Genomic DNA, 70617 nt, shown 5'->3' with positions numbered 1-70617 from the left:
GCGATGATGTCTGTGACCGTCAGTCCCTGTGACCTCCCCATCGAGTGGACCCTTGAAGCCCGAACCCTGAAGGACAAACCGCCTAAGAGTCTGCACTGTGAGTGTGAAACACTGATAGACAATAAAAGCAATTACACACAACACCCTCTCACATGTAATTTATATTCATATCAATTCGGTTTCATTACACCACAATCCAATTCAAACTGGAGACATTTATTTTTGACATAGTGGCCATTAAAAGACTAACCCTGGTCATAAATGTCTACAAGATAGGAGAGACTTAATCAATCAATTGGTCTTGTTCTCTCTTTCCACATCTTTGTTTTCCTCTCTCTCGCTCTCTTATTCACACACACAGTACTGAGCCCAGGATACTGAATAAAACCGGTTTAGTATATCACTGGACAATCTTTCCAAGCATTTTACCTTTTGCTTTCTTTAATTTCAAAGCAAGAAGGACAGTAATATATCTAAATGTCACACGTTTTTCCTGAATGTAAGAGAGATTAGAATGAAGTATTGCCAGTACATGAGAATAAGAGAGTTAAAACATTTGCAATTTCAAATAAGACATATACTGAGAATGTGAAATAGATAGGTTTGTACAGAACGGCATGCAAGTTCTACCCTGTACAGTATAAACTGAAATTCAGATTAAATTAGATCTTTAGCATTCCATTGAAAATGTATCATATTCACGCCCAAGATCAGACTCTGCAGTTTTTATTTGTGATGCTATGGGCTAAGTGAAACCTGAAATAGAGCATATCTGGTGAAAACCTCTTCAAGAGTTGAGTGACAAAATAAAGAAGAGATAAATCTAAGCTACATAACTACATTAATTTAAATGTTATAATAATCTATGGTTGTGCATAAAAATAAAAAAATTGTACATCGATTAAACACAAAAGTTGCCTATTTAGGCCAGCAATGAACATCCTCCATGACCCTCACCAGCCTGCTTAGTTAAAATCAGTGGGTATTCTAGATGGACATACAGCTTTATGAAGTTAACAGCGACACATACACTGAGTGTACAAAACATTAGTCTTTTTCTGAGGGCAAAGGAGGGTGTAACTCAATACTATGAAGCCGTTCCTAATGTTTTGTGCACTCAGTGTAAATCATTCAGTGTGGCTTCCCAACCTATGCCTAAATTATTCAGTTTGATTGTGTAACCCTTTCATTTCATTAATAAAGAGTAACTGCCCCTAAAACCCAGGAATCCCTTTGAAAACAGTATGTGCTGCATTGATGTCAGAAACATTTATTCTAGTGTCGAAATTGACCAAAAAGTGTACATTGGATACATTTGGTCATACAGTCAGTATCGTCTAAAACGGAGTGAAACCTCCGTACTTCACAACGAGTAAATGTTGGGTTTGGATTAGGATGTCAACATATTGTAGCGACCCGCACAGACAGCTGTGTGTTATGTGCTAGGCTAGGAGGTGGTTGTGTTGTACTGACCAGTACCCGGTGTTCGCGGGGTCCGACATGTCAATCAACCTGCTATCTGCCAATCACGGGAATGCCTGGAATGTTCTGACGCCGGGCATCCTGGTGGTTGGCGGAGTGGCGTGGAGGGGGGTTGGGCATTGGAAGTTAAGACCAGGTTCAGCCTTTGTTCTCTCTCTCTTACGTCTGGGCTTCACAAGAGAAGGTCACGATTGGCTTATGGGTTATCTGTCATCTATTTGGCGTGTGCTACGGCCCAAACAGTAGCCTGTGTAAAGTTGGTTCAATAAACCGTCAAATCGCAAACTCAAGCCTCTGTCTGGACAATTGTTCATTTATGATCTAGTCAGGTCATTACATTGGTGTCAGAAGTAAAAACGTTGATACAAGTTAGCCAGATAGCTAGCTGACTTATGTGGCTAGCTACCGTAGGTGAGAACGGGGATTGAAAATGCTTCGAGGGAATCCGAAAGTGAAGGTGGAGGTAGGGGACGATTATGGCCAAGGAGGTGTGTGTGAATGGACGTCGGGGTTCTGTCTGAGGAGATCGCCAGGGCGTCGGAGCGCAGAGGCCACTTGAGGGAGGACGTTAGAGTGATGGCGGCTGAAGCGGGCATGAGTGCTTCGTCGAGTGTATTTCGCGCGGATTCTGGTGGGCGGACCGGTGGCGACGTCGACGCGGCGTGACGAGGAATCTGGGGCTCAGGATGTAAACAAACATGGCGGCGCCCAGTTCCCGGCTGTGTCCGTATCTGTTAAGACCCCGAAGTATTCCGGTAAGGCGGATTGGGAAGCTTTTCATGCTCAGTTTGAACTGTTAGCTCATTTTAGGGGGTGGTCGGATGAAGAAAGGGCACTGCAGTTGGCTTTATGCCTCACGGATGAAGCTCTGGCCTGTTTGATATTGATTAGCCCCGAGGACAGGCATGATTATGGTGCTCTAGTGGGAGCAATGAGGAGGCGCTATGGACAGTGTGTACAGCCCGGGCTACTGCGCTCCGAACTGAGGAATAGACGCAGGCAGCCTGGAGAGCCTCTACGGGTGCTAGCTAATGACATTGAGAGCCTCTCTCGGCGGGCATATGCTCACATGCCCCCCTCCGTGCAGAGCGAGCTAGCACGGGACCAGTTCATACAGGCGCTCTTCCCTACGGAGCTGCGCATACAGACCCAGCTGGCTCATCCGGAGTCATTGCAGACAGCCTTGGAGATGGCTTTGGAGAGGGAGCTGGTGTGGGCTGGGGCTTCAGCTGGGGCTTTGGTGGGGGTGCAGGGAGACACACCCTCTGTGCGAGCTGGGGGGCAGAGCAGCCCGGAGCCGGAAAAGCCTGCTTGGGTGGCCGAAATGACAGAACTCATTCGGGCTGTGTCGCTACAGGCGGCACGAAACACAAGCCCTGGTCCCAGGGTCTGCTGGGGTTGTGGCCAGCCAGGCCATCTGCGCCGAGATTGCCCCATGTCCCCCAGAGCTCAGGAAACGGCTCGGGGTCCGCATAGACCGGGTAGTGCGGACCCCTGGCTTTCTATCCCAACCACCATCATCTTCAGGAGGAGCCCACCGGCACAGACGGGGAAGCAAGGCTCCACTTCCCCCAGAAGCAGACGAGGCAAGCGGATGGAGCCTGTTGTTGTGGTGGGCCGGACCTGTGTTGGGGACTTTTGTCATGTCCCTGTCACTGTGGAGGGGGTGCCCTGCTCCGCCCTGGTGGACACTGGGTCCACAGTAACCCTGGTGAGGCCAGATATTGTGCCAGGTTGGACTCAGTGTGAGCCTACAACTGTGCAGCTCCGCACAGTCACAGGTGAGCTGGCACCCATGAAAGGGAAGGGAATAATGACTCTGACAGTAGGGGGCAGGACTGTGCGTCATCCTGTGTGGGTGGCGGCTGTGCAGGACCCTTGTATCCTGGGGTTGGACTTTCTTAGGAGCACAGGCTGCCAGTTAGACCTAAATAGGGGCACACTGAGCTTCCAGGAGGGACGGAAGTCACCATGGCCCCCTAATGTCACATTCACTCAACCCAACAAACCCTTTACTCCAACAGTTAAAGCAGCAGAGACTCATGGCTGCGCCCCCTCCCCACAGCTGTGTGTGACTTTTCCCCAGTCCCCCTGTCACCTACGGCGGTGTGTTACATTCCCCCAGCTACCTCCATGACACAGCCCTCTGTGAGCCCGGGCCGCACCCCCCAGCCCAGCTACCCCAGATGGGAGAGGAGAGGACACTGTCTGCAGTGAGGGAGATATGGGGAGGAACTGTGTTGGTCTTGACCCAGAGCAGCAGGAACGGTTGTGGCAGTTGCTGTTTGAATTCAGAGACAGCTTTGCGTTGAGTGAGGAAGAGGTGGGTCAGACCCATCTGGTACAGCATGAGATCGACACAGGTGATGCTCGACCCATCAAGATGCGTCCCCGCCGTATCCCGCTGGCACGCCAGGAGGCGGCAGACAAGGCTGTGTTGGAGATGCAGCGGGCAGACTTCATTGAGCCCTCAGACAGCCCCTGGGCGGCGCCAGTCGTCATGGTTCCGAAGAAGGGGGGCAAGCTGAGGTTCTGTGCGGACTACAGGCGGCTGAATGAGGTAACCAGGAAGGACTCATACCCCATACCACGTATCGATGAGTCGCTGGACCTGGTTAGGGGTCCTCCTGGTTCTCCTCACTAGACCTCCGCAGCGGCTACTGGCAGGTGCCCCTCTCCCCAGAGGCCAGAGCCAAAACTGCGTTCTCCACTAACAGAGGACACTGGCAGTTCAAGGTCCTGTGCTTTGGCCTGTGCAACGCTCCAGCTACTTTTGAGCGTTTGATGGACAGGGTGCTGGATGGCATCCCCGACAGCAGTGTCTGGTATACCTCGATGACATCCTGGCCCATGGCAGCTCCTTCCAGTCAGCCCTGGGGCGCGCTACGGCGTGTGCTGGAGAGGGTGGCTGCCGCAGGTCTGAAGCTCCACCCCGAGAAGTGCCACTTCATGAGGAGAGAGGTGTCCTTCTTGGGCCACCGAGTGGGGAAGGAGGGGATCAGCACCATGGAGGACAAGGTAGGGGCTGTCCGAGACTGGCCCACCCCCACCGACCAGCGTCAGCTGAAGAGCTTCCTGGGCCTGGCCTCGTACTACAGGAGGTTTGTACGGGGCTTCTCAAGCGTTGCTGCTCCACTGAACCGCCTGCTGCCGAAGGACAAGGCTTTCACTTGGACAGTGGAGTGTGAGGAGGCGTTCAACACCCTCAAACGTGCACTGATCGAGGCCCCCGTGCTCGCCCCCCCTGACCTCACCTTGCCCTTTATCCTGGACACAGACGCGAGCAATGTGGGCATGGGTGGGGTGCTGGCCCAGGTGGGGCCAGAGGGGGAGAGAGTGGTGGCGTACTTCAGCAAAACATTTGACAAACATGAGCGCCGCTACTGTGTCACCCGGCGGGAGCTCTTGGCTGTTGTGGCTTCCGTCAAACACTTCAAGTACTACCTGGGTGGTCTGCCCTTTACTGTAAGGACTGACCACTCTGCTCTCCAGTGGCTCATGTCTTTCAGAGAGCCAGAGGGGCAGGTGGCACGCTGGTTGGAGGAGCTTCAGCCGTATGACTTCACGGTGGTGCACAGGGCAGGGGCACGCCACTCCAACGCCGACGCCATGTCCCGTCGGCCCTGTACTGCAGACGGCTGCCGCCACTGTGAACGGAGAGAGGGACGGGAGAGAGAGCTGCGGGCAGAGGAGGGTGTCTGTGCCACAGTGTGTCGGGCGAGCGGGCCTGTCTGCTGTGAGCTGCAGACTGTCGACGTGGCTGAATGGCGGCAGCAGCAGGGACGGGACACAGACCTACAGCCAGTGCTACAGTGGGTAGAGGCGCAGGTGAGGCCACCATGGGAAGAGGTGACAGCGCTCTCACTCGCGACCAAAGGGTTGTGGTCAAAGTTTGAGAGACTGCGGCTGGCTGATGGCGTGCTACAGCGGGCATGGAAGGAGTCAGCTACGGGAGAGGAGAGGTGGCAGGTGGTGGTCCCAAAAGCATTGCGGGAGGCTGTGCTCCAGAGTACTCATGGGGGGGTGGGGACTGGACACTTTGGGGTCACAAAAACACTGCGCCGTCTCCGTCAGGGCTTCTACTGGGGGCAGCACAAGAGGGATGTGGAGGACTTTTGTCGCCGCTGTGACAACTGCACAGCGAGAAAGGGCCCCCCAGGCCGCTCTCATGCTCAGCTCCAACAGTTCCCAGTGGGAGTGGATGTAGTTGGGCCGTTCCCCACCATAGACAGTGGAAACCGCTGGGTGCTCACGGCCATGGACTATTTCACAAAATGGCCCGAGGCCTATGCTCTGCCTGACCAGGAGGCAGAGACCATCGTCGACGCCCTGACAGCGGGGATGTTCAGCAGGTTTGGAGCTGCAGAGTCCATCCACAGCGACCAAGGCAGAAACTTTGAGTCCCGTGTGTTCGCCACCATGTGTGAGAGGCTGGGTATGCACAAGACCCGCACTACTCCTCTCCATCCTCAAAGTGATGGCCTTGTGGAGCGCTTCAACAAAACGCTTGGACAGCAGCTGGCCATCGTCTCTTCCAAACACCAGCGTGACTGGGACAAGCACCTGCCTATGGTCCTCATGGCATGCCGCTCCGCTGTCCAAGACTCCACCTCCTGCACGCCTGCCCTCCTCATGCTGGGGAGAGAGATCCGCACCCTGCGGAGATGGCGTTTGGTCGGCCCCTGGATAGCCCTCATGTTCCTCCGGGGCCGGAGTATGCCCGGAGACTCCAGGACCGCCTGGAGACAGCCCACACCTTCGCCAGAGAGCAGCTGGTCAATGCAGGTGTGAGGCAGAAAAGGAACTATGACGTGCACACCCGGGAAGGCACTTTGTGGCTGGGGAGCTGGTCTGGGTCTACAGCCCCCTAAGGAAAAAAAAGGCAGATGCCCCAAGTTGGACAGTCACTGGGTGGGACCCTGCAGTGTCCTGGAGAGGGTAGGGGAGGTTGTGTACGGGTGCAGCTTCCTCCCAGGGGGAGAAAGGTGGCACTGCACCGGGACAGGTTAGCCCCATACAGAGGGGCCTCTTCTCCCCAAACCCCAGGAACCCCCACAATTCCCCTCTCTGGCAATGACATTCTCCAGGCACCCACCCTCAGGTGCCGCAGACAAGGCTCCAGACAGCCCACTCCCCTGTCTCCCCCTGTGTCACCGCGTGGTTCCCCAGAACCACGGACTGTATTACCCGTCCCGCTTCCTTGTCCCCCATATCCCTGCCTTCATCCCCTGGTTCCCAGAGGGGCACTCTGCGACCATCACGGCCACGCAGACAAAGGAGACCTCCGGGTCGCTTCAGAGACTTTGTTTGTTCCCTCGGGGACGAGGGACTTTGTGGTGGGGGGGCTGTGTAGCGACCCGCACAGACAGCTGTGTGTTATGTGCTAGGCTAGGAGGTGGTTGTGTTGTACTGACCAGTACCCGGTGTTCGCGGGGTCCGACATGTCAATCAACCTGCTATCTGCCAATCACGGGAATGCCTGGAATGTTCTGACGCCGGGCATCCTGGTGGTTGGCGGAGTGGCGTGGAGGGGGGTTGGGCATTGGAAGTTAAGACCAGGTTCAGCCTTTGTTCTCTCTCTCTTACGTCTGGGCTTCACAAGAGAAGGTCACGATTGGCTTATGGGTTATCTGTCATCTATTTGGCGTGTGCTACGGCCCAAACAGTAGCCTGTGTAAAGTTGGTTCAATAAACCGTCAATTCGCAAACTCAAGCCTCTGTCTGGACAATTGTTCATTTATGATCTAGTCAGGTCATTACAATATCATGTCCCCTTTCTCCAAACTCCGCGTGCACATCGCTTCCCTTCCTTGAATGTGGCTTCATTATTTCATCGCCCTCAACGCGTTCAAATGATCACGGCGTGAAAAGCCCAATACGGATTGCACAGCCAACAACTATGGTTTGCATGCCCTGCGGATGGACCCTATCACGCGGGATAGGTGGTTGGAGTTTATTGCGGTCTCCAGTTGTGGTGAGTATACCGGTAGCTAGACCATAGACTGCTGGTGATGTATATTTTGATCATCATTATCACTGTGATCGCTAGCATAGCTGACTTTAGCTAACTAGTTAGGTACCAAGCTAACGTTAGCCTACCTCAGTACAACTCGATTTGGCTTGGAAACATGATAACATTTCAAAAGAAGGCAAATAATTAGTAGCAACACTTTTTGTCATGATTCTGATGTCACCAGATAGCCAGCCAACTAAGATTGAGGAAACCACCATATTTTAGCTAGCTAACGTTAGCATTGCTAGCTATCTTTGACGAACTTTTCTAGCAACAGTAGTGACAACATTGGCATCTCTCTAAAGTCAATTTGATGACATCATAATATGGCAAAGTTGTTTCATAATAATTATTTGCGTACTTTAACAATGTCGTCATATTTCCATGCAGCTCTAAATTAGTGTAATTTAGACGAAACTGTCACCTTAGCCTCAGAGACGAGATGCAACCCATGTAGGGCACAAGTAGATACTGAATTCAGCTAGTTATGGTGGTACTAGCTAACTCATGTCTGACAACAACAGTGTAGTGAGTAGCAGCAACAAACTCAAACCAACCCAGGGTCATAGCAAAATATGTCATATAGTTGGTTGCATGATGTAACGGCGTCACTGCCCTGAATCTGATCCAATCTGGAGCCAGTCAGTTTTACTTCTGTAAAACAGAATTACGATCCAAATGAAATTACGTTATTTTTCGAGCTCTGTTTATAATTGAGGGATGATGATGATAATCCTTGACCCTGTTTTTCTGTTAAAGTACACAGTTGGGTGCCAGACTGATCCCCTGGTCATGAATGGACCTACCAAAAGGAGCAAAGGTGGGTATCATAACATGTCCAGCAATGTGATTGCAATGGTTTAGAGACCTTAGTTCACCTGTTATTTTCATAGCTTCTAAGGTAAGACCTCAGAATAAAAGTTGTCATGCGACACAATTACTCTTGTGACACCTGTTGCCAATCTCCCTCAACGATGAAAAAGACACACCATCATGAGGCCTCTGATAGTGGCCCGCGTTACTGCACAGATGACACAGTCGGCTTCATCAACAACGACAGGGAATGTGTGTTATGTGAAAAGTTGTATTAAAAAATACATGGCTGGATAAACTAGTAGGCTAATTCCCCAGCCAAGCAAATACAATTAGTAGATACATTTTGGTTAAGTGCATTAGCAAAAAGCTTTGTCCTTTCTTTAGAACAAAATGCAATTTACTACTTGGCTGTCTATTATATCACCCTGTCACAGGCCCTCCCTGTCAACACAACCTCATAAGATTGCCTGCTACAGTTGTTCGAGAGCTGTCCAGTTTACAGCCAAACATGCAGCATAGAGAAGACCAACAAGGGGGCCCTCATCAGCATCATGCAGACATGCCCTGGTGTAACAGTATAACTTTAGACCGCCCACTCGCCCATACCCGGGTGCGAACCAGGGACCCTCTGCACACAACGAAGCATCGTTACCCATCGCTCCACAAAAGCCGCGGCCCTTGCAGAGCAAGGGGAACCACTACTTCAAGGTCTCAGAGCAAGTGACGTCACCGATTGAAACGCTATTTAGCGCGCACCACCGCTAACTAGCTAGCCGTTTCACATCCGTTACACTGGCTGTGAGCATTCCTATGAATGGAACAGTCAATCACATGTTGGCAAGTATATCGTTAGCAACCTTCACCTATCGGTGGCAACTGCTTTCACAGGGTCATCTTCTGTACAAATACAGAAGGTAACCTATTTCATGATACATTTGATAACCCAATTGTGAAACATAATTTATGTAAACTGATATTATTTGTTGCTTATTTTCTCATTCTTAGATGCATGTAGTGTCCAGGGTATAACCTAGCCTGGTGGATCCAGCCTGATCGCTGTGTTCATCATTCTACTTCACTTCACATTTTAGGATATCTGAAGTGAAATAGAAAGGTGAACGCAGTGATCAGGTTGGTTCCACCAGGCTAGTCATACCCACCATTGATATTGTAATCGTGTGTGACCAACCAGTATCTTTGATAAGGGGCCAGGAGCTGATCTATGCTGCTATGCCCATCAATGGGACTCTGGCAAAGACCTCGCCTCACCTCTTGCCTGCTCACCAACGGTCGTCGATGGCAAGACCAGACTCGCGTAGGTTTAGTCTGACCTGTTCAAACTTCTACATAAAACCTGTTTGTGTAACCCAGATGTTACCTATGTGTTCACAGAAACATGTATGGAGCCAGCACATGTAGACTTGCAATATTATGTGAATAAGTCCAGACTGACAGACAGGCTGGATACTGATGTTTTTGAATGGAGACCTGGCACTCAGCATTAAAATGTAACTAGACACAACTTATTTGTATTGTCTTTTTTGTTTGTTTTTGAATGCTTTCAGTCAATGGGGAGAGAGAAACCTTGTGTATTCTGCACTGTGATCAGGGAACTCCTGTTATATACAGTATAACACACAGAAAGGTATGACCTGGGAATGACAATGAAAGGTGTACATTGTTATGTTAGCTGAACACTGCTTCTATGGCAGTGGTATTAAAACTTCTTCAGCGGGGACACCCACTGCCGCCCCCATCTCACCCTATATCTAATGACAACCTTAAAAATCTGTCAAATTAGATTTTCACAACAACAAATAAAATTGAGAACTGTTGTATACATTTACTCAATTGTATTTTTCAAATGATCTTCCTCGGTAAGGTTTGTATATTGTATATTGTATATCCCATGCAATAATCTGTACTCTCAATGTTTTATTTATTATGTGAAGGGTTGTTTATTCTACATGGGCCTGTTACTACTTTTGAAAATGATCAAAACTCTTAGTTTAGAATATCTACATAAATTCAGCAATTGCATTCTTCCCATGTCACTCTGTAGGATACTGACCTATTCAAAACTTCCTCCGGCATCTGACAATCTGCCTGTAGTTATTGAACTCAACCTGCAGGAGGTTTGTAATTGAGTTTGGGGGAAAGGTTCTGTCAGATGGGTGTCTTGGTGGTGGAAAGGATACACCCACATCAAACGACACCTCCGAGCCAACTCATGCTTGGCTTCAATCATGGCCGTCAATCCCATTTATTTATAAAGCCCTTCTTACATCAGCAGTTATCTCAAAGTGCTTATACAGAAACCCAGCCTAAAAACACAAAGAGCAAGCAATGCAGATGTAGAAGCACAGTGGTTAAGAAAACCTCCCAAGAAAGGCAGGAATTTACAAAGAAACTTCTAAAGGAACCAGGCTCTGAAGGATGGACAGTCCTCTTCTGGCTGTGCCGGGTGGAGATTATAAGAGTACATGGCTATTAATGCCAGATCGTTCTTCAAGATGTTCAAACGTTCATAGATGACCAGCAGGGTCAAATAATAATCCCAGTGGTTATAGAGGGTGCAACAGGTCAGCACCTCGGGAGGAAATGTCAGTTGGCTTTTCATAGCTGAGCATTCAGAGGTCGAGACAGCAGGTGCGGTAGATTTGGGGGGGAGGGGGGGGTCAAAACAGAAGGTCCGGGACAAGGCAGTGCGTCCGGTGAGAGAGATGGGAGCATACCTAAGATCACACAAGACACCAGATAAGACAGGATAATTACACCAGATAGGACAGACTGACCCTTGCCCCCCAGCACATAGACTACTGTAGCATTGATACTGGAGACTGCGAGGGGGGGGTCGGGGGAAACTGTGGCCCCTTCAGACAGGGCCAACCAGGCAGGATGCAACCCCTACCACTTTGCCAAAGCACAGCCCACACCAAAGTGATATCACTAACTTAGTACCCTGAGAAAAGGCGGAATAAAGCCCACAAAGTTCTTCCCCACCGCACGAGCCAAAGGGGACGAAAAACTGGATAGAATGATCACATCAGTGACTCAATGCCACCAGCATTTCTTGAGGCGCAAGCCAAAAAACTAGGCCAACTCAGCAGGTGCAGTTCCCCTTTATGTCAGGAGAAACTATAAATGCTTATGGTGAAAAGGGGTTCATATGAATAAGGTAAACTCTTTTTAGCACTTAATTGATTATAGTTGAGTACTGTATGAATTAAAAGTAATCAAGATGAATATAGAACTGTATTACTATCTTCAATGACTGAGAGCACGTTCTGTCTAGTTAGTGTAAGTCTGTGTGTGACACTGTGCATGTAGGAGGCAGAATATTCATGACCTGTGGCTTAACAGTGTTTTCTGCACAGGGAGTACCAAGAAGAGTATGCCAGAGGTGTGGTGGAGAGGACCTGGAACTGAAGCCAAGATACACACCTACACTGGCAACGCCATGAACACCTACACAGGTCCTTCGTACGCCCCAGCATCTATCTACATCCTCAGGCTGCGGTCCAAGGACCAGGACACCAGGGCTACTGTGTACCTCCATGAGGGCTCTGGGTCCTCCTGGGCCTTCCCACAGCTTCCCTCTGACTCCCGTGTCCACACCCTGGGTGTAGGAATGACCAGTGTCACCCTCAGCTGGGCCCCCAGTGCCCCCCTCAAAAGGCTGCACACCCAACGCAGCTATGACTACTGTGTCCTCGTCAATCGCAAACACAACTACCGCAACCTTTGTGCCGCCCAGGAGGGCATCAGGAAGGAGCGGGAGAAAGACAAGAAAAGGGAGAAGGACAAACAGAGGAAAGTAACTGTGTGGCCGATTCTCAAAGACTGGTGGTGGCAGCAGTGGGATGCTGACACTGAGCTCCAGTCACCCGCTGCGCTCCGTGACGACTATGGTCATCTTCAATGTGTTTGTAAGGGAACAGAGAGCGTGTGCACGGTCTCTGAGCTCGTCCCTGACACGCAATACTACTTTGACGTTTTTTTGATTGACAGGCTAAATGGAACCAGTGCCGCATATACTGGAACATTCGCTCAAACACACGAGGAGGCCCGACCAGCTATCACACCACTTAGGGAAGGGGAGCTCCGGTGGGTGACCTTCCGGGATGGAGGCTCAACCTCTGGGGAGTTCTTTAGCTTCCGCCCCCGGGGCTGGCAACAGAGTGGCCTGCTCACTCTACAGAGCTGCGAAAGCAGTGAGAAGATCAACATCACTGTTTCCAGCAAGGGCAAAGAGCTCAGCTCCCAGGCTGTGGGAGAAAACCTTGCTCAGATCTGGCTCCAGGGCAGCCCTTCCTACCTCATCCACTTGGAGAAAGAGGGAACGGCGGCTCCCAGACACGCTGCTCCAGGAGTGCTGAAGGCCTCTGTTAAGATGCAGGCGTCCTCCACTTACCATCGTCAAGGGATACCTTCGCTCCCCTCCACTCTGCAGATAAAGTCTTTCAACAGGCTCAGGAGCTGTGAATCTGTCACCCTGGCCTGGATGGGCACAGAGGAGAGGAGCCTTTACTGCGTGTACCGCCAGAGGCTGGGTAAGGGGGGTGGTAAGAAGGGAGGCACGGCACCCTGCCTGGGGCCTGAGTCACGGTCGGACACTGAGAGGGTCCTGTGTAAATACTTCCAGGAGCTCAACCCTCGAAGGGCTGTCACGACAGCCGTGATCGGAGGCCTGGAGCCTGGGGTGGCCTACATATTTGATGTCTATCTAATGAGACGCTGGGGGATCCCCATAAAGTACAGCAGCAAGACAGTAAGAACCAGGAAGGAGTGCTGAGCTGCTGCCCACTCCTAGTCTCAGTCTGCAGCAGCATTGGACTTAACAAAGAGGTGATTTACAAAGACTTACCATGAAAAAGTAATTCTACTACAAGGGAGACTGTTAAGAAATGTGGTACACCCTGTGAAGAGTGGTCACATTTGAACACTGGTACTCATGGATTGGGTAGGAGTAGCAGAGGGGCGACTGCACACCAGCAAAATTCATTCCATTTCAGTAACCTGTGCTTTTTGTCTTTTTGTTTATAGTTGTTGATGATGTGCCAGTTGTCTAGGTACTAATTGTGTGACTGAGTACAAAGGAGGATATACGTTTTTGATTAATACACATTTTTAGTGAAGACTGCCCAAAAATATGCAACAGAAGCAGATAGAGATTTGATTATACTTTGCAATGGGGAGAGAGAACTTCTGGCAAGAACCTACAGTATATATTTAGTGCTGCATTGTTTTGTTTCAATATTCTACAGGCTTAAAACACAGATAGGGTAATCTATTGATGCTTAGCGCAAAGTTAATGTGTATCTTGTGTTCTGCTTTCGCATGAAGTAGATAAAATTTCTTAGCGACTAGCTTCATTGTCGTTGATGTATTATTGTGCTATACTTCAAATACACCAATAAACACACATTAGGTATCTGTATCCTGGAATCAACATTCATCACTATCCTCTTTTGGTTGACTTGTGTCTTTGCTTAGTTAGTTGAGAAAACAAATTGAGAGATCAACACACCCCTACCCTATACTAACTTGCATTTATTTATCTCTAGGCTGCTTAGATGATTACTACAAAACTAAAGAGTAAGACTAAAGATAATACATCTCAAATCTAAAGAACATGATTTAAAATACTTTCTATGACAATATTATTGATATAGAGGCAATAATGATTGAGAGATCACTGCACTTCCTGATTTGATGCTGATTCGGTGTGCGAGTTCATTAGAACGTGCGTCGAAGATGTCGTTCCCATAGCAACGATAAAAACATTCCCAAACCAGAAACCGTGGATTGATGGCAGCATTCGCGTGAAACTGAAAGCGCGAACCACTGCTTTTAATCAGGGCAAGGTGTCTGGTAATATGTCCGAATATAAACAATGCAGCTATTCCCTCCGCAAGGCTATTAAACAAGCTAAGCGTCAGTACAGAGACAAAGTGGAATCTCAATTCAATGGCTCAGACACAAGAGGCATGTGGCAGGGTCTACAGTCAATCACGGACTACAAGAAGAAAACCAGCCCAGTCACGGACCAGGATGTCTTGCTCCCAGGCAGACTAAATAACTTTTTTGCCCGCTTTGAGGACAATACATTGCCACTGACACGGCCTGCAACGAAAACATGCGGTCTCTCCTTCACTGCAGCCGAGGTGAGTAAGACATTTAAACGTGTTAACCCTCGCAAGGCTGCAGGCCCAGACGGCATCCCCAGCCGCCCCCTCAGAGCATGCGCAGACCAGCTGGCCGGTGTGTTTACGGACATATTCAATCAATCCCTATACCAGTCTGCTGTTCCCACATGCTTCAAGAGGGCCACCATTGTTCCTGTTCCCAAGAAAGCTAAGGTAACTGAGCTAAACGACTACCGCCCGTAGCACTCACTTCCGTCATCATGAAGTGCTTTGAGAGACTAGTCAAGGACCATATCACCTCCACCCTACCTGACACCCTAGACCCACTCCAATTTGCTTACCGCCCAAATAGGTCCACAGACGATGCAATCTCAACCACACTGCACACTGCCCTAACCCACCTGGACAAGAGGAATACCTATGTGAGAATGCTGTTCATCGACTACAGCTCGGCATTCAACACCATAGTACCCTCCAAGCTCGTCATCAAGCTCGAGACCCTGGGTCTCGACCCCGCCCCTGTGCAACTGGGTTCTGGACTTCCTGACGGGCCGCCCCCAGGTGGTGAGGGTAGGCAACAACATCTCCTCCCGCTGATCCTCAACACGGGGGCCCCACAAGGGTGCGTTCTGAGCCCTCTCCTGTACTCCCTGTTCACCCACGACTGCGTGGCCATGCACGCCTCCAACTCAATCATCAAGTTTGCGGACGACACAACAGTGGTAGGCTTGATTACCAACAACGACGAGACGGCCTACAGGGAGGAGGTGAGGGCCCTCGGAGTGTGGTGTCAGGAAAATAACCTCACACTCAACGTCAACAAAACTAAGGAGATGATTGTGGACTTCAGGAAACAGCAGAGGGAACACCCCCTATCCACATCGATGGATCAGTAGTGGAGAGGGTAGCAAGTTTTAAGTTCCTCGGCATACACATCACAGACAAACTGAATTGGTCCACTCACACTGACAGCGTCGTGAAGAAGGCGCAGCAGCGCCTCTTCAACCTCAGGAGGCTGAAGAAATTCGGCTTGTCACCAAAAGCACTCACAAACTTCTACAGATGCACAATCGAGAGCATCCTGGCGGGCTGTATCACCGCCTGGTACGGCAACTGCTCCGCCCTCAACCGTAAGGCTCTCCAGAGGGTAGTGAGGTCTGCACAACGCATCACCGGGGGCAAACTACCTGCCCTCCAGGACACCTACACCACCCGATGTTACAGGAAGGCCATAAAGATCATCAAGGACATCAACCACCCGAACCACTGCCTGTTCACCCCGCTATCATCCAGAAGGCGAGGTCAGTACAGGTGCATCAAAGCTGGGACCGAGAGACTGAAAAACAGCTTCTATCTCAAGGCCATCAGACTGTTAAACAGCCACCACTAACATTGAGTGGCTGCTGCCAACACACTGTCATTGACCCAACTCCAGCCACTTTAATAATGGGAATTGATGGGAAATGATGTAAATATATCACTAGCCACTTTAAACAATGCTACCTTATATAATGTTACTTACCCTACATTATTCATCTCATATGCATATGTATATACTGTACTCTAGATCATCGACTGCATTCTTATGTCACTAGCCACTTTAACTATGCCACTTTGTTTACTTTGTCTACATACTCATCTCATATGTATATACTGTACTCGATACCATCTACTGTATGCTGCTCTGTACCATCACTCATTCATATATCCTTATGTACATATTCCTTATCCCCTTACACTGTGTATAAGACAGTAGTTTTGGAATTGTTAGTTAGATTACTTGTTGGTTATCACTGCATTGTCGGAACTAGAAGCACAAGCATTTCGCTACACTCGCATTAACATCTGCTAACCATGTGTATGTGACAAATAAAATTTGATTTGATTTGACCTCATTAAGAAATGCTAGCGGCCATGACTGAATTCAAACTTGAGTTGGTTTTTGGGTGTGGTTTGATGTGGGTGTCTCTTGTGTGTTTGAAGGTGGGAACAGGTAGCCAAATTATATTGGCAATTAGCTTCAGCTGGCTGGTGTGAAATAGTGCCAAAGTTGTTTGGACTTTGGATAGCCTATCTCTGGGGATAGTTAGGGACTGTCAATAAATTACACAATGTAAATTGGACAACATTTTAATGTTGCACAACTCTTAGTTGACTAATTAAATTATTTAAAATAATATGTGAATTTCTGGTTTGATGTTTTTAGGGCATTGAAATTTGACCTTTTTAAAATACTGGCCCACATGTACATTATATTATTTACTTATGGTCCCTAACTAGCCCCATAGGGATATCGAATGGTCCCTACCCCATTGAAGTTGAAATTTAAAATGGTAAGGAATGGTTCAGATTTAGGGTGGGTATGTCCCAAGGATCCCAGATATCACTGACCAATATCAAACAAAATTGACCATGGGCTTTACAATGGCATCGCCTGCAGCTACTCCGAATTGATGATTACTTGGGAGCAGCCAGCTGTGGGCAGGATTAAATGAACCCAAACCAAGGAAAACTGTTAGGATATCCTTCATTCAGTTACATTTTTTTCTTCCTATCAATCTGTTTTGGACAAGACTGACTTTATGACCAACATTGACCTATTTACACTTTGTAGTCAATTTTGACACTAGAATAAATGTTTCTGACTCATATCGATTCCACATAGGCCATTTTCAGAACGATAAGTTTTGTAGGCGAAGTCAGTTTTTTTTTTCATTAAAAAAAGTACTACTTTTTCTCCCAAATTTCGTGGTATCCAATTGGCAGTTACAGTCTCGTCTCATCGCTGCAACCCTGTACGGACTCGGGAAAGCCATGCGTCCTCCGAAACAGAACCCAACCAAGCCGCACTGCTTCTTGATACAATGCCCATTTAACCCGGAAACCAGCCGCACCAATGGCGTTTTGACCACGTGCTTTAAGACCCAAACTGCGTTTCATACGACAGAGCCTGGACTCACTCGAACCCAGAATCTGTAGTGGCACAGCTACTGATGCTGTGCCCGACCACCCCGCCACTAGCTAAGTCACTGTACCTGCTTCAACAGACAGAATGGGTGTTCGTCAACCTGTGCCTAAAATGATTGACACAAATAGTTACCACAGTCACAAAGTCATAAACCCCGCCCATGTAAAAAACATGTCTCTTCTAAAAATGAGATTTGAAACCTAACCTTCACCAAACTGCTAACTGTATGCCTAACACTAACCTTAAATTAAGACATATTAAGCACGTTTTTCATTATCTTTTACGATAGACTTTGCGGCTGTGGTAACTAGTGAAAGCCACACAAACGTAACATGCGCAACAACAAAAAAAGTGCGTTTACGCTACGTACACTCCGTTGACAGGACAGCGCGCCAAATTTTGTAAACAAAGCAAGTGAAGCTTTCAACCAGATATCCACCATTTTGATAAAGAAGGTTTCAAGGTAGGTAGAGGTTTTAAAACGCTATTACAAATAACGTTATGAATAACGTGTGCAGACAATAATTGTTTTGAAATCATTTACAGGGGCTTTCTGCACTGCATTTAAAAAAAAGGGCGACATTGCCACTGTTTTGGTAAACAAGAGGACTGGAGAAATGTAGCGAAGTACGTAAGCGAACCACTCAAAATTGATGGACAAAACTAGTTATGCATGCATACATACAGTAGCTACAAGGACTGAACATCAACGGGAATACAATTGCAGTTTTAATCATGTTTTGACGCAATACAGTGTTAGCCTAAAATGTCATTGTTTACAAACAATGGAGTTAAACAATATTGTATTTTGGGTTCTGATGGGGTATAGCAGTTGAACTAAGCTCATGAGTGATTTATAAGTTATATTCTTCAAGAATCATTGGCTATAACGTTATGTGGTTACATTTCTCCAGCCCTTAGTGATATATATATATATATATACACACACACACACACACCTACTTGAAGCCGGGAAGTTTACATACACCTTAGCCAAATACATTTAAACTCAGTTTTTCACAATTCCTGACATTTAATCCTAGTAAAAATTCCCTTTTCTTAGGTCAGTTAGGATCACCACTTTATTTTAAGAATGTGAAATGTCAGAATAATAGTAGAGAGAATGATTTATTTCAGCTTTAATTTCTTTCATCACATTCCCAGTGGGTCAGAAGTTTAAATACACTCAATTAGTATTTGGTAGCATTGCCTTTAAATTGTTTAACTTGGGTCAAATGTTTTAACCATAAGTTAGGTGAATTTAGGCCAATTCCTCCTGACAGAGCTGGTGTAACTGAGACAGGTTTGTAAGGCCTACTTGCTCACACACACTTTCCCCACACATTTCTATAGGGTTGAGGTCAGGGCTTTGTGATGGCCACTCCAACACCATGACTTTGTTGTCCTTAAGCCATTTTGCCACAACTTTGCAAGTATGCTTGGGGTCATTGTCCATTTGGAAGACCCATTTGTGACCAAGCTTTAACTTCAATTGTCTTGAGATGTTGCTTCAATACATCCACATCCTCCCTCATGATGCCATCTATTTTGTGAAGTGCACCAGTCCCTCCTGCAGCAAAGCACCCCCACAACATGATGCTGCCACCACCGTGCTTTTATTTATTTAACCTTTATTTAACCAGGTGCTTCACGGTTGGGATGATGTTCTTTGGCTTGCAAGCCTCCCCCTTTTTCCTCCAAACATAACGATGATCATTAAGGCCAAACAGTTATATCTTTGTTTCATCAGACCAGAGGACATTTCTCCAAAAAGTACGATCTTTGTCCCCATGTGCAGTTGCAAACCATAGTCAGGCTTTTTTTTATGGCGATTTGGAGCAGTGGCTTCTTCCTTGCTGAGCAGCCTTTCAGGTTATGTCGATATAGGACTTGTTTTACTGTGGATATCGATACTTTTGTACCCGTTTCCTCCAGCATCTTCACAAGGTCCTTTGCTGTTGTTCTGGGATTGATTTGCACTTTTCACACCAAAGTACGTTCATCTCTAGGAGACAGAAGGCGTCTCCTTCCTTAGCGGTATGACGGCTGCGTGGTTCCATGGTGTTTATACTTGCTTGCTATTGTTTGTACAGATGAACGTGGTACTTTCAGGGGTGTGGAAATTGCTCCGAAGGATGAACCAGACTTGTGAAAGTCTACAATTGTTTTTCTGAGGTCTTGGCTGATTTCTTTTGATTTTCCCATGATGTTAAGCAAAGAGGCACTGAGTTTGAAGGTAGGCCTTGAAATACATCCACAGGTACACCTCCAATTGACTAAAATGATGTCAATCAGCCTATCAGAAGCTTCTAAAGCCATGCCATCATTTTCTGGAATTTCCCAAGCTGTTTAAAGGCACAGTCAACTTAGTTTGTATCAACTTCTGACCCACTGGAATTGTGATACAGTGAATTATAAGTGAAACAATCTGTCTGTAAACAATTGTTGGAAAAATTACTTGTGTCATGCACAAAGTAGATGTCCTAACCGACTTGCCAAAACTATAGTTTGTTAACAAGAAATTTGTGGAGTGGTTGAAACGAGTTTTAATGACTCCAAGTGTATGTAAACTTACGACTTCAACTGTATATACAGTACTATTCAAAGTTTGGACACACCTACTCATTCAAGTTTTTCTTTATTTTGTACTATTTTCTACATTGTAGTATAATAGTGAAGCCTTCAACACTTTTTTATTTATTTTGCTATTTTGCACCCCAGTATCTGTACTTGCACATCATCATCTGCACATATATCACTCTAGTGTTAATGCTAAATTGTAATTATTTCTCCTATTGCCTTACCTCTCTAATCTTACTACATTTGCACACACTGTACATATATTTTTGTATTGTGTTATTGACTGTATGTTTGTTTAGCCCATGTGTAACTCTGTGTTGTTGTTTTTGTCACACTGCTTTATCTTGGCCAGGTCGCAGTTGTAAATGAGAACTTGCCTCAACTGGCCTACCTGGTTAAAGAATGGTGAAATATATACAAATATTTTTAAAGATGGAATCATGTAGTAACCAAACAAGTGTTAAACAAAGTAGCCACCATTTGCCTTGATGACAGCTTTGCACAATTTTGGCATTCTCTCAACCAGCTTAACCTGGAATGCTTTTTCAACAGTCTTGAAGGAGTTCCCACATATGTTGAGCACTTGTTGGCTGCTTTTCCTTCACTCTGAGGTCCAACTCTTCCCAAACCATCTCAATTGATTTGAGGTCGGGTAATTGTGGAGGCCAGGCAAGTCTCTTCTTCTTATTGGTGACCTTTAGTAGTGATTTCTCTGCAGATATTTGACCACGAAGGCATGATTCACGTAGTCTCTTCTGAACAGCTGATGTTGAGATGTGTCTGTTACTTGAACTCTGTGAAGCATTTATGTGGGCTGCCATTTCTGAAGCTGGTAACTCTAATGAACTTATCCTCTGCAACATAGGTAACTCTGGGTATTCCTTTCCTGTGGCGGTCCTCATGAGAGCCAGTTTCATCATAGCGCTTGATGGTTTTTGCGACTGCACTTGAATACATTTTTAATGTTCTTGAAATTTTCCTCATTGGCTGTCCTTCATGTCTTAAAGTAATGATGGAATGTCTTTTTTCTTTGCTTATTTGAGCTGTTCACGCCATAATATGGACTTGGTCTTTTACCAAATAGGGCTGTCTTCTCTATACCCGCCTACCTTGTCACAACACAACTGATTTGTCTCAAACACAAAGGAAAGAAATTCCACAAATTAACTTTTAAGAAGGCATACCTGTTAATTGAAATGCATTCTAGGTGACTATCTCATGAAGTTGGTTGAGAGAATGCCAAGAATGTGCAAAACTGTCATGAAGGCAAAGGGTGGCTACTTTGAAGAATCTCAAAGATTAAATATATTGAGATTTGTTGAACACTTTTTTTGGTTACGACATGATTCGATATGTGTTATTTCATAGTTTCAATTGCAGATTTCCCTTTTAACCTAAAGTTGACAGATCGGGATGTTGCTACTCGACCAGTGTCAAGCACTGTTCAACACCTCCAGCCTCTATGGGGTGCTGGGCGTTTCCAAGGAGGCGACAGACGCAGAGATCCGACACAGCTACTACAAGGTGTCGCTCAGGGTTCACCCAGATCGTGCTCCCGAAGACCTGCAGGCAACAGAGAAATTTCAGGTGGGAAAGTGTCATCTAAAACACCTACTCAAATCTGCAGTTAGCCTAGTTCACCTAGCTAACTGTCTAGAGTTGTATTTTACTGTAATTACCTAGCCCCTATCTTTCAGGTGCTTGGGAAGTTATATGCCGTGTTGAGTGACAAGGAGCAGAGGGCAGTGTATGATGAGCAGGGACTTGTGGCTGAGGAATCTGACTCACTACAGCAGGACCAATGCTGGGAGGAGTACTGGAGGTTGCTGTTCCCTAAGGTAGCCTAACTATATAACTATCTAAAGCTGATTAACATCTTCTCCATACACCGTATTTACTTTTTAGGCCCTCCTGAGAGAACTTTTCTTTTTCATACCTTAGCCATAAAATAGTCACTAGACGTGTGTAATTTTGAGTAATGTACCTTAATCATTACAAGACTGTCATCAGCATCACCCAGTACCATCTTCCTCTGTATCTCCCCAGCTTCTTGACTTTCTTTATCCACCTGGAAGCAAATAACAAACACCCAGTATAATGTCACAATTAGAATTTGTTCTAACAACCATCTCTCCTTCATTAGATCACATTGGAGGACATCCAGGAGTTTGAGAGGAAGTACAAAGGCACGGAGGAGGAGAGGCAGGATGTGATGCAGATTTACCTGCAGCACCAGGGGAACATGGACGCCATCATGGCCTCAGCCCTGTGCTGCTCTCAGGAGGACGAGCCCAGGATCACAGCCCTTATACAGACAGCCATCCAGGCAGGGGAGCTCACGGCCTACCCTGCTTTCACCCAGGAGAGCACCAGGAAGAAGAAAACACGCAAACATAAGGTACAGTGTGCTTTATACAAATACTTGTACACACTCACTTCCTCTGTTGGTAATTATTTTTAGTTCATATTTGTGAGAATACTTTGTTCTTCCAGGCTGATGAAGAAAGACAAGAAGCTGAGGAGAGGCAGAGAGAGATGGGACTCAATGATGCTGATGACAGTCTTGTAATGATGTTAAAGGTAAGTTGAATCACACAACCAAGATCTTAACTGGTGACTGTTTTAGGGGTTCAGGTACAGCATTAATGGTGTGTATTTTTGTCTCGTTAACAGCAAAAGCAGAAGTCCAGAGAACAGAATTTTAACTCTTTCCTGTCTGACCTGGAAGCCAAATACTCCAAGGGAGGAAAAGCCAAAGCAGGAGGGAACGGAAAAAAGTGAAGACTTCAAACCCTTGAAGTTAGAGGTTAAGGTCAAATTTTTATCAAAACTTGACACCTGCATGCCCCCTAGTCACACATCTATCACGTATTTCTTTACAAATTATCTTACTGATCTAAGCTCCGCTAGCACCTCTGCTGAAAGTAGAATATGGCTTCTACTGCAGTGAGGTGAATTGTCCCAGTACTTAAACAGCCCCTCTATTCCCTCGAAAGTCTCCTGTGCCTTACACTAAGCCCTCATCACATTAAGGGTTGTTAGGAAAACACCTACCTTTTAGTTGGAGTCTCTCTAAGGCTTGTCTTTTCTCTTCCCATTAAGGTATGCTATGTGAAACCCCAAAGTTTTGTGCTTGTCTTTTTTATATGGGAAAATAAAGGTAATGTGCTTATAAAAGTAGAAAGCAGCCAGTCGAAGCATGTCAGTGTTCAAAAGGCTTTTGTTTCTCCCTGCATAGTTGGACTTGCCATTCGGGTCATCCTACGAAAATTGTCTTTCCTGTCCCCTACCTTAACCACCAGGAAAAACACTTATGTTAGATAATGACATGTTGTTTTAATTTAAGTGTTTTGTTAATAAAACATATGTAAAACAGATATTGCAAAACTATTTGTATATAGTGCGTTTGGAAAGTATTCAGACCCCTTGATTTTTTTCCCCCCCACAGTAGTACTTTACAGCCTTATTCTAAAATGTATTAAAAAACATGTTTTTTCTCAATCGACACATAATACCCCATAATGACAAAGCAAAAACAGTTTTAGACATTTTTGCAAATTTATTTAAAATGAGCTATCATATTCACATAAATATTCAGACGCTTTACTCAGTGCCTTGTTGAAGCACCTTTGGCAGCGATTACAGCCTCGAGTATTCTTGGGTATGACGCTACAAGCTTGGCACACCTGTATTTGGGGAGTTTCTCCCATTCTTCTCTGCAGATCCTCTCAAGCTCTGTCAGGTTGGATAGGGATCGTCGCTGTACAGCTATTTTCAGGTCTCTCCAGAGATGTTCGATTGGGTTCAAGTCCGGGCTCTGGCTGGGCCACTCAATGACATTCATAGCCTTGTCCCGAAGCCACTCCTGCATTGTCTTGGCTGTGTGCTTAGGGTCGTTGTCCTGTTGGAAGGTGAAGCTTTGCCCCAGTCTGAGGTCCTGAGCACTCTGGAGCAGGTTTTCATCAAGGATCGCGCTGTACTTTGCTCTGTTCATCTTTCACTTTATCCTGACTAGTCTCCCAGTCCCTGACACTGGAAAATATCCCCACAGCATGATGCTGCCACCACCATGCTTCACTGTAGGGATGGTGCCACGTTTCTTCCAGACGTGACGCTTGGCATTCTGGCCAAAGAGTTCAATCTTGGTTTCATCAAGATTCATCTATAACGTAACAAAATGTGGAAAAAGGGAAGGGGTCTGAAAACTTTCCAAATGCACTATATATACACAGTTGAAGTCAGACGTACATACATTTAAACTCAGTATTTCACAATTCCTGACATTTAATCCTAGTAAGAATTCCCTGTCTTAGGTCAGTTAGGATCACCACTTTATTTTAAGAATGTGAAATGTCAGAATAATAGTTTAGAGAATAATTTGTTTCAGCTTTTATTTATTTTATCACATTCACAGTGGGTCAGAAGTTTACATACACTCAATTAGTATTTGGTAGCATTGCCTTTAAATTGTTTAACTTGGGTCAAACGTTTCAGGAAGCCTTCCACAAGCTTCCCACAATAAGTTGGCTGAATTTTGGCCCATTCCTCCTGACAGAGCTGGTGTAGCTGAGTCAGGTTTGTAGGCCTCCTTGCTCGCACACACTTTTTCAGTTCTGCCCACAAATTTTCCATAGGATTGAGGTCGGGGCTTTGTGATGGCGACTCCAAAACCTTGACTTTGTGGTCATTAAGCCATTTTTCCACAACTTTGGAAGTATGCTTGGGGTCATTGTCCAGTTGGAAGACCCATTTGCGACCAAGCTTTAACTTCCTGACTGATGTCTTGAGATGTTGTTTCAATATATCCACATCATTTTCCTCCTTCATGATGCCATCTATTTTGTGAAGTGCACCAGTCCCTCCTGCAGCAAAGCACCCCCACAACATGATGCTGCCACCCCCGTGCTTCAAGGTTGGGATGGTGTTCTTCGGCTTGCAAGCCTCCCCCTTTTTCCTCCAAACATAACGATGGTCATTCTGACCCATTGGAATTGTGATTAAATGAAATAATCCGTTTGTAAACAATTGTTGGAAAAAGGACTTGTGTCATGCAAAGTAGATGTCCTAACCGACTTGCCAAAAGTTTGTTAACAAGAAATTTGTGGAATGGTTGAAAAACGAGTTAATGTAAACTTCTGACTTCAACTGTATATATTTTCTACGAAATATAATTTTTCTCCCACTCTAAATGTCATAATACATTAGAAAGTATTAGTTATTTAGTGGATTACTTAAACTAATGTCAACTAAATATAACTAATTTACAGGGAATAGCTGTCCCTCAATTTCATGTCAATGGTGTTACGCCATTAAATAACATTTATAAAAGCAACATCCTTGTGAACTTCTTCCTGGGTCGAATGTTCATTGGAGCTGTTTTGAAAAGCACATGGTGAGTCTGCAGTAGAGGTCGACCGATTATGATTTTTCAATGCCGACACCGATTATTGGATGACCAAAAAAGCCGATAACGATTAATCGGCCGATTTGTATTTATTTATTTGTAATAATGACAATTACAACAATACTGAATGAACACTTATTTTAACTTAATATAATACATCAATAAAAATCCATTTAGTCTCAAATAAATAATGAAACATGTTCAATTTGGTTTAAATAATGCAAAAACAAAGTGTTGGAGAAGTAAAAGTGCAATATGTGCCATGTAAAAAAGCTAACGTTTTAGTTCCTTGCTCAGAACATGAGAACATATGAAAGTTGGTGGTTCCTTTTAACATGAGACTTCAATATTCCAAGGTTAAGAGGTTTTAGGTTGTAGTTCATAAGGTATTTGGAGGTATTTGGATTATATATAGGACTATTTCTCTCTATACCATTTGTATTTCATATACCTTTGACTATTGGATGTTCTTATAGGCACTTTAGTATTGCCAGTGTAACAGTATAGATTCCGTCCCTCTCCTCGCCCCTACCTGGGCTCGAACCAGGAACACATCAACAACAGCCACACTCAAAGCAGCATTACCCATCGCTCCACAAAAGCCGTGGCCCATGCAGAGCAAGGGGAATAACTACTCCAAGTCTCAGAGCGATTGACGTTTGAAACGCTATTAGCGCGCACCCCACTAACTAGCTAGCCATTTCACATCGGTTACACCAGCCATTATTAGGCTGATAGACTTGAAGTCATAAACAGCGCTGTGCTTGCGAAGAGCTGCTGGCAAAATGCACGAAAGTGCTGTTTGAATGAATGCTTACGAGCCTGCTGCTGCCTACCATCGCTCAGTCAGACTGCTCTATCAAATCATAGACTTAATTATAACATAACACACAGAAATACGAGCCTTTGGTCATTAATATGGTCAAATCCGGAAACTATCATGTCGAAAACAAAACGTTTATTTCAGTGAAATACGGAACCGTTCGGTATTTCATCTAACGGGTGGCATCCATAAGTCTAAATATTCTTGTTACATTGTACAACCTTCAATGTTATGTCATAATTACTTACAATTCTGGCAAATTAGTTCGCAATGAGCCAGGCGACCCAAACTGTTGCATATACCGACTCTGTGCAATGAACGCATGAGAAGTGACACCATTTCACCTGGTTAATATTGCCTGCTAAACTGGATTTATTTTAGCTAAATATGCATGTTTAAAAAATATATACTTTTGTTTATTGATTTTAAGAAAGGCATTGGTGTTTATGGTCAGGTAGTCGTGCAAAGATATTGCTTTTGTTCGCAAATGCGCTTTTGTTAAATCATCCCCCAGCGTTGCATCGATTATATGCAATGCAGGACACACTAGATAAACGAGTAATATCATCAACCATGTGTAGTTATAACTAGTGATTATGATTGTTTTTTATAAGATAAGTTTAATGCTAGCTAGCATCTTACCTTGGCTTCTACTGCATTCAAGTAACAGGCAGGCTCCTCGTGGAGTGCAATGAGAGGCAGGTGGTTAGAGCGTTGGACTAGTTAACCGTAAGGTTGCAAGATTGAATCCCAGAGCTGATAAGGTAAAAATCTGTAGTTCTGCCCCTGAACAAGGCAGTTAACCCACCGTTCCTTGGCCGTCATTGAAAATAAGAATGTGTTCTTAACTGACTTGCCTAGTTAAATAAAGGTGTAAAAAAAAAGTTTAAAAAAATAAAAAATCCGCATCCAAAAATACCGATTTCCGATTGTTATGAAAACTTGAAATCGTCCCTAATTAATCGGCCATTCCGATTAATCTGTCGACCTCTAGTCTGCAGTCTCTTCATGTTAGCAATTATGATTAATTTGGTAATTTCATGCGACACTTTAAGATCGGTCGCTGGTGTTACACAGTTTATAGTATGGGGAAAAGGAAATTTGTTTAAAATAATTGATCAAATCACATGATTAAGTCATTTATTCACAATTTAAGAAGTGTGGTTTGAGCTACTGTGGCCACCATCTTAGATATTCTATATTTTCTGCAGATTTTTTTCACTGGTTAATGTTCCTGCTGTTTTTATTAGAACAGTCTGAAGGTTTGTCACTGGTGTTATAGAAGAATATGTTTTGTTTAAATAATTTATATATTATCATTAACCTTTTTCATCTTGGATTATATATGTAAAGTAAATACTCAAATTACATTCTGGAAAGCCTTAATTGTCATTAAAATATAGGGAACACCGGTGACAAAGGCAACACAAGCATTTTAATGTAATATACAAAAAATAATATGCTGTCATTTATTTTCATTAACATTGTTACAGCATTAACTATTGACTAATTTGTAAAAACTTTTTATTGGCTGGTCAAAAAGCCACCATTTTCATAGAACGACTCATTCCCTGCATAGAAGAATTTAAGAGTATAGAGATCAGAGAACATAAACAATATACATACCAACATACATACAGATAGGTTTAATGAGACGGGTTACTGTCTTTGGCAGCCAGGTAAGCAGAGTTCCAACATACAAAAATAGGGCTCTAGAAAAACAAAAAAAACATCAAATAAAATCACCTAACAGTACAATGTAGAAATGTTCCTTGTTGTATAAAGTGTTGTTGAAGGCCCCGTTGGGAGTGGCAGCAGGGCCTTGCATCCTGCCGTGCTGAGGTGTGTGGTTGGTGGAGGAGGCCGATAACACAGCCACAAAGCCAAATTCCACAGCCAAAGTCAAAATTAGCAAAAAATGTATAGCTTTTTATTTTTCACTTTAAAGTTAGGCATACGGTTAGCAGTGTGGTTAGGTTTAAAATCATATTGTAAGAAGAGAAATTGTAAAAATGGGTGGGGTTTAATGATAATACAGACTTTGTGGCTGTGTTAACTAGTGACAACCGGTTGAAGGGACTTACAACCCAGGTCTGCTACTGCGGGATGTGAAGCCCCCCCGGCTGTAGGAGCGTGCTGGGACTGACACAGGCACCAGTACAGCTGAGGAGAGCAGGACAAAGATGAGTGTTAATGAGCATTGATAGTTAATATTCAAATCATTAGATAACCAGAGGCTACAACCGAATTCTCTCAAACATAATTAGACCGCAACCCAGCGACATGTTTTATAAATGAGGACCACAGATGGCTCCTACTGACCTGGGGGAGGGGCTTGTGTGTCAGGCTCCTCCTCATCCTTGATGGGGGAGTGGCCCAGAGGGTGGTGGATGAAGGAGTCCAGGAAGGAGGAACTGCTGATACCCAGACTGATGCCCAGACTGATGCCCATCACTCCGATGCCCAAAGAGTCTGCCAGTGTCCCAGACAGAGACTCAATGAGTCAGCCACAAAAATTAATGTGTAGAAATTGTGTACAGTATTCAATGTAAAACGAGGTGCCCACCTGTACCCAAAGATTCTCTGCCAGGACGCCCCTGTCCAATGTTGTCCAGCACCGTGAAGGAGCGGCGGTAAGGGGTGTCTGACTGCAACAGAACCCAGAGTTAAATCTCACGGACTGGAACGTAGGCAAACATATTCCATATTTATCCATTACAATACAAACCTACAAAATATGCCTAAATCGTTCTGTAGTGGTATAATAACTTTTACCGTGTGTGACTATAGCCATACCCTGTAGGTGTGGGTGGTGTTGGGACGGGAGAATACGTCCAATTGATGAAGCCGATCCCGAGGAAGCAAACAACCAGCTTCATCTGTAACAGCACTATGGGCACGACTGGACAAGCCTCTATGCCGCTACACACACAAAATAAAATAGTGTTGTGTTATTAGCAGGTGATAGATTTAAGTGTTGTCAAGTCAGTGCAAGATGTACAACTATTATGCAGAGTTCTACTCGTCCAATACCTGAGTAGGTCTGAAGTGCTGTCCAGAGTGCGTGGGTTCAGCTTCTTCTGTCCCGATGGGGGGAAGGAGTGTGTTCCTGCTCAGAGGTATCAGAGGCGAGGCCAGGCGGTCACTGGCTGTGGGTCTGGAGAGTAACAGCCCTGTTCACTTTCCACACTTTCCATAAAGTTACACAAGTCTCTTTAACATGGAGCAAACTGAAATCATTCCACACGAGGGCAAATTATACTGTATGCTTCACACAGATCTTCTTTAACTCAGGGTTCATTAAAAGTTCACCCGTTGGTACTTAATCACACACAACTCCTCACATCACTTCCCTTCTGCTGAAAAGAATGCCACAAGGCAAGAGTTAAACAGCAAACAGCTTTCAAAGTTATCTCTCTGAACAGACGGTTCTCCAGCTTCAGAGCAATAAATAAGACGGGAGTGAGGAGGGAGGCGGTGTACATGGAAGAGGACAGGGACCAGATGGAGAATGGGTAACCCCGTTTAAGTTAACTCACAGGCGTGTCCCACGGATGACCTCCTCCATGGAGCCGGCGGCACTGAACTGTGTCAGGCAGGGAACCAAGGGCAGAAGGGTGCGTGGGGGGGGGTTACGGCGTAGCGCCGACTGGGGCGGACGGGACAGGGAGGAGGAGCTCTGCTCTAGCACCCGGCGAGGACGGGGCTTGCTGGACGGAATCACACTGGACCCTGGCCGATGGGTCACCACCACCCTCTCCTCAGGATCCCTGAGAAGGAAGCAGTGAACCTTAACACAAAGTAACATATGCAAAAACCTACATATCCATAGCTAATAACCGTCTCTTGCTCTCTTATTTAATGAGATAAAAGGTGAGTGGTTCACGGCTACAGTTAACTCCTTATGCTACACTCTACTAATAAAGATTGTTATAGTATCATCATGAGTATGATCAGTCTCCATACTGAGCTCTCTCCATCACGCCCAGGTTCCTCTGCTGCAGGGGGATGCCGTGGATCACTATGAGGTCGTTGAGGTTGTGATGCGTCACCGCTGCCCCTACTGGTACCCGACTGGACTGTAGGAGGGAGGGAGGCAGAAGAAGATACAGTTAGACTAGGCAAAAGTGATCATTCACCTAAAAAAAAAAACAGCCACATCATCCCTACGGACACTTGCACGTCACCACAGTCAGCTCCAACTTGGATTTTCTACATGCAACCAAGTGGAGACGACATACCACCACCCACTTGAGACCAAACAGACGATTAGACAAAAGAGCAAATTAAAGCGGGAAGTAAATAAAAGCATTCCAAAATGGTCATTATTGAACTAAATAAGAGACGTGTGTAAAAGAAATACTCAACAATTGGTTAAGAAGTATGAAAGTTACTAAAAGTGGTATGGTTTGTGTTATTCAACAGGCACAAGCACATTCAGTCTAGGAGTGAATAATAACATGCCGCTGTGGATGGCGTCGATCGGCGCCATTTTGGCTCTGGGTGAGAGTTACATACAGTGGATGGCTTTTTCTGCTTTTTGGATTTCCGTCTGGACTTGTGCTTTGAGACCCTTGATTTTGTGGTCTTTGGGGGGGAAAACGGATGACCAAATGAGAGAGAGAAAAGGAGAGAGTGAGGTGGACAGATACAAGGTTGTTGGTTTGAAAGGTGTGAAACAGACCAAGGAACAAGACAGAGTAGGGGACAAAAAGAAGGAAGGAAAGAAAAAAGGATTAAAGTTAATGAATTGATAGCCTTCAAAACAAGAGTGAGAAGAACTACGGACAGCAGGGGAAAACAATTCAGCATCAGTGTGACTGTTTTCAGTTTGCCGAATTTGTCCTAAACTCTCAAACACATCTGAAGGTTATTATGGAGTTCAATCACAGTGCTTATTAACATTTCTTATTGACATAAAACCTACATCCTAGGAGTAGGATGTTCCACTCTCTGAGAAGGTGGTCCTTCAACCCCCTCTCAGGGCACTGACCTGGGGTTGCAGGCTGCCTGTTAGCTGGGGCACCCTGATCTGGCCTAGCCTGGGGAGAAGGGTGGGATGTGTGGACAGAAGCAGGAAAGGATTCTCAGCATCAGACTGTGATGGGCTGAAGTTCACTGCAGTCTTCTCATCATCTGTCAATAAGAAGGGGGCAGAATACTGTCAATTTGACAATGATGGATTTGTTGGTTTAAAAGTCAATGACAAGTCAAAAGTGCCTATAAGACATAGCCCTGTGGTCCTACTTGAGACATAGTCCTGTGGTCCTACCTGAGATTTTGCTCTGTGGTCCTACCTGAGACATAGCCCTGTGGTCCTACCTGAGACATAGCCCTGTGGTCCTACCTGAGACATAGCCCTGTGGTCCTACCTGAGACATAGCCCTCCCAATGCCTGCGGACCAGCTCCTCCATCCAGCCAACCAGCTCTCGCCACACGTCGTCAAAGAGCAAGTCCAGGGCCGCCTGTCTGCGACAGCGATAGGGAGACACAGGAGGCAGGCAGTACCTCCGCCGACCAGCCCCCACCCACCCCTGCTCCCACTCATCATCCCTGTAAAAGTCAAACCACAGATTAAACCATCAACACAACAAACCTTTTGCAAAACAATGTCAAAGTCTTTCAAATACTAAGCTTTGTTTTAGGTTACTTGGTACAATGGAACCCTTGGGATAATCCTAAAAGTAGGCTACAAGCTCAATCAAGTGCACCATAATTTAAAGTATTTGAAATGCCCCTACATTTAAAGCGTCCTAAATAGGAGAGCTGGGTGGTGACTCACAGGTCCCTGCTGTCAAAGGCCAGGTACTCCTCCATCAGGCCTTCAGCCTCGATCACCTTGGGCCTGTCATGACCTCTGGATCCACTGGGAGTATCAGGGGGGTGGTCAACTGCCACACAGGGCCTGGACAGCACAGCCCTTCTCCCCTGCACACACAGACTGGACACACAAACAACATGGTTCACACTGACATCGGTTTCTCAACAGCATCAGTCCAAACTTTTTAGACTAGCCAGTGCCAGTATGCCTTGTGTTACGTTACTTAGTTCACTTGCTGTTTGACAAGCCACACAGTATGTAGGTCACAAAACCACAAAGCCAACGGTAATCTATAATTGATGGGTTAACAGCATTAGTAGCTAGTGCTCACTCTGTGCTGGGGCCGGGCTTGTCCTTATCCTGGGGCTTGCTACTACTGCTGTCCTTCTGTCCAGCTGCAGTGGTGCCTGCGGGTGTCCCGGTCCCCTTCCCTGAGATTGCGTACCACTGAAAGCCCTCGTCACTGGGACACACCAGCTGACTACCCAGAATCCTTTGGGTTCACATAGTAGGGTGGATAGGAGGTGAAACAGTGATTAGAACTTAAATGAATCCAACCGACAGGAAAATTAATTTATTTGATTAACAATTTAATTTTGTAATGCTGAGCCAATGGTCTAGGACACATTCTCTCATTGTGTATAGGGGCCCAATGGTTTTGGGCCGATCATTATGTGGTAAGTAGTTCCTTCTCGGGTTTGCAAACAAATCTAAATCAGATTTATCTTAGGTATCTTTAAGTTAGACTGCTCTTTTTAAGAAGTATCACTATACAGCAGCCAAATGACCTTCAGCAATACATTTACAGGTGAGGAGTGGAAGGAGCCAGGCTAGAGTGGCAGTAATGTGTGAGATGGGGGGGTGTAGGGTGAGGACCCACCGTAAGTGAGGGAACCTGAATGCCCACTGATGACACTCATCTTGCAGCCCCAGTAGATGCGCCCCACCCCGCCCCTCGTAAAGCTCCTCATCAATCTCCTCAAACATTTGCTGCACCTGTCGCGAAGCCGCCTTGTCAAACTCCTGAGGGATGGAGAGAGGGAAGGGAAAAAGAGAGTGAGAGGAGCCCCGACCGAGAGGCACACTATGACAGAAGGTCGTTGCTTTTCAAGCTACTTATCAATTATTAGCAGCATGTCGCTGAGCGCTGTTCATTTCACAGCACGCTACATGGCTCCCAGGTGACTGTGTAAGTGATTGTGCTGGAGCAAGTAGTACCATTTGCATGTATATTTCAAAGACTGTGTGTGCGTGCACAGGCGAGTGTTTGTGTGTACTGTACAATATTAAGTTCGTAACTTAGGACTGTAGGGGTATGAGTTCTATGAGGCCTTCTGAGGACATGGCTGTGTAAATAAATCAGATATTTTTTGTTTTGTTTCTGAAGACAAGCTCTAGAAAGCTCAGCATCACGACGAAGCGAAACCATGAGGGAAATGACCTCTGCAGACAGAGCAGATTGTCCTCATTACTAAGTCATTACAATACAAACATGATTACTCTAATTTAATGGTAATCTGCATACAAGACTGTTGTAGCATTCAGCATGGCTATGCCTCGCTATATATGCACTTCAAAATACTCAGAACATAGGGCATTTGAACTGAAAGATTCTGGCAGCCAGCTGAGAAAGTGAGGTGAGACTCACATCATAGCCCCAGGAGAAGACAGAGCTCCTCTCTGTAGAGATGCCTGTCCCTGTGTAGCTGTGGATCCCAGACCAGGCCCGCGTTGTGTTTCCAGTGGTGACCGTTGGAGAGTCTGACCGGTTAGAGGCTGCAGACGTCGTCTCTGAGCTGCAACAGAGGACAGACATTGTTTACATGTTGCTGTACGTTACAGTGTTGTGTGTTGTTGCGTGTACCAGGGAATATTTTAGAGCAGTGAGGTATATTACTGTGCTGTTCAGATTATGTAACTGGCTACCTCCCTCTATTTTGTCTCCTTCACACATCTAAACAGGATCTGTGAAAGCAATATGGCTGCTCCCTACAAGTGTACATGGTTTCACCTGTCCGGTTCATGAAAAACAGGTCATACCTGTTGTAAGTTGAGACAGCTTCCTGAAGGTCATGGAGGAGGTGCTGGGGGAGGAAGTCATCGTCTACCTCTTCTGGGAGAGGGTGATGGTCAAGGTGGCTTCGGGATAAGCCACGACTGCAGAGAAGGGAAAATATAGCTGAATAAAACATGAATAAGCAATAGCATTGATATATATATATATATATATTTCATTGTAATACTTTGGTGGGTTGATATTTATTGTTGTAAAAAGACATTGATCCCAAACAAACAAGGAGTGAAATATGAGGTAGAGGTGGGACCCTTACGTCATCAGTTACAGCATTGAACAACATCATCCTATTGCATCCATTTGTGTAATGGAGGCAACTGACCTTGGCTTGGTTTGACAAATGGGCTCTCACATGATCACTACATTATCACCCGATAATTAGCTAACCAACCATCTAACTTTAGTCAATCAGGTTACCATATTTCAATCTCGAATGACAGAAATTGCAGTTAACAAAGAATAACAAACTTGTCCACTAGCTAGCAACTATTACTTACATCTCAAGACTGTGCGTTACCGGCCGCCTGGTGTATCGCGAAATCATCCTTTTCTCCGTTTTTATCGCCTCATGCCCCCCCGAGTGTCCTCTCTCACCGTGCTTCCCTCTGATTCATGGCCCCACTTGCCCTTTTGGCAGAGGTTTGTCATTTTCAGCCGCCCGCGGTTCAATAACACCTGTACACCCTAGCACGTTACCTAGCTAGCTAGCTTCGTTGTCTTTGATGTGGAACTTAATTGCAGCGAACTTGCTAACGTTAACATTAGCTAGCAATCTAGCTACTAGATTCGCTAACGTTAGCTAACAGAGGGAGAACCAAACCGCGCAGTTGTGCACGAAGTGACCTATTAATATACAATGCAGTGGAATACTTCAAATAAAACGCGGCCTAAAAGTATTATGGTATTATAGGTTATGTTTCAGGCAGCGCCAGTAAAATAATCAATATAGCCATTAACTACAGCATCCCTCACGACAACAATAACAAGGCTGTCATGGATACCTAACTTTCTTATCACTATACCTCACGGGAAATGTATTTTGATCTCCTCTAAAATGACCTTTTGCAAAAATATAAAAGACTACAACTCCCTGTGTTCTGTGCGATATTCCTATTGCGCTACAAAATTATGTCCGTCTCACCTGGGAACGTTGTCTACGTATAGAATTCAAAACAATTGTAATTCCACATTTTATGTCAATTGTACAACTTTTCTATTGATTCATTATATTTTTGTGTATCGTAATTTTGAAGCAAAATTTCATCGAAGTATATTATTATTTCTGGGATAAATGCGTGTCATATAGGAACCAATTACAAAAACGGTAGTATTATAACCGAGATCTATTAATGGTAGGGGAAAAAACAGTTCATCTAACGGCATGAGAATGACAGAACTTGACAACTAATTTTATTTTTATGGGATTCCTTCTTGAAGATTAACGTTAAAACATATACATAATAAACAAGGCAAGGTAAGACCTCTCTCAGAACTGTGACCTAAGTTAACGTTAATTGATCATGCGATTAGCTAGTGAAGACACTGACTAGTTAGGATGCTAGCTTCATTTTATTGACATGACTTCGTTTGCAAATGTAATGTTCAGTGTAAAATAGTAGGCCTATCATTGAAGACTTATAGATCAAAATATCATGTGATCAATGGCAGTTACATATAGTTACACAATAAGTTTATCGATAAAAGACAAGCTGCCTGTCTGAACAGTTTGGAAGCTGAGCTTGTACCCTATAATTCAGTTATGATTCAAATGTCATTATAGAGATGTCGTATGATCTGACATACAACAGTCTCTGCTGATAACAAAGCAAAGGAACATAACTTATCTTGTTATTGCTCATATCATAGGTTCATCAAGCCACCCCCACTATGGACCCACTTAGGAGAACAGCCTTGCTAGATGACATGGTCCAGTACTATCTCTTCTTGGTTCAGCCTAACCTCTTAGACACACAGTCTGATGATCTACGTCTGAGACTTTGGCCAAGGTTGCCCCTCTCCTTGTGCAGTATATCTGGCAACAGCAGCCATTCAACCTCAAGTACCACACTGAGAAAGGCACAGTACTGGTTCTGACCTGGATACAAATGTTTTTTGAGGATTGAAGGATTTGTTATACAAATCATTTTGATGCTTTGACTGAATGAATGGTGATCATGTCTTGATTGTACCTGCAAGGGGAGTTCCTGCACACTTTGGAGGCAGCGCTGTGTTTGGGGACAGTGTGGAGGATGAGTGGTTCATCTTATACCTCCTGCTTCAGATCACACAAGCCTTCCCAGAACTTGCTGCCAGGTAGAGTGGAGCACACGGTCTGCAAAGCTCTGTATTACTTCCAGTTAGTTTCAACTTCCCAGTGATATTTACTTTAACTTGCAGGTTAGAGTACAATGATGGGGAGTTCCTTCTGATTGAAGCAGCAGACTATCTTCCCAAGTGGTTGAACCCAGAGAGCAGTGGAAACCGAGTAAGTTGTCTACGTTTGATGTAGCCCATTTAGCGCCTATTTACGATAGTATTTTCTGTCCAGGGAGTTGTGTTAAGAGCCCTGACACTTGCACTAAAAGTTAACACACATGCGGTACTATTTTCACATCAAATGTAATTGTATTTGTCACATGCACCAAATACAACAGATGTAGTCCTTACAGTGAAATGCTAACTTACAAGTCCTTAACCAACAATGCAGTTTTAAGAAAATACCTTTAAAAAAAGTAAGAGATAAGAAAAAACAAATAATTAAAGAGCAGCAGTAAATAACAATAGCGTGGGCTATATACAGGCGGTACCAGTACAGAGTCAATGTGCGGGGGCACCAGTGTTGAGGTAATTGAGATATTTATGTACATGCAGGTAGGGTGGCTATGCATAGATGATAACAGAGAGTAGTAGCAGGAGTCTTATGGCTTGGGGGTAGAAGCTGTTTAGAAGCCTCTTGGACCCAGACTTGGCTCTCCAGTACTGCTTACTGTGCGGTAGCCGAGAGAACAGTCTATGACTAGGGTGGCTGGAGTCTTTGATGATTTTTAGGGCCTTCCTCTGACACCGCCTGGTATAGAGGTCCTGGGTGGCAGGAAGCTCTGCCCCATTGATGTACTGGGCCGTACGCACTACCCTCTGTAGTGCCTTGCGTTCGGAGGCCGAACAGTTGCCATATCAGGCAGTGATGCAACCCATCAGGATGCTCTTGATGGTACAGCTGTAAATTATTTTGAAGATCTGAGCCATGCCAAATCTCCTGAGGGGGGATAGGTTTTGTTGTGCCCTCTTCACAACTGTCTTGGTGTGCTTGGACCATGTTAGTTTGTTGTTGATGTTTTGGAAACAAAATGAACATGTGTACACCTTTATAGGGTTAGAGTTCCCACATGGACATATTTCCATATTACAGCAGTTGTTTACGTAAAACAGATGGAAGACAGTCGACTACCTGTGCTAATTAGCTATCTGCGTCTCTGAACACCTGTGCGTAAATGGAAGACGGACGCCATAAACGTGTTTTCACTGAAAAATACTGTCGGTTGCAACTGTGTTTAAAACAGTGTACGACAGTGTATATTTTACATTTGTGAATTAATTTTATGTGATATGATAGTAGATGGCTTTATGTTTCTAGAACCGTACTGCAATTGACAATCGATTCATGTTTACATGGAATGTTTGGGCTGCCAGAGCCAATTCTCCTCTAAACAGAACATGTAAGGGCCTTTAACTGTAAGGAGTAACATCAGGCTCCATTATTAGGCTATGTGTAATGACTACAAATTGTTTATCACTGTCTATACATCTCTTCACATAGCTGACTATCCCTTCGTTTGTTGCCTCTGTAGGCCTATATCAGTCTGTCCATCTGTGTCTCTCCCCCTGGTTCTGGTCTGCTAGGTGTTCCTCTACAGGGGTGAGCTGTACATCCTGCCCTGACCTCCCGCTCTAGTGGAGTTGGCCTGCCCATGAACGCAGTGCCCAGCGTGAACCATACTCTGGTCCTGCTCTCATCCCACACACAGGCCTGTCTGGCCAGCCCCAAGATCCGCACTGCTCTAGGGAAAAGACTGGAGGGGTGAGTGACGCAGCAGAAACAACACTATGAAGTGTTGAAGTGATTGTAAGGTTTCTGTTTGAGGGTAGATTTGAGGCTTATGATTAGGGCCAGGCCTTTGGCTGTTTTCTTTCTAGCCCGCATTTCGATCATCTGACCTCAAGAGGCCGATATAGCGCCTTCTCACACCACATGTGAATTAATTGTCACATGTGCATACCGTGACAATCTAATGTAATTATCCAATTAGTCCAATATAAATTCCCAACCATGTGGATTGACTTCAAGTCAATTGTTTGCTGAAAATTGTCATCAGCAGCCTACACTTTAGACTAATGCACCAAATTATTACACAATCAACATAAATATTTAACTTATTGTTTATCAACATTATATAGGAATAATCTGCATTTTATCTATGAAAATGTAGCCTATTGTCGAACAAAGTAGCCATTTTCATTCGCTATAGAAATGCATGTAAATGTTGAGGATATGCAAGCGCCAATATCCCAAAATGTGCGATTCCATTAACACAAGTAAAAAACGGAGTTGTAGTCTGGTCAACCAAAATAGAAAGCCTCTCTATAATAATGGACGAATCCACTGACTCCACAAGACCAATATTTTGCATGTAGGAGAGCTGGGTGAAGATGTTTAGTTGTTCTGACTGCTACAGTGTATTTTCAGGAAGTGAACTATTCAAGTGTTGGCATATCATTCCAAGTAGGCTACCTGCGCTTTTACGTGCGCTTTGTGGAGGCGGGGAAGCGTATCTCTCCAAATCCTCGGTCTTAACAGAGTTGGAGAAGTTGTTGGGTTGTTATTTTTATAGTGAATGAAAATAGGCTAGCCATTTTATGTTTTGAAAATAATTTCCCCCTCTAAAATTTTGGATATAAAAAAGTCCTTGCTATCCTGAATTCTTGGGACGTCCCAACTCAGACGTTACAATGTAAAAAGATTAAGGTTAAGTAAGGGTAGGGGTTAAGTTTAGGGTAGAGACCTCTTAAGGACCCAGATAGCAGTAACAGATGTAAAAATGGCTATCGTTCCCATATGTTAATGGCCCAATGCAGCCGTCAAATAATTTCCTGGTAACAATTAAGTACCTTACTGTTTTCAATCAAAATGGTAAAAAATAAACAGGTAACTTCTTAGCAAGAGCAGTTTCTCCTGCAAAAAAGAATTGAGTGGGGAGGGGAAAACTGAAAATGAGCTGTTATTGGCAGAGAGGTTTGGAACTCTTTCTTATTGGTCTATTAACTAATTAACTGCCAAAACTCCATCCCACCAAAACATGCTGAAATTTAAGGCTGTCTGTTCAAGCAGCTTTTACACTAAAAGGTCATTATCATAATTGTCATAGTATTGTTCCAATCTCAGTGTGAAAAAATAAAATAATATTGTGTATGTACACACACACATAGTTGTGTACATATATATATTATATATACATATTATATATATATACACACACACATAGTTGGATGTTTACGTACACCATGTTTAAAAAACATTTAAACTCAGTTTTTCACAATTCCTGACATTTAATCCAAGTAAAACTTCCCTGTCTTAGGTCAGTTAGGATCAACACTTTGTTTTAAGAATGTGAAATGTCAGAATAATAGTAGAGAATGATTTATTTATTTCAGCTTTTATTTATTTCATCACATTCCCAGTGGCTCAGAAGTTTACATACACTCAATTAGTATCTGGTAGCATTGCCTTTAAATTGTTTAACTTGGGTCAAACGTTTCGGGTAGCCTTCACAAGCTTCCCACAAGAAGTTGGGTGAATTTTGGCCCATTCCTCCTGACAGAGCTTGTATAACTGAGTCAGGTTTGTACATTTTCTATAGGATTTAGGTTGGGGCTTTGATTTTGCAGGAACAGCTCAAATAAGCAAAGAGAAACAACAGTCCATCATTACTTTAAGACATGAAGGTCAGTCAATCCGGAAAATGTCAAGAACTTTGAAAGTATCTTCAAGTGCTGTTGTAAAAACCATCAAGCGCTTTGATGAAACTGGCTCTCATGAGGACCGCCACAGGAAATAAATACCCAGAGTTACCTCTGCTGCAGAGGATAAATTCATTAGAGCTAACTGCACCTCAGATTGCAGCCCAAATAAATGCTTTACAGAGTTCAAGTAACAGACACATTTCAACATCAACTGTTCAGAGGAGAGTGCATGAATCAGGCCTTCATGGTTGAATTGCAGCAAAGAAACCACTACTAAATGACACCAATAAGAAGAAGAGACTTGCTTGGTCCAAGAAACACGAGCAATGGACATTAGACCAGTGGAAATCTGTCCTTTGGTTTGGAGTCCAAATTGGAGATTTTTGGTTCCAGCCGCCATGACACGGTGTGGGTGAACTGATGATCTCCGCATGTATGGTTCCCACCGTGAAGCATGGAGGAGGTGTGATGGTGTGGGGGTGCTTTGCTGGTGACACTGTCTGTGATTTGTTTTGAATTCAAGGCACCCTTAACCAGCTTGACTACCACAGCGTTCTGTAGCGACATGCCATCCCATCTGGTTTGCGCTTAGTGCTTATCATTTGTTTTTCAACAGCTCTATGAACCAACACACCTCCAGGCTGTGTAAGGGCTATTTGACCAAGAAGGAGAGTGATGGAGTGCTGCAGCAGATGACCTGGCCTCCACAATCACCCGACCCCAATCCAATTGAGATGATTTGGGAGGAGTTGGACCGCAGAGTGAAGGAAAAGCAGCCAACAAGTGCTAAGCATTTTTTTTCTTCATTTAATTAGGCAAGTCAGTTAAGATCAAATTCTTATTTACAATGACGGCCTAAACCTGGCCTAACCCGGAGGTTGCTGGGCCAATTGTGCGCTGCCCTATGGGACTACTAATCGCGGCCGGATGTGATGTGGCCTGGATTCCAACCAGGTACTGCAGTGACGCCTCTTGCACTGCGACGCAGTGTCTTAGGGCTCCCGAGTGGCGCAGTGGTCTATGTGGGAACTCCTTCAAGACTGTTGGAAAAGCATTCCTCATGAAGCTGGTTGAGAGAATGCCAAGAGTGTGCAAAGCTGTCATCAAGGTGGCTACTTTGAAGAATATAAAATATATTTTATTTGTTTAACACTTTTTTTGGTTAATACGTGATTCCATATGTGTTATTTAATAGTTTTTATTTATTTTGTTATTTAATGTATTCACTATTATTCTACAATGTAGAAAATTGTCAAAAATAAAGAACTCTTGAATGAGTAGGTGTGTCAACTTTTGACTGGTACTGTATATGATATAAAATTGAGCAGACACTGTAGCTCATAGGATTTGTACCAATGTACGTCAAGAGCACTATCTGTAGCCTAATGGTTATTAGACCGCTTCAATCTTGACAGCATGGCATTTGCTTCTATTGATTGTTAACCCAGAGAACTGATTACACATGTTGGAGTATAATTGTTCTATTACTGGTTAGAAACAGAAACAAAAGATGATGCAATCTTGCAAACAAAAGTAAATCATTGTTCAGTGTGTGAGACCGCTAATCTCTGATGCTAGCTAACCAGTAAGGTGTTTTTATATTCTCCTGAACAGTAATATTTCCTAGATTACTCATAACAGCCCTCTATTTTACATTTCAATGAGCATAGCGGTATCGGGCTGTTAGCATTGCAATTGTCAGTGATTCATAATGTTATCCCTTTTGGTGATGATGTGTTATTGAGGTTGTTGTCTGTGTCAGGGGTAGCTGCAGGGCTCTGCAGGAACACCATGAACACTGGTGTCTGTTTGTCTTCATGTGTGCCTGCATATATGTGTGTGAATACACTCTATCCTGTGTGTGTGTGTGTGTGTGTGTGTGTGTTTAACTCTGGTGGCAGGGCCCCAGGTGAGGAGATCCTTCAGCTGCTACAGTGCTGGGATCCCTGCAACGTGGAAGAACTGAGGAAATGCAAGGCTCATCTACCCCCAGAGGACAGTGGGTAAACACATATTACTACAGTACAGCAGTCACACAGTCTAGTATCAGCTCAGGTAAAATCCCTGTTATTATATGACACTTACCGCGCTGATATGTTCACACCACAAAGTAGACTGCTGGCTTTCGTGTCAGATAAAACCACACGGGTATAAGGCCTGCTGATTTTTAGAGGAAGGGTTCAGCCTTTACTAAACATACCCATATCGTAAACTGGTTAAATAAGCGGTTTCCAAAATGATGAGCTAGAATGAGTTGGTTGAAACACTGATTTTTCTAATGCCCCCTATCTCCAGGTGAGAGTTGGCTGGATATTTCAGCCCAGGAGCTGGAGCGTCTGTTGGAGCATAGGGGGAGGAGTGGGGGTGGGTGGCTTAAGCCCATCCACACTGAACAGACGCAGGGGGGGGGTGAGGAGGAGGGGGGAAGCTACAGCCTGGTGGCTGTGACCCAAGGCATAAAGAACTTCATCAACGCCATGTCTTCACATGAGGGGGCCCATCTACCCTGGTGAGACTGACGGACTGTCTGTCCACACTGTTCTACTTAGCCCTGTATGCTAACTGCTATGAGATAATACTGTGTAGAATGCTAACGTATGCTAGCTGCTGACTGTAATGGGTATCAATGTAATTTGCCTTTGTTTATGTTACAGGTCCCATTCAAATGAGCCTTTTGGGTTTGATCCAGACTCTATGGCCAGTGCACTGGACAGACTACTGGGTATGTAGTTGCTAGTAGTAAGTTCTATATGAAGGCCATATGTCACAGGTGGTCAGTGTACGTTTTAGCTATGTGTTATGTAGACATGTCAGGGGCTAAGGATGAGGAGTTGGATTCAGATGACCTAGATGATGTCGATGAGGCCGTGGATGGTCCTACCGGACTGCGAGGGGATGAAGGGGCAGAGGCTTCGGAAGGTCTTAGGAAGTACATGGATGAGATGGACCATGAGCTCATGGGCACCAGCATGGGACAGAGCTTCAACCAGCAGGTAAGATATGTGATCGATATTTACCACTTCTTGTTGCAGTGTGCAAATTCTATAAAGAGTTATTTGGAAAGAGGAAGGATTAGGGATACATAAGTTGCATTAATTGCATATAAATATGTCAAATAATGATTGTATTCTATGATTCCAGCAGGGCACCAATAAAGCAGGCCCAGCAGCCAATGGCTGCCCTCGTTCCCCCAGCGGAGAGGGTCTGCTGGGTGAGGATGAGGAGATCCAGCCCCTGGACATAGACCTTAACATGGTCACTAACCTCCTGGAGTCTCTGAGCTCCCGGGCTGGCCGGGCCGGCCTCTAACCTGCTGCAGAGCCTGGGCATCCACCTGCCACCCAATACTGACCGTTCATGCTGAACACCTGCCCCTCAACTCTGACCATTCATTGAGAACTCTGACCGCTCATTATGCCCTAGCAAAGAAAATCACCCAACACCTAGTTCTTACTGTCTACGCAGCCTAGATACACTGCCCTTTAAACTTTTTGCTCACAGAGTACACCATGGACCACACCAGAATCAATCATGTACATCAGGACAGTGGTTTGACAACTGGATCATGTTTGCCATTCTGAATGCAGGATCTAAAAGGTTACTGTAACCCTACAAAGTTGTGATCCTAACGTAGAGGCACTTTCTCCCCTTTTGGATATTTGAATCTGATTGTCCTAAATATAACATGTAGTTTCAAATGTTTTGTTTTGTTTTACAGCACTTAAATCATTACTTAGTCAAATAATAAAGTCGTACAGCAAATTGATATATCAGCTGATGTAAGAAGGGCTATATAAATCAATTTGATTTGATCATTTTTTGTGTAGTCATTTTCTAAATATATGATGTTAAATGAGGTTTCAAGGCAGTGAAAATATAATTTTCTTCGCTTACCCTGTGCCTTATTATTACACAATCTCATTGTGATTCAATATTAACCAAAGCCCAGACAATTTTAGTAATACATTTGAGATAAACATGTGGACTTGCTTACTGTTAACTTTTTATTGTTTCATGTGGGGATTTGAAAAACCTTGAAGACATAGTGTGTCTCTATGCAGAGTTTCCCAAACCTTATCTTCGGGACCCCGAGGGGTGCACGTTTTGGTATAGGCCCTATTTTGGTTCAGCTTTGTAGTTTCTAGGACAAAAACCAAAACGTGGACCAAGTTTGGGAAACACTGCTGTATTGGTTTCTAGCACTTGGAGTAGAGATCACTTTCTGAGTCTAAATGCAAGCTGAGATCTACTGCTCAGATTTTAACTATGCAATTGAAAACAGTTCTGTATCAATGAGGTTTGTGCAATTGGCTATAGGCCCAGTACATTATCACTGCCAGTTGACTATGATTGAATTGCCCTGTCAGTGTTGTTCTACTCAAACTATTTAAAAATGATATACAAAAAAAATAGGAATATGATCACACTGGTAGTATATAATTTGTTGTATTACTTGTGAGGCTGACAAGCATAATATACAGCGCATTTGGGAAAGTATTCAGACCCCTTCACTTTTTCCACATTTTGTTACGTCAAAGCCTTATTCTAAAATGGATTAAATTACAATCTTTTCCTCGTCAATCTACTCACAATACCCTGCAATGACAAATCAAAAACAGGCTTTCAGACATGTTTGCAAATGTTTAAAAAACATAAGTATTCAGACCCTTCCAGAAGGACAACCATCTCTAGCACTCCACCAATCAGACCTTTATGGTAGAGTGGCCAGACGGAAGCCACTCCTCAGTAAAATGTATGTGACAGCCAGCTTGGAGTTTGCCAAAAGGCACCTGAAGGACTCTCGGATAATGAGAAACAAGGTTCTTTGGTCTGATGAAAGCAAGATTGAACTCTTTGGCCTGAATACCAAGTGTCATGTCGGGAGGAAATGTGGCACCATCCCTACGGTGAAGCATGGTGGTGGCAGCATCATGCTGTGGGGATTTTTTTCAGCGGGTGGGACTGGGAGACTAATTAGGATCTAAAAAAAAGATGAATGGAGAAAAGTACAGAGATCCTGCTCCAATCAAAATATATTTGAGACTTTAGATTTTTCAAAGTAGCCACCCTTTTCCTTGATGACAGCTTTGCACACACTTGGCATTCTCTCAACCAGCTTCATGAGGTAGTCACCTGCGATGCATTTCAATTAACAGTGCCATGTTCATTTGTGGAATTTCCTTTTTATTGAGGTTTGAGCCAATCAGTTGTGTTGTGACATGGTAGGGGTGGTATACAGAAGATAGCCCTATTTGGTAAAAGACTAAGTCCATATAATAGCAAGAACAGCTCAAATAAGCAAAGAGAAACAACAGTCCATCATTAAGACATGAAGGTCAGTCAATGCGGAAAATTTCTAAAACTTTGAAAGTTTGTTCAAGTGCAGTCGCAAAAACCATCAAACGCTATGATGAAACTGGCTCTCATGAGGACCGCCACAGGAAAGGAAGACCCAGAGTTACCTCTGCTGCAGAGGATAAGTTCCTTAGAGTTAACTGCAACAGATTGCAGCTCAAATAAATGCTTCACAGAATTCAAGCAACAGACATATCTGAACTTCAACTGTTCAGAGGGGACTGCGTGAATCAGGCCTTCATGGTCTGTCCCACTACTAAAGGACTGCAATAAGAACAAGAGACTTGCTTGGGCCAAGAAACATGAGCAATGGACATTAGACCGGTGGAAATCTGTCTTTTGGTCTGATGAGTCCAAATTTGAGATTTTTGGTTCCAACTGCCTGAAGCAAAGTAGGTGAACGGATTATCTCTGCATGTCTGGTTCCCACCGTGAAGCATGGAGGAGGTGTGAAGGTGTGGGGGTGCTTTGCTGGTCACACTGATTTATTTAGAATTCAAGGCACACTTAACCAGCATGGCTACCACAGCATTCTGTAGCGATACGCCATCCCATCTAGTTTGCACTTAGTGGGACTATCATTTGTTTTTCAACAGGACAATGACCCAAAAACACACCTCCAGACTGTGTAAGCACTGTTTGACCAAGGAGAGTGATGGAGTGCTGCTTCAGATGACCTGGCCTCCACAATCACCCAACATCAACCCAATTGAGATGGTTTGGGATGAGTTGGACCGCAGACTGAAGAAAAAACAACCAACAAGTGCTCAGCATATGTGGAAACTCCTTCAAGACTGTTGGAAAAGCATTCCTCATGAAGCTGGTTGAGAGAATGCCAAGAGTGTGCAAAGCTGTCATCATGGCAAAAGGTGGCTACTTTGAAGAATATAAAATATAACATATATGTTGATTTGTTTAACACCTTTTTGGTTAATACCTAATTCCATATGTGTTATTTCATAGTTCATTGTTCAAACTTTTGACTGGTATTTTATATATTTTTTTACTGGACTGATGGTCTGCATCTGATGTTCAGTCTGAGGGGAGCTAAGGAGCAGCAGTGAGGCTGCCTCTCACTGTCCCTCCTCTCCCTCTCAACTGAGAAAGGGGACACAGTCTTTCAGCTGATGGCCAAACTAAAGTCGCACTGCATTATTCCCGCTTCATGCACACATCCATGTTGTTACTCCTATGATCAGTGAAAGTGAAATATTCCTAGATTTAAAGAAAGACAAGCTGGTAATAATAACAACGCAAGCTAATCGGAACACTTTGCTATACTCATTCATTGCAGCTGCAGTGCTGGTTGTAGTGTGAGTTGAAGTAAGGAAAACACGCATTTCATTAAAACAGCAGACATGGTGATCTGACCAGTTGGTGACCACCGACATGGAGTGTATTGCTTATTTCCATTAATCTTCTCACTAACCATGTTTCCATCCACAGTTTTTATGCGAGTAAAGTCATACCAAATGAAAAAAAATCATGACAGTTGTGACGGAAACAGGAAGCCGACAGATCATTTGTTCGTTTGATATGTTGGGATCTTTTTGGATCTGTAAAATGTATAATGCGAGAAATTACATCCTCACCGAGCGAAAGGATGGACCTGGTGCTTTCAAGGAGCGGGACACTAATCCCAACGCGTATAAGAAATCCCGCTAAGCCTTCAGACGAACCATCACACTTTAAACAGATCAACATTCACAAAGCTTGCGTGGACCAACTGGCAAAGTGTCTTCACTGACATTTTCAACCTCTCCATGACTGAGTCTGTAATACCTACATGTTTCAAACACACCACCATAGTCCCTATGCCCAAGAAAGCGAAGGTAACCTGCCTAAATGATTACCGCCCCGTAGCACTCACGTCGGTAGCCATGAACTGCTTTGAAAGGCTGGTCATGGCTCACATCAACACCATCCTGCCGGAAACACGAAACCCACTCCAATTTGCATTCAACAGATCCACAGCTGATGCAATCTTAATCGCACTCCACACTGCCCTTTCCCACCTGGACAAAAGGAACACCTTTGTGAGAATGCTGTTCATTGACTACAGCTCAGTATTCAACACCATAGTACCCACAAAGCTCATCACTGAGTTACGGACCATGGGACTAAACATCTCCCTCTGCAACTGGATCCTGGACTTCCTAACTGGCCACCCCCAGGTGGTAAGGGTAAGCAACAACACATTGGCCACGCTGATCCTCAACACTGGGGCCCCTCAGGGGTGCATGCTTAGTCCCCTCCTGTACTCCCTGTTCACCCACGATTACAACACCATCATTAAGTTTTCTGACGACACAACCGTGGTAGGCCTGATCACCGACAATGATGAGACAGCTTATAGGGAGGAGGTCAGAGACCTGGCAGTGTGGTACCGGGACAACAACCTCTCCCTCAATGTGAGCAAGATAAAGGAGCTGATCGTGGACTATAGAAAAAGGAGGGCCGAACAGGCCCCCATTAACATTGAAGGGGCTGAAGTGGAGCGGGTCGAGAGTTTCAAGTTCCTTGGTGTCCACATCACCAACAAACTATCATGGTCCAAACACACCAAAACAGTTGTGAAAAGGGCACAAAAACATAATTCCCTCCTCAGGAGAGTGAAAGATTTGTCATGGGTTCCCAGATCCTTAAAGTTATACAGCTGCACCATCGAGCGCATCCTGCTGACCAATTAATCAAATGGCCACCCGTCTATTTACACTGCTGCTACTCGCTGTTCATTATGTATGCATAGTAGAGGTCGACCGATTAATCGGAATGGCCGATTAATCAGGGCCAATTTCAAGTTTTCATAACAATCGGTAATCGGCATTTTTGGACACCAATTATGGCCGATTACATTGCACTCCATGAGGAGACTGCGTGGTTGGCTGACTACCTGTCATGCGAGTGCAGCAAGGAGCCAAGATAAGGTACTAGCTGGCATTAAACTTATCTTATAAAAACAATCAATATTAACATAATCACTAGTTAACTACACGTTTGTTTGTTTTTTTACCTTTATTTAACTAGGCAAGTCAGTTAAGAACAAATTCTTATTTTATGGTCGATGATATTACTAGTTTATCTAGTTTGTCCTGCGTTGCATATAATCGATGCGGTGCCAGTTAATTTATCATTGAATCACAGCCTACTTCGCCAAATGGGTGATTTAACAAACGCATTCGGGAAAAAATCACAGTCATTGCACGAATGTGTACCTAACCATAAACATCAATACCTTTCTTAAAATCAATACACAAGTATATATTTAGTTAATATTTAGTATATTTAGTTAATATTGCCTGCTAACATGAACTTCTTTTAACTAGGGAAATTGTGTCACTTCTCTTGCGTTCTGTGCAAGCAGAGTCAGGGTATATGCAGCAGTTTGGGCCGCCTGGCTCGTTGCAAACTGTGTGAAGACCATTTCTTCCTAACAAAGACCGTAATTAATGTGCCAGAATTGTACATAATTATGACATTGAAGGTTGTGTAATGTAGCAGCAATATTTAGACTTAGGGATGCCACCCGTTAGATAAAATACCGAACAGTTCCGTATTTCACTGAAAGAATAAACGTTTTGTTTTCTAAATGATAGTTTCCGGATTTGACCATATTAATGACCTAAGGCTCATATTTCTGTGTGCTATTATGTTATAATTAAGTCTACGATTTGATAAGAGCAGTCTGACTGAGCGGTGGTAGGCAGCAGCAGGCTTGTAAGCATTCATTCAAACAGCACTTTCCTGCGTTTGCCAGCAGCTCTTCGCTGTGCTTCAAGCATTGTGCTGTTTATGACTTCAAGCCTATCAACTCCCGAGATTAGGCTGGCAATACTAAAGTACCTATTAGAACATCGAATAGTCAAAGGTATATGAAATACCAATGGTATAGAGAGAAATAGTCCTATAATAACTACAACCTAAAACTTCTTACCTGGGAATATTGAAGACTCATGTTAAAAGGAACCACCAGCTTTCATATGTTCTGAGCAAGGAACTTAAACGTTAGCTTTTTTACATGTTATATATTGCACTTTTACTGTCTTCTCCAACACTTTGGTTTTGCATTATTTAAACCAAATTGGACATGTTTCAATCATAATCGGTCAACCTCTAATGCATAGTCACTTTACAAATGACCTCAACTAACCTGTACTCCTTCACATTGACTCAGTATCCCCTGTATGTAGCCTTGTTATTGTTATGTAATTTTCTTGAATTACTTTTTGATTTGTAAGATTGTTTTAACTTTAGTTTATTTAGTCAATATTTTCATAACTCTCTCTTGAACTGCATTGTTGGTTAAGGGCTTGTAAGCATTTCTTGGTAAAGTATACACCTGTTGTATTCGGCGCATGTGACAAATACAATTTTATTTTATTTGAAATGGCAGGGGAAAGACCAAATATTGATATAAAACCATCAGGTCAAAATAAACTTGGAGCCACACTGTGAAATGGCGTGTGGTCCTTCCACTAAGACTCCACAGTAGTCAACAGATGAAATAACTTTGATGAACTTCACAAGGAGGTGAAAGTGCACGCTGATCTTGATGCGCCTTTCCAATAAATATCAAGGATCTGATTCTGGTAACATGATGATCGATGTTTGACTGCCGTTTGACAAATACAAATAAAATAATTATATTATGTCCAGCCTACCCGAACAGCATTCAGGCACAATCTGTGAGCTGTACACGCACTAAGACCAGAGTAGGCACATTTTCTATTTAACACAACAGTTTTTGTGACAAAACTATAGTTCAAAATGCGATGGAAGCACATATAACTTAAACAAAAGTCAGTTTGAACTAAAAATAGAACTGTTTGGCCAGCTATTTGTCGTCCTTAACGTAGGAGACACTGCTAGCTAGCCAACAGCTAGCCAACGTCTACCGAACAGAACTTCCGCACTCAACAATCCGGTCGCATTTCGCTTCGCTCCACAGGTAGTATCACATTTTTCATTTCATTTCATTACAGTACAACGGCTTGATTTGTTTGATCGTAGCTAGCTACATAGCCGTCTTTGTATCAAAGATAATTGTGTAGTCTAGAGCGATTTCCTAGGTTAGCTAGCCAGCTATTGTCGTTCTTTTAACGCAACGTAACGTAATCAACACTGCTAGCTAGCCAGCTAGCCCCGAATAGCAGCACAGTAGAAACTATTACACTCAACGGAACGACTTGATTAGTGTAGTGTCAACAACGCAGCCACTGCCAGCTAGCCTACATAGTCAACAACGCAGCCTCTGCCAGCTAGCCTACTTCAGCAGTACTGTATCATTTTAATCATTTTAGTCAATAAGATTCTTGCTACGTAAGCTTAACTTTCTGAACACTCGAGACGTGTAGTCCACTTGTCATTCCAATCTCCTTTGCATTAGCGTAGCCTCTTGTGTAGCCTGTCAACTATGTGTCTGTCTATCCCTGTTCTCTCCTCTCTGCACAGACCATACAAACGCTCCACACCGCGTGGCCGCGGCCACCCTAATCTGGTGGTCCCAGCGCGCACGACCCACGTGGAGTTCCAGGTCTCCGGTAGCCTCTGGAACTGCCGATCTGCGGCCAACAAGGCAGAGTTCATCTCAGCCTATGCCTCCCTCCAGTCCCTCGACTTCTTGGCACTGACGGAAACATGGATCACCACAGACAACACTGCTACTCCTACTGCTCTCTCTTCGTCTGCCCACGTGTTCTCGCACACCCCGAGAGCTTCTGGTCAGCGGGGTGGTGGCACCGGGATCCTCATCTCTCCCAAGTGGTCATTCTCTCTTTCTCCCCTTACCCATCTGTCTATCGCCTCCTTTGAATTCCATGCTGTCACAGTTACCAGCCCTTTCAAGCTTAACATCCTTATCATTTATCGCCCTCCAGGTTCCCTCGGAGAGTTCATCAATGAGCTTGATGCCTTGATAAGCTCCTTTCCTGAGGACGGCTCACCTCTCACAGTTCTGGGCGACTTTAGCCTCCCCACGTCTACCTTTGACTCATTCCTCTCTGCCTCCTTCTTTCCACTCCTCTCCTCTTTTGACCTCACCCTCTCACCTTCCCCCTACTCACAAGGCAGGAAATACGCTCGACCTCATCTTTACTAGATGCTGTTCTTCCACTAACCTCATTGCAACTCCCCTCCAAGTCTCCGACCACTACCTTGTATCCTTTTCCCTCTCGCTCTCATCCAACACTTCCCACACTGCCCCTACTCGGATGGTATCGCGCCGTCCCAACCTTCGCTCTCTCTCCCCCGCTACTCTCTCCTCTTCCATCCTATCATCTCTTCCCTCTGCTCAAACCTTCTCCAACCTATCTCCTGATTCTGCCTCCTCAACCCTCCTCTCCTCCCTTTCTGCATCCTTTGACTCTCTATGTCCCCTATCCTCCAGGCCGGCTCGGTCCTCCCCTCCCGCTCCGTGGCTCGACGACTCATTGCGAGCTCACAGAACAGGGCTCCGGGCAGCCGAGCGGAAATGGAGGAAAACTCGCCTCCCTGCGGACCTGACATCCTTTCACTCCCTCCTCTCTACATTTTCCTCTTCTCTCTCTGCTGCTAAAGCCACTTTCTACCACTCTAAATTCCAAGCATCTGCCTCTAACCCTAGGAAGCTCTTTGCAACCTTCTCCTCCCTCCTGAATCCTCCTCCCCCTCCCCCTCCTCCCTCTCTGCAGATGACTTCGTCAACCATTTTGAAAAGAAGGTCGACGACATCCGATCCTCGTTTGCTAAGTCAAACGACACCGCTGGTTCTGCTCACACTGCCCTACCCTGTGCTCTGACCTCTTTCTCCCTCTCTCTCCAGATGAAATCTCGCGTCTTGTGACGGCCGGCCGCCCAACAACCTGCCCGCTTGACCCTATCCCCTCCTCTCTTCTCCAGACCATTTCCGGAGACCTTCTCCCTTACCTCACCTCGCTCATCAACTCATCCCTGACCGCTGGCTACGTCCCTTCCGTCTTCAAGAGAGCGAGAGTTGCACCCCTTCTGAAAAAACCTACACTCGATCCCTCCGATGTCAACAACTACAGACCAGTATCCCTTCTTTCTTTTCTCTCCAAAACTCTTGAACGTGCCGTCCTTGGCCAGCTCTCCCGCTATCTCTCTCAGAATGACCTTCTTGATCCAAATCAGTCAGGTTTCAAGACTAGTCATTCAACTGAGACTGCTCTTCTCTGTATCACGGAGGCGCTCCGCACTGCTAAAGCTAACTCTCTCTCCTCTGCTCTCATCCTTCTAGACCTATCGGCTGCCTTCGATACTGTGAACCATCAGATCCTCCTCTCCACCCTCTCCGAGTTGGGCATCTCCGGCGCGGCCCACGCTTGGATTGCGTCCTACCTGACAGGTCGCTCCTACCAGGTGGCGTGGCGAGAATCCGTCTCCACACCACGTGCTCTCACCACTGGTGTCCCCCAGGGCTCTGTTCTAGGCCCTCTCCTATTCTCGCTATACACCAAGTCACTTGGCTCTGTCATAACCTCACATGGTCTCTCCTATCATTGCTATGCAGACGACGCACAATTAATCTTCTCCTTTCCCCCTTCTGATGACCAGGTGGCGAATCGCATCTCTGCATGTCTGGCAGACATATCAGTGTGGATGACGGATCACCACCTCAAGCTGAACCTCGGCAAGACGGAGCTGCTCTTCCTCCCGGGGAAGGACTGCCCGTTCCATGATCTCGCCATCACGGTTGACAACTCCATTGTGTCCTCCTCCCAGAGCGCTAAGAACCTTGGCGTGATCCTGGACAACACCCTGTCGTTCTCAACTAACATCAAGGCGGTGGCCCGTTCCTGTAGGTTCATGCTCTACAACATCCGCAGAGTACGACCCTGCCTCACACAGGAAGCGGCGCAGGTCCTAATCCAGGCACTTGTCATCTCCATCTCTTGGTGAACATAACTCAGAGAAAATACATATCACATGGTGTTCTACAAGGTTCGATTTTGGGTCTGGTACTGTTCAGTTTATATACAGTGGGGAGAACAAGTATTTGAAACACTGCCGATTTTGCAGGTTTTCCTACTTACAAAGCATGTAGAGGTCTGTATTTTTTTTTATCATAGGTACACTTCAACTGTGAGAGACGGAATCTAAAACAAAAATCCAGAAAATCACATTGTATGATTTTTAAATAATTAATTTGCATTTTATTGCATGACATAAGTATTTGATCACCTACCAACCAGGAATAATTCCGGCTCTCACAGACCTGTTAGTTTTTCTTTAAGAAGCCCTCCTGTTCTCCACTCATTACCTGTATTAACTGCACCTGTTTGAACTTGTTACCTGTATAAAAGACACCTGTCCACACACTCAATCAAACAGACTCCAACCTCTCCACAATGGCCAAGACCAGAGAGCTGTGTAAGGACATCAGGGATAAAATTGTAGACCTGCACAAGGCTGGGATGGGCTACAGGACAATAGGCAAGCAGCTTGGTGAGAAGGCAACAACTGTTGGCGCAATTATTAGAAAATGGAAGAAGTTCAAGATGGCGGTCAATCACCCTCGGTCTGGGGTTCCATGCAAGATCTCACCTCGTGGGGCATCAATGATCATGAGGAAGGTGAGGGATCAGCCCAGAACTACACGGCAGGACCTGGTCAATGACCTGAAGAGAGCTGGGACCACAGTCTCAAAGAAAACCATTAGTAACACACTACGCCGTCATGGATTAAAATCCTGCAGCGCACGCAATGTCCCCCTGCTCAAGCCAGCGCATGTCCAGGCCCGTCTGAAGTTTGCCAACGACCATCTGGATGATCCAGAGGAGGAATTGAAGAAGGTCATGTGGTGAGACAAAAATAGAGCTTTTTGGTCTGAACTCCACTCGCTGTGTTTGGAGGAAAAAGAAGGATGAGTACAACCCCAAGAACACCATCCCAACCGTGAAGCATGGAGGTGGAAACATCATTCTTTGGGGATGCTTTTCTGAAAAGGGGACAGGACGACTGCACCGTATTGAGGGGATGATGGATGGGGCCATGTATCGCGAGATCTTGGCCAACAACCTCCTTCCCTCAGTAAGAGCATTGAAGATGGGTCGTGGCTGGGTCTTCCAGCATGACAACGACCCGAAACACACAGCCAGGGCAACTAAGGAGTGGCTCCGTAAGAAGCATCTCAAGGTCCTGGAGTGGCCTAGCCAGTCTCCAGATCTGAACCCAATAGAAAATCTTTGGAGGGAGCTGAAAGTCCGTATTGCCCAGCGACAGCCCCGAAACCTGAAGGATCTGGAGAAGGTCTGTATGGAGGAGTGGGCCAAAATCCCTGCTGCAGTGTGTGCAAACCTGGTCAAGAACAACAGGAAACGTATGATCTCTGTAATTGCAAACAAAGGTTTCTGTACCAAATATTAAGTTCTGCTTTTCTGATGTATCAAATACTTATGTCATGCGATAAAATTAAAATTAATTACTTAAAAATCATACAATGTGATTTCCTGGATTTTTGTTTTAGATTCCGTCTCTCACAGTTGAAGTGTACCTATGATAAAAATTACAGACCTCTACATGCTTTGTAAGTAGGGAAACCTGCAAAATCGGCAGTGTATCAAATACTTGTTCTCCCAAATGTGTGTTACCCCTTGGCAGCGTTATCAGAAAGCACAGCATTGATTTTCACTGCTATGCAGTGCATTCCATGTCTGAAATGTGCTGTATAAATAAAGCTTGATTGGATTTTATTCAAGTCACCTGATAATTCCTGTATGGTTGAAGTTAACAATCAATCCAGCCCAAAGGTTAGGAACAAAATGCAATCGTAGTAAAAGTCCCAAGAAATGCACCATGGGAGTTGAAGTCTTGGCCTTAGAGTGAATTATACTGCTCTGTAGTAAAGCTATGTATCCTGCACCTGGCACAGATCTAGGATCAGATTATCCTTGACAAATCCTCCCTTTTATCATTAGGAGGAATGCAAAACTGACTTCAGACTGACTAGTCTCTACCATCAACTTCATCCTCTATGTTGGATCTCTACAACAGGCTGTACAAAGGTCTTGTTAATCCATGTGCAGTGTGAAGTAGTGCTGCAGCCAGCGGTGAGAAGGCCAGAGCGGCCATGTCGACCAAGAGATTCTGTAGCGCTCCCAGCAGCAGTATGGCCAGCAGGTACCCCATGAATAGCAGACTATGCCAGCTACCCTCGCTCAGTGCCCGGGGGCCCTCTGGGTGCAGCAGGCACAGGACGCCCAGCACCAGGCTCTGGTTCACCATCAGGGTGAAGTACAGGTCAAAGGGTGAGATGTGGGAGCTTATGTGGTGCCGGTGCTTGTTCTCAGCCACCTTGGCCAGCCAGGTCAGAGAGAGGCTGTGGAGAAGGAGGGCCAGTGGGGCGTAGAGCCACTCCAGAACCTCCACTGACGGGACACCCTGAGACACTGTAGGGAGAAGGGGTGAGTTAGTGTACTGACACAACAGATGATTGACACACCATCACATTTGAGGCTATGAGTCTGTTATTAACTGGTAAATGCTGGTTAGAGAGCTGACTTTCCCCTCAAGCTAAACACTGTAAACGCATTTACCTGTGATAGTGACAGAGGTGAAAGTGATGACTGTGATAAGGCCCATTAGGTGGACTGACGGGAGTAGTGCCAGTCGCAGGCCGTGGCTCCAGCCCACACAGAGCAGAGGCAGCAGGCCCATGGTGAGTGGGTACATGCCAGAGTGGGCACTGGCCTCTGCCCACACACCCAGCACAGCCTGGGCACTCCCACAGATAGAGGGCACCAGCAGGCGCTCTCCCAGAGACAGAGAGTAGGGCTTCAGTGGTGCCAGGCCCACGGCATGGAGGACCAGCAAGTATAGCAGAGTCACCAACACCTGGGAGAGACATGCCATAAACACAGGTAAACATTAGCCATTTTAAACATTAGCCATCAATAGCCATTTTAAACATGAACCATCGTGGAGATTGCAAGAGTTAGACGATTATGTCCTGCAGTATCAAGAAAAAAACAAACTCAGGTGATTTAGGGTTATTTCATGCCTTGGGCCTGGGTCTTCCAATCATGCATGTGCAAAACATGTACTGTATCAATTCACCCAGGATCCCACTCACAGATATACTGTAGTTCAACTTCACATGCGCAAGTACAGTGAAATGCTTCACTTGCAAGCTCAACCCAACAGTGCAGTAATCAATATCAAAATAGTATAACTAATAAAAAAAATGAAATGTATATATATACTTTTTTTAAAACACAATAAATAAGAGAAGAAGCTATATAAAGGGTCAGTGCCAGTACCGCATTTACAATGTGCAGGGATACTGAATTATTTGAGGTAGATATGTACATGTAGGCGGGGATTAGGAGAAAGTGACTGGTAGCAGGATAAATAATAAATATGATAATAATAACTAGATTGCAACTTTACAAGTAAAGTTGTGAGGCTTGCTAAAGCTCTTTTAAAAGTATTTTTGTGATAGTGAAAGAAGTTTAAAAAGTTGTACTTTGATTATATAACTTGAATAGTGAAATCATAGTCAGTAGTGATCAGTAGATTTGGTCAGTAGTTGTGTGGTTCAGTAGTTGTGGTCAGTAGTTATGTGGTTCTGCTCAAAAGTTGTGTGGATATAGTAGTTAGATGTGTGCTCAGCAGTTGTATGGTTGTGGTCAGTTGTTGTGGTCAGTAGATAAGTGGTCAGTAGTTGTGTGGTCAGAAATTTTACGGTTGTGGTCAGTATTTGTGTGGTTGTGGTTTAGAAGTTGTGTGGTTGTGGTCAGTAGTTGTGTGGTTGTGGTCAGTAGATGTGGTAAGCAGTTGTGTGGTTGTGGTCAGAAGTTGAGTCGTTGTTGTCCGTAGTTGTGTGGATGTGGTCATTAGATGTGGTAAGAAACTTTTTTTGTGGTCAGAAGTTGGGTGGTTGTGGTCAGTAGTTGTGGTCAGCAGTTGAGTTGTCAGTAGTTGTTTGGTCAGAAGTATGGTGCTTCTTGTCAGTAGTTGTGTGCATCTGGTCTAAGTTGTGAAGTTGTGGTCAGTAGTTGTGTGGTTGTGGTCAGAAGTTGTGTGGTTGTGGTCAGTAGATGAGAGATCAGTATTTGTGTTATCAGAAGTTGCGTGGTTGTGGTCAGTAGTCATGTGGTTGTGGTTACTAGATGTGGAAAGCAGTTGTGTGGTTGTGGTCAGTTGTAGTGGTCAGTAGTTGTGTGGTCAGAAGTTTTGCGGTTGTGGTCAGTAGTTGCGTTCTTGCGGTCTGAAGTTGTGTTGTTCTCCATAGTTGTGTGTTTGTGGTCACTAGATGTGGTCAGAAGTTGTGTTTGTGGTCAGTGCTTGTGTGGTTGTGGTCAGAAATTGTGCAGTTGTGGTCAGTAGTTATGTTTTAATGGTCACTAGATGTGGTCAGCAGTGGTGTGGTTGTGGTCAGAACTTATGTGGTTGTGGTCAGTAGCTGTGGTCAGCAGTCAAATGGTCAGTATGTCTTTAGGTGTGTTATCATAAGTTGTGTGGTTGTGGTCAGTAGTTGCGTGGTTGTGGTCAGTAGTTGTGTAGTTTTGGTCAGTAGTTGTGGTAGGTAGTTGTGTGGTTGTAGTCAGAAGTTGTGTGGTTGTAGTCAGTAGTTGTGTGGTTGTGGCCAGGAGTTGTGTGGTTGTGGTCAGACGTTGGGTGGTTGTGGTCAGTAGAAGAGAGGTCAGTAGTTGTGTGGTCAGTGTTGTGGGGTTGTGGTAAGTAGTTGTGTGGTTGTGGTCAGTGCTTGTGGTCAGTAGTTGTGTGGTTGTGGTTGTGGTCAGCAGTTGAGTGGTCAGTAGGTGTGTTATCATAAGTTGTGTGGTTCTGGTCAGAAGTTGTGTGGTTGTTGTCAGTATGTCTGTAGTTGTGGTCACTAGATGCGGTCACACATTGTGTGGTTGTGGTCAGTAGGTGTGTGGTTGTGGTCAGAAGTTGTGTGATTTTATCAGTAGTTGTGGTCAAAAGTTGAGTGGTAGGAAGTTGTGTGGTTGTGGTCAGACATTGTGTGGTTGTGGTCACTAGATGTGGTCAGAAGTTGTGTGGTTGTGGTCAGACATTGTGTGGTTATGTCACTAGATGTGGTCAGAGGTTGTGTGGTTGTGGTCAGAAGTTGTGTGGTTGTGGTCAGACATTGGGTGGTTGTGGTCAGTAGTTGTGGTCAGTATAAGAGAGGTCGGTAGTTGTTTGGCCAGAGTTGTGTGGTTGTGGTAAGTAGTTGTGTGGTTGTGGTCACTAGATGTGGTAAGAAGTTGTGTGGTTGTGGTCAGCAGTTGAGTGGTCAGTAGATGAGTGGTCAGTGGTTGTGTGGTTATGGTCACTAGAGGTGTTCAGTAGTTGTGTGGTTGTGTTCAGAAGTCGTGTGTTTGTGGTCAGTTGTTGTGTGGTTGTGGTTTTATTTTTTTTAATTTTATTTCACCTTTATTTAACCAGGTAGGCTAGTTGAGAACAAGTTCTCATTTGCAACTGCGACCTGGCCAAGATAAAGCATAGCAGTGTGAACAGACAACACAGAGTTACACATGGAGTAAGCAATTAACAAGTCAATAACACAGTAGAAATAAAATGGGCAGTCTATATACAATGTGTGCAAAAGGCATGAGGAGGTAGGCGAATAATACAGTTTTGCAGATTAACACTGGGGTGATAAAAGATCAGATGGTCATGTACAGGTAGAGATATTGGTGTGCAAAAGAGCAGAAAAGTAAATAAATAAATAAATAAAATTTAAAAAAAACAGTATAAAAACAGTATGGGGATGAGGTAGGTGAAAATGGGTGGGCTATTTACCAATAGACTATGTACAGCTGCAGCGATCGGTTAGCTGCTCGGATAGCTGATGTTTGAAGTTGGTGAGGGAGATAAAAGTCTCCAACTTCAGCGATTTTTGCAGTTCATTCCAGTCACAGGCAGCAGAGTACTGGAACGAAAGGCGGCCAAATGAGGTGTTGGCTTTAGGGATGATCAGTGAGATACACCTGCTGGAGCGTGTGCTACGGATGGGTGTTGCCATCGTGACCAGTGAACTGAGATAAGGCGGAGCTTTACCTAGCATGGACTTGTAGATGACCTGGAGCCAGTGGGTCTGGCGACGAATATGTAGCGAGGGCCAGCCGACTAGAGCATACAAGTCGCAGTGGTGGGTGGTATAAGGTGCTTTGGTGACAAAACGGATGGCACTATGATAGACTGCATCCAGTTTGCTGAGTAGAGTGTTGGAAGCCATTTTGTAGATGACATCGCCGAAATCGAGGATCGGTAGGATAGTCAGTTTTACTAGGGTAAGCTTGGCGGCGTGAGTGAAGGAGGCTTTGTTGCGGAATAGAAAGCCGACTCTTGATTTGATTTTCGATTGGAGATGTTTGATGTGAGTCTGGAAGGAGAGTTTGCAGTCTAGCCAGACACCTAGGTACTTATAGATGTCCACATATTCAAGGTCGGAACCATCCAGGGTGGTGATGCTAGTCGGGCATGCGGGTGCAGGCAGCGATCGGTTGAAAAGCATGCATTTGGTTTTACTCAGGCGTTTAAGAGCAGTTGGAGGCCACGGAAGGAGTGCTGTATGGCATTGAAGCTCGTTTGGAGGTTAGATAGCACAGTGTCCAATGACGGGCCGAAAGTATATAGAATGGTGTCGTCTGCGTAGAGGTGGATCAGGGAATCGCCCGCAGCAAGAGCAACATCATTGATATATACAGAGAAAAGAGTCGGCCCGAGAATTGAACCCTGTGGCACCCCATAGAGACTGCCAGAGGACCGGACAGCATGCCCTCCGATTTGACACACTGAACTCTGTCTGCAAAGTAATTGGTGAACCAGGCAAGGCAGTCATCCGAGAAACCGAGGCTACTGAGTCTGCCGATAAGAATATGGTGATTGACAGAGTCGAAAGCCTTGGCGAGGTCGATGAAGACGGCTGCACAGTACTGTCTTTTATCGATAGCGGTTATGATATCGTTTAGTACCTTGAGCGTGGCTGAGGTGCACCCATGACCGGCTCGGAAACCAGATTGCACAGCGGAGAAGGTACGGTGGGATTCGAGATGGTCAGTGACCTGTTTGTTGACTTGGCTTTGAAGACCTTAGATAGGCAGGGCAGGATGGATATAGGTCTATAGCAGTTTGGGTCCAGGGTGTCTCCCCTTTGAAGAGGGGGATGACTGCGGCAGCTTTCAATCCTTGGGGATCTCAGACGATATGAAAGAGAGGTTGAACAGGCTGGTAATAGGGGTTGCGACAATGGCGGCAGATAGTTTCAGAAATAGAGGGTCCAGATTGTCAAGCCCAGCTGATTTGTACGGGTCTAGGTTTTGCAGCTCTTTCAGAACATCTGCTATCTGGATTTGGGTAAAGGAGAACCTGGAGAGGCTTGGGCGAGGAGCTGCGGGGGGGGCGGAGCTGTTGGCCGAGGTTGGAGTAGCCAGGCGGAAGGCATGGCCAGCCGTTGAGAAGTGCTTATTGAAGCTTTCGATAATCGTGGATTTATCGGTGGAGACCGTGTTACCTAGCCTCAGTGCAGTGGGCAGCTGGGAGGAGGTACTCTTGTTCTCCATGGACTTCACAGTGTCCCAGAACTTTTTGGAGTTGGAGCTACAGGATGCAAACTTCTGCCTGAAGAAGCTGGCCTTAGCTTTCCTGACTGACTGCGTGTATTGGTTCCTGACTAGATATGGTGGTCACTAGATATGGTAAGCAATTGTCTTATTGTGGTCAGAAGTTGTATCATTGTGGTCAGTAGTTGTGTCGTTGTGGTCAGTAGTTGTGTGGTTGTGGTTAGTCATTGTGTGGTTGTGGTCACTAGATATGGTAAGCAATTGTCTTGTTGCGGTCAGAAGTTGTGTCGTTGTGGTTAGTAGTGGTGTGGTTGTGGTAAGTCATTGTGTGGTTGTGGTCACTAGATATGGTAAGCAATTGTGTTATTGTGGTCAGATATTGTGTGGTTGTGGTCAGTAGTTGTGTGGTTGTGGTCAAAGGTTGTGTGGTTGTCGTCAGAAGTTGTGTGGTTTTGGTCAGTAGTTGTGTTTTTATGGTCACTAGATGTGGTCAACAGTTGTGTGGTAGTGGTCAGAAGTTGTGGTCAGTAGTTGAATGGTCATTAGGTGTGTTATCATAAGTTGTGTGGTTGAGATCAGTAGTTGTGTGGTTGTGGTCATACGTTGTGTGGTTGTTGTCAGTAGCTCTGTGGTTGTGGTCATTAGATGTGGTCAGAAGTTGTGTGATTGTGGTCACTAGTTGTGCGGTTGTGGTCAAATGTTGTGTGGTTTTGGTTAGTAGTTGTCAAAAATTTGAGTGATCAGTAGTTGTGTGGTTGTGGTCAGAAGTTGTGTTGTTGTCGTCAATAGATGTTGTCAGTAGTTGTGTGGTCAATATTTGTGTAGTTGTGATCAGTAATTGTGGTCACTCTCTTCACTCTCGTCATAATTTTTGCCCTCTGTGTCTGTGAGTATCAATAGCAACGGCTCCATTTAGGCTGCTCAATGATGACACAGAGACCTGTTAGTAGACGTGAGCTAGACACTTTTTGTCGCTCTAAACTCTGTCAAACATCCGTAACTTTTTATTGGTATAAACTATTCCTAATCCGCTCTATCCAAACAGAGGGGTACATCCCACCCTTCTCTTTAGAGACAGGCAAACTAGCCAGTTAAGTTATTTAGAGCACTTAGCATGATCCTGCAAAGGAGGACAAAGCTAGTAAGCATTATAAATCTTCTCTTTATCATTCCAGATCGTCCAGACCGGGAAAGTATTCTTAATCTTAACGTTAGCTGTTTGGTCTGAAACAGACAAATGACAAATCATGGCAATTTGAAGAGCTATGGAGACATTCATTGAAGCGAGTCAAGCATTGCTAGGCAACAGTAGCATTGGCAACACTGCTGCCTTTTGGCTAAAGCAAGTGTGAGAAACATGCTAACATACAGTACAGTGCATGAAGATGAACGGAGCAAAGTATATAGAGATCCTTGATGAAAACCTGCTCCAGAGCGCTCAGGACCTCAGACTGGGCTCAACTTGAGCAAAGGCTCAACTTCCAACAGGACATCGACCCTAAGCACACACCCACGACAACGCAGGAGTGACTTCGGGATAAGTCTCTGAATGTACTTGAGTTGCCCAGCCAGAGCCCGGACTTGAACACATTCGAACATCTCTGGAGAGACCTGAAAATAGCTGTGCAGCAACACTCCCCATCCAACCTGACAGAGCTTGAGGGGAATTGCAGAAAGAATGGGAGAAACTCCCCAAATACAGCTGTGCCAAGCTTGTAGCATCATACCAAAGAAGACTTGAGGCTGTAATCACTTCCAAAGGTGCTTCAACAAAGTACTGGGTCTGCATACTTATGTAAATGTGATATTTCACTTTTCTATTTATAATACATTTGCTTTGTCATTATGGGGCGGCAGGGTAGCCTCGTGGTTAGAGCGTTAGACTAGTAACCGGAAGGTTGCAAGTTCAAACCCCCGAGCTGTCAAGGTACTAATCTGTCGTTCTACCCCTGAACAGGCAGTTAACCCACTGTTCCTAGGCTGTCATTAAAAATAAGAATTTGATCTTAACTGATTTGCATGGTTAAATAGAGGTAAAAATAAATTAATTAGGTATCGTGTGTAGATTGATGAGATAAAAATATATATATTCCCCAATATTCTATTGTTTCCAGTACTTGTCTAATATTATCTCCAATATATCGTCCATGTAAAAAAAACTGTCTGATTAGGATAAATAATATCTGAAAATAACTTTTTAATTCTATGCTCCAAGCATTTAGCTGGAATTTTTGCATTACAGCACTGAAGTGTAAGAGGCCTCCAATTTTTTAAATGGACTGGATCTTCATACTGTATTATACAACAAATGACCTATTACCAGTGTGATCATATACTGTACACGTTTATTTTATGTGTGTATATATAGATGATTTCAAAATGGTCAGAGAAGAACAACATTGGCAGGGCAATTCAAGCAGAGCCAATATGCAGTAATAATGTATTGGGCCTATAGCTTACTACACAAACGTCATTGCAACAGAACTGTTTTTAATTGGTTAATGTTGCATAGGCTTACGCTGTTGAAGTCATGTTTAAAAATAATTTGAGTGGTAGATCTCGGCTTGACTCAGAAAAGGTTGGTGACCACTGCTGTAAGTGTACACATATATGGAGACTCCCTAATATACAAGCACACATGTACACTCATAACCACATTATATAAGCACATAAATCAAATCAAATTGTATTGGTCACATACACATATTTTGCAGATGTTACCCATACTAATCTATGGGAACAGATTGATAATATGTGACTAGAATCACATTTCAGGAATTAGCAATATTATTATTTGTAAAAGTTACCACATAGCAAAGGCCTAATGATGATAAGAAACATTATGTTGGCTCGTGAAAAATCCCAACACCACAACTCAAAACCTGACACAGATTATTCCTATAATAACCCTGAACAAATGGTGGCCTACCTGTACAAAGGTGATTGGTACAGCAAACGGGTAGTGGTACTGGGGAATGAAGATGTCAGCTACAAAGCTGCGGAGCCGATCTGCCAGGGCATATAACACCACGACCACAAGGGTGGCGCTAAAGCGGAGTAATGGCACCAGAGGCTTCCATACATCAGATGAAAGCCTCCTCAGTGTACAATCACTCCTCCTCCATCTCATCCACCAGGGACTGCTCAGGGAACACAATGGTACAGAGTGTTACGCATGGAGTGTAGTTCATGAGATTATTGATTAACACATGCACTAATTGGAATGCACTACAATTAACTGCTTATCAAACAAGCGTCTACATTTAAGTACTATTTAACTATTGTCTACTATTATACAAAACAAGTGAATACCATTCTGTGAGGAGACAGCCCACGGTAGTGGGGTGGGTACCCCTGTGGTTCATTGTCATAGTCCAACTGCCTCTCAGCGAGGGGAAGAGGGGCTGGAGTCAAACTATCAGCCCTTCTACTGCAGCAGGTAATGGAGGTAGAGTCATCGTTCCTCCACTCCCTAAATATTGGGCGATCACCGATCACTTCCATGGCATAAATCACATTGATATCTTTATTTCTTTATTATTTTAACTTACCATTGCGGTGAGGTACTGTAGTTGTAATTGCCAAAACACTTTGACAGAACAATAAATGGAATACACCCTATATATACTCAGACACTAATCTATAAGCCCTGAACTTTAGACTCTGTCACTAACCGGCTACCACCTGGTACTCTACCCTGCACCTTAGAGACTGCTGCCCTACACTCTTAGAAAAAAGGTGCTATCTAAAACCAAAAAGGGTTCTTTGGCTGTCCTCATTGAAGATCCCTTTGAATAACCCCTTTTGGTTCCAGGTAGAACCCTTTAGAACCCGTTCTATCTGGAATAAAAAAAAGGGATCTCCTATGGGGACAGAACCTTTTTTTCTTAGAGTGTATGTGCTGTACATAGTCATTGAACACTGGTCACTTTAATAATGTTTACATACTGTTTTACCCACTTCATATGTATATACTGTATTCTAGTCAAGGCTTGTCCTATTTAAATACTGCTGTACACACCTTTTCTATTCACATACTGTCTATACTGTCTATACACATAGCTAATTTCCTGCAATGCTATTCATTTTGCATGAAGTTTTGTACTGTGTATTTATATACTGTATTCTTGACATAGCTCACTCTAATATATCTACACTACATATCATTCTTAGTTCATCTTGTGTAAATGCATCCGGTGTATACTGTATATGTATAGATTGCATTTGGATTACTGTTACAGTGCTATTTCGTTCTACATTTCTTAATTTCTGGTTATTTTAATAATTTTCTATTTGTGTGCTTGTTTGACATTTTACTGCATTGTTAGGAGCTAGTAAAATAAGCATGTCGCTGCACCCGCTATAACATAGGCTAAACTGTCTATGCAACCAATAAACTTTGATTTGATTCATAAGAAAATGTTCTGCTGTTTCCTAGACATTTCATATCCACCTTTCTATCTGTAATCTGTAATATAGGGTGGGAAGATTGGTTTGATTGTACATGCTATCAGTAACATTATCAGATTGGAAACGTCATTATGTAAATAAACCATGCATACATACTTATTTTACATCTTGGTAAACGGAACTTACTGAAGGGACGATGATACTGTACAATGGTAGTGTACATAGCTAGTCTGTTATGTAACCTCACACACGAGAATCATAAACATGTGACATAGGCACCATATAAAACTCAAATAGACCCAAGCATAAGAACAGCAAATCTAACATTGTTACACTTAATATGTGCATGATGAAAACGGTCAAACTGATGGACTTACCATTGAGTCTCTATTCCATCATGGTGTTTTTACAGTAGGTGTTTATTCCACTTATTCAACATTCCACAATCTTCTCCAGCGTCCCTCTTCTTCCTCTCCTCTCCAAGCAATATCCACATATGAAACAGGTTGGTGGGGTATATTAACCACAGAAGCGTGTTCCATATCAACCAGGTTTAAAACAGTGCCCTTCCTCTGTTCTGTGGGGTAGCGGTGGAGTGTGTGATGGCCAATGGCCCGAGCGGAATGCATTTTCCATGAGAACCTACATGAACACTAAGCACTCATTTAGGTATTGACATCTAGATGGACTTTAACCTCACAAAGTGTCTCTGTTGGTGGGCAAAATCCACTAACAAATAAAGTATGTGTCTATATATTCTTGAATAGGGAAATATTGTTACATTTGCATTGCATCAAACCCCATCTCTATTTTGTTTAACAGAAAAGGATTAAGCAACAGTAGCCCTCTAAAATGAGTGATGAACAGTTGTTCTACACACCATATGTAAATAGATCACCCAACGGTGGCTGATATAATCCCTAAAAGGAGAGGTGTTTTCAGATAGAACAATCTGACAGATTTTACCCCATGTATGCCAGCTGGTTATATACCCAGGATGCAATTGTAGGCATTGTATACCCTGAAGCTATTTGGAAAATAACTGTGAGCCACATTGTAGATGGTCGTAAACTTTGACACATTGTACAAACAGCATGGCTTGTTCCTGGTTTTATGCTATATGCTTGTAGAGCTCATACTATATGTAGCCTATTGTTAAAAGCACATATACAGTACCTGTGTGTGTCATGATTGCTTTCTATACTGTATGGAAGTTCTGTTAGACCTATGTCTGATCTTTGACTTTCCTTTCTTAAATTCCTAAATAAACAATGTATTTGTCTGATCTATGCTCAGCATTTGTAGCCATACATATTTACCTTATCATTCAACTAGGATACTAGAACACAAATGTGACATGCCATACTGCTTAGTATGACTTCATGGAGGTGTGTCTAATCCTACAGTAACCCTGGTGGGAATCTCATCACTGATCATTCACAGCGTGGTACAGACATCTGCTTGTGACATTGTTGACCCCCCCCCTCTCAATTCAAAGGGCCTTATTGGCATGGGAAACATACGTTTACATTGCCAAAGCAAGTGAAATAGATAATAAACAATAGTGAAATAAACAATAAATGTAGAGTGAACATTACACTCACAAAAGTTTAAAAGGAATAGAGACATTTTAAATGTAATATCTCTCTCTCCTCTCGCTCTCTCTGTCTCTCTCTCTCTGTCCTAACTCTCAGCAGCACTGACACTCCTGTGCTATTCCAGCAGAGGAGAACAGCAATTATCAAGTTTTTCTGAAAAAGTTTTTTTTTTTTTTTTGCCTGAACAAATGACTGAAAATACATGTGTTAGTGAACACAGAATATGCATGTGAGTGTGTATACTAGCTGGCCTCTGTATCTCCCTACCAAACTTCACAACACCTCAGAAATGTCTAGTAACCTGAGCCATGCAGCCATCTGGACAAAGCGCTCAAAGTAAACAGACTCATGTGACTTGAGAAGAGAAGGAGGTCCTCTGGTCTCTTTATTCAAACAGCAGAGAGGGCCTAATGCATAGCCAGGGTACTATAGCAACATGCCTGATCAAACTAGCACACAACACAGTGTGGAACCTGGAGAGACGGATTCATCAAGATTGGTTGATACTTTATCAGTAACATCAACAGTTCTACTTATCAAAATAATTAATCAAGCTGAAGTCCTCACCATTGTGTGGTTGTGTTGTATAATAATATAAGCTTATACCCCTAATATATTTCAGTGTCTATGACTGCCATAGGTATTCATAAAAAGATCAACAATTGAAATATCTGTTGAACATGTTGGAGGTGTTTAATGGATCTGTCGATTGTAGAATAATATAGAATAATTATTGACTGAATCATTTGATTTGGGAGGGATGGAGTCATACGACAGGGGTCCACGAGGAAAACCTGATTTGGGGTGGTGTTCATGGTCTGACTAAATGGTAGACTGAGACCGAAGGCCATTCTCTTCTTTCTATCACTCTCCTCCCTCACCTGTCACAGCCAGCACCCATGTGGCATTCTAGAGCACTTATCACGGCTAAGTCGTCAAGGCAACCCGCTAAAATAAGGCCCTGACAAGGAGGTGTGAGAGTGACTGAGAAAAAAGGCAAGGAAAACAACTCTTTTACACCGGAGCCAAGCAAACCAGTTTTGTGGCAATTTGACAGACATTTAACCGTATATATATTTGGTTGGCTGGTCAAGAATTTGCCAGAAATTTGGACTATTCTCACTATGGAAGGATATCTCCCTGATAAGGGAACATAGGGGGCAGCAGCTGCGCCTCCCAAATGTCTGGCACTGGGAAACAACATGGGCATAGTGGTGTCCAGGTGAGTGTAAGGTCTAACTGCTAGCTATAGGCATCTCAGCTTGTGTCAGTAGTCTAATATGGGTTACCATGCATGCATCCCTGAAGAATATAATTATGTTGGTCAAATATATTGCTGAATAAATAATACATCTAATGTCCTTTGTTAACGGTGGGTAATGCAGCTCTGTCTTTGTGTATTTGTCTCAGAGTGACTAACTGTCGTGTAGAACCATCCAGAAAACGCAGCAGCGCCTTGCAACCAAAAAACAACACCCCCTACAGGAAGGTCAATGGTACTATCAAATCATCCCAATGTCACACACTGACTCCAGTGCAGAGACAGACCCAAGGTAGGTTATCAGCCCATATTAGATCAAGTGGATATAAGATTAAGTATAAATGTGGATTTAAAGTTGTGACTGGAGTTATCATGAGGGGATTTATGATCAAAGGACCACAACCTGGGCCTCCCGAGTGGTGCAGCGGTCTAGAGCACTGCATCGCAATGCAGATGCGTTACTACAGACCTGGGTTCATTCCCAGGATGTGCCACGACCGGCCGTGGATGGGAGTCCCATAGGACGGCACACAATTGTCCGGGCGAGGGGAGGGTTTGGCCGATGGGGCTTTACTTGGCTCGTCATCATCACGCTCTAGCGACTCCTTGTGGCGGGCCGGGTACCTGCAAGCTGAACCCAGTCACCAGTTGAACATTGTTTCCAATATGCATTTCGGCTCTGTGTGTATGATTTTCTCTGATGTGTGTGTGCGAGCGCAGGTACATGTGTGTGTGCATACTGTTGTCCAGTAGTGTGTGAGCCTGAGGTGCAGGAGGTGTTAATTCCTACCTTCCCAGAGAGGGTAAGTGTGCAGAGAGGCTACATCACCCCCCAGCAGGTATATAACCTGTTGAATGCAGAGGCTGGACATCCCGCTCTACATGATCCGAATTACATCCTCATCCTGGACTGTCGCAGTGCAGAGAGGTGGGAGCACTCACGCAACACAACTTCAGAACACAAACATGCACACCCAATGTAGCCACTTGATCACTACACCTCACAGACTTGTTGTAGATACGTGGAAGTAGTGTAGGGGCCTGAGGGCACAGACTTAATGTGTTATGAAATCTGTTAAAATTGTATAACTGCCTTCATTTTGCTGGACCCCAGGAAGAGTAGCTGCTGACTTGTCAGGAACTAATGGGGATTCATAATAAATATAAATACTTACTGTAAAAGCATTGTGTTGATATGTGTGTGATCATTGGTTGTCAGGTACAAGCAGAGTCATCTGGTTACAGCCAGGGCTAGTGTGACAGTGATCCACCCAGATCTGGGCTGTCTGATCAGCTGTGTGCAGCTCCAGGAGTTCTCTATCATATTGTTGTACGCTGAGGAGGGCCACAGCCCAGGTAATACACTGCACACTCCTTTGCTACAACATCCGACACAATCAACACAGACACTGTACAACCTCAGCAACACAAAAGCACCCTTCTAACCTTCACTGTGTGGTTGTTTTATGTCTGTCTGTGTGTGTATCAGTGGGCAGTTTGGAGGCCAGGGCAGCCTCCCCGTTCCTCCAGCGCTGCTTCTTCCAGCTCAGTGACCTGGGAATGGACCCTGTCATCCTCCTAGGGGGCTTCACCGCCTTCCACACCCTCTACCCCTTCCTCTGCAACTCCCGCATGGCTCTTCTAGAGCCCGACAGGTACGCCCTCACCATCTACCCCTCTGAGATCCTGGAGGGGGAGCTCTACCAGGGCTCAGCTGCTCAGGCCTCTGACTACCACATCCTTGAGAACCTTAACATCACCCATGTGGTCAATGCTACGGCTGAATGCCCTGATGCATTTCCCAGCACCCTCAGCTACCTGAGGCTGCGGCTGAGTGATGACGCCCAGCAGGACTTAGTGGAGGCGCTGCCCCAGGCTGCGAGGTTCATCGCTGGAGCCCTGAGCAGCGAGGTTGGAGGTAGGGTGCTGGTGCACTGCAGCATGGGGCGGAGCCGTAGCTCAGCGCTAACGCTAGCCTTCCTAATGCAGCACCAGCGCTGGACACTGCTGCATGCCATCCGCTGGCTGAAGGAGAGGAGAGCATGCACGGCGCCCAACGTGAACTTCCTGCGGCAGCTGTTGACCTACGAGGAGCAGCTGTTCGGACAAAGGCTTACCTCGCTGGACGACATCCGCCTGTGAAGTTATGTGGTTTGGGCAGTGCAGTTTCTGTGCATAATTCATGGAGAGGGAGGTGGACTGTGGACAGAGCCCACTGTGATTCAAATAATGCCGTTTTTAAAGACTCATTGGGAGAGTTGTATGACCTTGATGGTCTTAATAACTTTAAGCAGTTTGGTTTTCTTTGTCATTGTTGCCCTAGGTCTAGGACTGT

General features: G+C 44.6%; 4 protein-coding genes and 2 pseudogenes across 13 annotated transcripts in view; 4 read left to right on the top strand and 2 right to left on the bottom strand.

Moving 5' to 3' along the window:
• The window catches only part of LOC115135057 (protein NDNF-like), a 19093-nt pseudogene extending 5330 nt beyond the window's left edge, over positions 1-13763 (top strand).
• Positions 13764-17791: 4028 nt separating this feature from the next.
• On the top strand, positions 17792-25340 carry LOC115136326 (dnaJ homolog subfamily C member 9-like). Of its 5 annotated transcripts, XM_029671915.2 has the most exons (7): positions 17942-18055; positions 21409-21595; positions 21706-21846; positions 22152-22406; positions 22502-22588; positions 22682-22814; positions 23111-25340. In XM_029671915.2, the coding sequence occupies exons 2-6, from the start codon at positions 21422-21424 to the stop codon at positions 22787-22789; spliced, it is 765 nt and encodes a 254-aa protein (XP_029527775.1). In that variant the 5' UTR covers positions 17942-18055; positions 21409-21421; the 3' UTR covers positions 22790-22814; positions 23111-25340. The 5 variants fall into 5 exon arrangements, with proteins under 5 accessions (XP_029527774.1, XP_029527775.1, XP_029527772.1 ...); XM_029671914.2 differs by lacking the exon at positions 17942-18055 and adding an exon at positions 17792-17891 and having other exon boundaries at positions 22682-25340; XM_029671912.2 differs by having other exon boundaries at positions 17944-18055; positions 22682-25340.
• A 2021-nt stretch (positions 25341-27361) lies between these two features.
• LOC115135055 (protein FAM149B1-like) lies at positions 27362-35157 on the bottom strand. Of its 6 annotated transcripts, none has more exons than XM_029669277.2 (17): positions 34629-35157; positions 34098-34214; positions 33706-33853; positions 32938-33080; positions 32389-32550; positions 32019-32177; positions 31608-31789; positions 31229-31371; positions 30700-30822; positions 30202-30314; positions 29775-30005; positions 29269-29392; positions 29032-29157; positions 28802-28883; positions 28558-28707; positions 28320-28398; positions 27362-27947 (listed from the first exon to the last, which is right to left on the bottom strand). In XM_029669277.2, the coding sequence occupies exons 1-17, from the start codon at positions 34673-34675 to the stop codon at positions 27836-27838; spliced, it is 2241 nt and encodes a 746-aa protein (XP_029525137.1). In that variant the 5' UTR covers positions 34676-35157; the 3' UTR covers positions 27362-27835. The 6 variants fall into 6 exon arrangements, with proteins under 6 accessions (XP_029525137.1, XP_029525138.1, XP_029525140.1 ...); XM_029669278.2 differs by having other exon boundaries at positions 30754-30822; XM_029669280.2 differs by lacking the exon at positions 30700-30822 and having other exon boundaries at positions 34629-35156.
• A 168-nt stretch (positions 35158-35325) lies between these two features.
• LOC115136515 (protein ecdysoneless homolog) lies at positions 35326-43961 on the top strand (annotated as a pseudogene).
• An 11039-nt stretch (positions 43962-55000) lies between these two features.
• LOC115136325 (uncharacterized) lies at positions 55001-64143 on the bottom strand. Its single transcript, XM_029671911.2, has 3 exons — positions 63943-64143; positions 56037-56334; positions 55001-55889 (listed from the first exon to the last, which is right to left on the bottom strand). Exons 1-3 carry the CDS (start codon positions 64141-64143, stop codon positions 55486-55488), a joined length of 903 nt encoding a protein of 300 aa, XP_029527771.1. The 3' UTR covers positions 55001-55485.
• Positions 64144-68143: 4000 nt separating this feature from the next.
• LOC135573668 (serine/threonine/tyrosine-interacting-like protein 1) overlaps positions 68144-70617 on the top strand; it is a 2640-nt gene continuing 166 nt past the window's right edge. The window contains exons 1-5 of the mRNA XM_065023153.1: positions 68144-68243; positions 68432-68574; positions 69003-69210; positions 69502-69638; positions 69772-70617. The exon at positions 69772-70617 is cut by the window's right edge and continues 166 nt beyond it. Coding sequence (XP_064879225.1) covers positions 68224-68243; positions 68432-68574; positions 69003-69210; positions 69502-69638; positions 69772-70424 — 1161 coding nt within the window. The 5' untranslated portion in view covers positions 68144-68223 and the 3' untranslated portion in view covers positions 70425-70617. The remainder of the gene's footprint in view (positions 68244-68431; positions 68575-69002; positions 69211-69501; positions 69639-69771) is intronic.

The sequence above is a fragment of the Oncorhynchus nerka genome, linkage group LG10 (assembly GCF_034236695.1).
Source record: "Oncorhynchus nerka isolate Pitt River linkage group LG10, Oner_Uvic_2.0, whole genome shotgun sequence".
Lineage (NCBI taxonomy): Eukaryota > Metazoa > Chordata > Actinopteri > Salmoniformes > Salmonidae > Oncorhynchus > Oncorhynchus nerka.
This window is presented reverse-complemented; position numbering and strand designations above follow the sequence as displayed.

Coding starts and splice junctions, on each gene's coding strand:
- LOC115135055 (XM_029669277.2), bottom strand. CDS start 34,675: ATGATTTCGCGATACACCAGGCGGCCGGTAACGCACAGTCTTGAGAT. Junction 33,081..33,705: donor TCTTCTCCTGGGGCTATGAT/GTGAGTCTCACC, acceptor TCCATCCCTCAG/GAGTTTGACAAGGCGGCTTC. Junction 30,006..30,201: donor GGCGTGATGGAGAGAGCTCA/GTATGGAGACTG, acceptor CTTCCTTCTCAG/GGATCCTGAGGAGAGGGTGG.
- LOC115136325 (XM_029671911.2), bottom strand. CDS start 64,143: ATGAGATGGAGGAGGAGTGATTGTACACTGAGGAGGCTTTCATCTGAT. Junction 56,335..63,942: donor TACCAATCACCTTTGTACAG/GTAGGCCACCAT, acceptor TGTCTCTCCCAG/GTGTTGGTGACTCTGCTATA. Junction 55,890..56,036: donor CACCTCTGTCACTATCACAG/GTAAATGCGTTT, acceptor TTCTCCCTACAG/TGTCTCAGGGTGTCCCGTCA.
- LOC115136326 (XM_029671914.2), top strand. CDS start 21,422: ATGTTGCTACTCGACCAGTGTCAAGCACTGTTCAACACCTCCAGCCTC. Junction 22,407..22,501: donor AGAAAACACGCAAACATAAG/GTACAGTGTGCT, acceptor TTGTTCTTCCAG/GCTGATGAAGAAAGACAAGA. Junction 22,589..22,681: donor GTCTTGTAATGATGTTAAAG/GTAAGTTGAATC, acceptor TCTCGTTAACAG/CAAAAGCAGAAGTCCAGAGA.